Source organism: Microtus pennsylvanicus, chromosome 5 (genome assembly GCF_037038515.1).
Source record: "Microtus pennsylvanicus isolate mMicPen1 chromosome 5, mMicPen1.hap1, whole genome shotgun sequence".
Taxonomy (NCBI): Eukaryota; Metazoa; Chordata; class Mammalia; order Rodentia; family Cricetidae; genus Microtus; species Microtus pennsylvanicus.
The window spans coordinates 82524331-82578888 of record NC_134583.1 but is presented as its reverse complement, the minus strand read 5'-3'; the positions used below and the strand labels follow the sequence as shown (position 1 = coordinate 82578888).

At 48.1% G+C, this 54558-nt stretch overlaps 2 protein-coding genes and 1 long non-coding RNA gene across 5 annotated transcripts; 1 reads left to right on the top strand and 2 right to left on the bottom strand.

The window, feature by feature from the left end:
• The first annotated feature begins 13716 nt into the window (after nucleotides 1-13716).
• Gatd1 (glutamine amidotransferase class 1 domain containing 1) lies at nucleotides 13717-19775 on the top strand. 3 transcript variants are annotated; one of them, XM_075972749.1, is made up of 8 exons: nucleotides 13717-13808; nucleotides 15608-15684; nucleotides 16404-16509; nucleotides 16591-16698; nucleotides 18076-18170; nucleotides 18610-18703; nucleotides 18904-19015; nucleotides 19148-19775. In XM_075972749.1, exons 1-8 carry the CDS (start codon nucleotides 13745-13747, stop codon nucleotides 19152-19154), a joined length of 663 nt encoding a protein of 220 aa, XP_075828864.1. In that variant the 5' UTR covers nucleotides 13717-13744; the 3' UTR covers nucleotides 19155-19775. The 3 variants fall into 3 exon arrangements, with proteins under 3 accessions (XP_075828864.1, XP_075828865.1, XP_075828866.1); XM_075972750.1 differs by having other exon boundaries at nucleotides 19140-19775; XM_075972751.1 differs by lacking the exon at nucleotides 19148-19775 and having other exon boundaries at nucleotides 18904-19140.
• A 3212-nt stretch (nucleotides 19776-22987) lies between these two features.
• On the bottom strand, nucleotides 22988-33433 carry Taldo1 (transaldolase 1). Its single transcript, XM_075972748.1, has 8 exons — nucleotides 33283-33433; nucleotides 30149-30272; nucleotides 28070-28177; nucleotides 27217-27348; nucleotides 24478-24653; nucleotides 24151-24348; nucleotides 23867-24012; nucleotides 22988-23190 (listed from the first exon to the last, which is right to left on the bottom strand). Exons 1-8 carry the CDS (start codon nucleotides 33377-33379, stop codon nucleotides 23158-23160), a joined length of 1014 nt encoding a protein of 337 aa, XP_075828863.1. The 5' UTR covers nucleotides 33380-33433; the 3' UTR covers nucleotides 22988-23157.
• Nucleotides 33434-38765: 5332 nt separating this feature from the next.
• On the bottom strand, nucleotides 38766-42983 carry LOC142851029 (uncharacterized). The gene is made up of 4 exons (XR_012910731.1): nucleotides 42898-42983; nucleotides 40834-40932; nucleotides 39994-40097; nucleotides 38766-38815 (listed from the first exon to the last, which is right to left on the bottom strand). It is a non-coding gene; the product is annotated as an uncharacterized LOC142851029 (long non-coding RNA).
• Between the last annotated feature and the right edge of the window lie 11575 nt (nucleotides 42984-54558).

Genomic DNA, 54558 nt, shown 5'->3' with positions numbered 1-54558 from the left:
ACAACTCAGACAGGGTGAGGACATCACAAGCGGACCACTTGTCCTTGCTCAGACCACTCTTCCTGGTTTCTCTTTGACCACTGTCACTATAAAGTGCCTCTTTCAAGTCCAGGCCGACACCTGCCTGAGCCAGGGCTTCCTGAAGACAGGCTGCTGTGGACATGCTGAACACATGGGGCACCTCCAACCCCTCTGCACTGGAGGGGCTAAGGCTGCACTGCCTGCCTAGACATCCACTGCCTCATCCAGTACTCACATCTGTCCATCCTTTGCCTTGCACCTGAAAGCACAAGAGCACTTCCAGGCATTGTATTGCACCGGGAGGCTGCAGCAGTGACCGTGCATTTCCGCTGTGGCGAGCCACTGAGAGCTGGCTCTTCCACGTGGTGTTCTCATGCTCTCGCTCCTTTATGGTTCTCTATTAAAACACCTTGAGATTGTTTTTAAAATGCTAGTGCCAGGCTGGAGAGATGGCTCAGTGGGTAAGAGTATTGCCTGCTATTCCAAAGGTCCTGAGTTCAATTCCCAGCAACCACATGGTGGCTCACAACCATCTGTAATAAGGTCTGGTGCCTTCTTCTGGCCTTCGGCATACATACAGATAGACTATTGTATACATAATAAATAATAAATAAATATTTAAAAAAATGCTAGTGCCTGGGGCTGGAGAGATGGCTCCGTCGTAGAGAGCATTAACTGCTCTTCCAGGGTACCCGGGGTTGACTCCCAGCAGTTGTGTGATGGCCAACAATCATTTGTAACAGGTTCGGAGGGATCTGATGGCCTCTTCTGACCGCCACAGGCCATAGGCACACACATGATACATAGACGTGAATACAGGCAGAACACCCACACATGTAAAAATTAGTTAACATATTGGGGGCTGGTGAGATGGTCAGTAGGTGAGAGTACTGACTGCTCTTCCAGAGGACCTGGGTTTGATTCTCAGTACCTGGGTTTGATTCTCAGTACCTGTATGGTAGCTTACAACCTGTAACTGCAGCCCCAGGGAACTGAGCATACATACATAGGGCATATACACATGCAGGTAAAATGCCAATGTGCATAAAATAAAAAATTAAATCTCAGTAAAAGAAAATACTGGCACCTTAGACAAGGCAGAAATGAAAATCCCTAGTTTGGACCTGGAACGGTCTTTACAGGCACTGTTGTAGTACAGGCATGGCTGTCAGCTGGTGTGCTACTGGAAGGCGGTGGGACTTCTTGTCACCAAGGGGGAGTTTATCTGCTGTTATTTGCCTGTTGTTAATTTTTAGGCCAAATATGGCTGCATATACCTTTAATCCTAGCACTTGGGAAATAGAGGAAGGTTGATCTTTGTGAGTTCAACACCAGCCTGGTCTACAGAGTGAATTCCAGGGCTACACAGAGACCCTTCCTTAAAACAAACACACAAAAAAATCAATTGAATGTTTGCCTGCGTGTATATATGCACTGGCCGTATATATGGTGCCTGTGGAGGGCAAGAGCGTATCAGACGCCCTGCACTCCAGCTACAAACGGTTGTGAGTGACCATGTGTATATGCTGACAAGTCCTCTGCAAGAGAAGCAAGTGCTTTTAACCACTGAACCATCTCCCTAGCCTGTGTGCCTGGTTTGTATATACAGGATCTCAATACGTAACCCAGGATGACCTCAAATCTATACCTCCTGGCTCAGCACTAAAATTACCGGCTTGCAACACCATGCCTGGCTAAAACCAGTCTTACAAATGGGAGGCGGGGACCAGAGGTCAACTTGGGTATCAAATCTTAGGTACTGTTTATCTACCTTGTTTGTCTTTCAATTAAATTTTCTTAAAATTTCTATTTATTTATTTATTCATTCATTCATTTTGGTTTTTCAAGACAGGGTTTCTCTGTGTAGCAGCATTGACTGACCTGGAACTTGCTCTGTGGACCAGACTGGCCTTGAGCTCACAGAGATCGCCTATCTCTGTCTCCTGGGCGCTGGGATTAAAGGCGTGTGCCACCACTGCCTGGCTTATTTGTTTGTTTGTTTGTTTGATGTGGTTTCTGGGGAATCCAATTCAGGAACTTTCCGACCCAACTGAGATCCTCCCCCTCCCTTCCTTTCTTATTCATTTTGCCTTCTAAGCCTTCAATTCTGCCGTTTATTGCAAATAGTTTCTCAGTTGGTGCGTAAAGGTTTACCAACCGTCCATCACGTCACACTGTCCCTTTACCTTCTGGAATCTTCTGGAGACTCTGCCATGTTATCTAGTCCAACAATCTCAGCATATACTCACTTAATCCATTTGGGCAGGTGCCTAGACTCCCTGTGGGTGATCAGCCAGGGCTCTCAAGGTGTTTCTGTTTCAGCGGAGCCAAGATGGCCCCAGCCTCAGAGAGCAGACAGGCCCCTGCTACCCACTTGTGACCCCATCTCCTTTGCTCGGCTTGTAGAGCCTGTGTAAGCTTGCAGTTGCCACCTGTGACTACAGTTCTGGGGGTTCTTTCTTCACTTCCAGAGGGGCGTTAGAACTAGGGAGCAAGATAAGCATGGAGGCACAAGGATGTAAATCCAGCCTTCGGGAGGCAGGGTCGGAGGGTGGAGAGCTTCAGATAACCTGGGCTACAACATGAGAGCATTTTATAACAATAACAAAAACAAAAACAGCCAAAGCTGGGCCTGCTGGCACAAGCTCGAGGAAGGCCAAGTCAGAAGGGTAATAAGTGCAAGGGAGGCAGGAACTATAGAAGGAAAACTTAGTGAAATCCCTGTGAAAATGAGGGTTGGGCTGGGCTGTGGTGCACACCTTTAATCCCAACACTTGGAAGTTAGAGGCAGGTGGATTTCTGTGAGTTTGAGGCCAGCCTGGTCTACAGAACGAGTTCAGGACAGCTAGGGCTACACAGAGAACCCTGACTCAAAAAAACAAAAACACACACAAAAAAAGGTGAGGGTTGAGATGTAGACCAGCACTGGAGCACTTGGCTGCCATGAGCCAGGCTTGAGATTCAGTTTCTAGCACTGGAAACCACACACCTGACCAGGAGGCAGAGGTCCCAGAGGCCAGGCTCTAATCCTCTGCAGGACCTTAAACTCGAGTACAGTAAGGACCCTTCCAGAAGCGGAAGAAAAGGCCCACAACTCTCAGCAGTCCCAGGGTTTATTTAAATTACTTTTTTCCACAACTTTCATAGTCAAAAAAATGTAGGTATAGAAAATATTCAGTACATTTTTAAAAAACATGCTTATGTATGCTAAATCACATACAGAACCACAGAACAGAAATGTTCTGATAAGGCCTGGCGGTGGTGGCACACGCCTTTAATCCCAGCACTCAGGAGGCAGAGGCAGGCGGATCTCTGTGAGTTTGAGGCCAGCCTGGTCTACAAGAGCTAGTTCCAGGACAGGAACCAAAAAGCTATGGAGAAACCCTGTCTCGAAAATCAAAAAAAAAAAAAAAAAAAAAAAAGAAATGTTCTGATAAGTCCTGTCACTTCCCCAGAGGTGTCCATGGGCTTGTAAGACTTTAAGACAATCCTGAAGCCATTTTTGACAATTCTGAATCCTCTCAGTCTCTGTGCCATAGTGCTTCCCCTCCTCCCTTGGGAACCAAGGACCTAACAGCTACACTCACACGTACTCAGTTCCTGAACAATTACCCATATATGTATGCTTTGGTTCAGTCCCCTGGAAAACGGGGTCAAAATGACCTCTTACCTCATCTGATCTGGCAACAGCTCTCCAGTCAATTATTGGTAATAGCCCTTTCAAATAAGCCAATCAGAATAGTCAAAGAACAACCCCACTTGCTTCTGTGGCCCCTTTAAAAGTAGACTGTAGGGCTGGAGAGATGGCTCAGTGGTTAAGAGCATTGTCTGCTCTTCCAAAGGTCCTGAGTTCAATTCCCAGCAACCACATGGTGGCTCACAACCATCTGTAATGAGGTCTGGTGCCATCTTCTGGCCTGCAGACATACACACAGAATATTGTATCCATAATGAATAAATAAATATTTAAAAGTAGACTGTACCAGCTATTCGAGGTCCCTCGGTTTCCCGAATGCTGGGGGACCCTGTCATGACAGAATTAATAAAATCCTCATGCTTTTACATCGGCTGTGGTATGTGAGATGGTCTCTGGGGGCGACTCCTTCTCGGTGTTTGGACGCTAGAGTCCAACAGGCTGGACACTGCTGGAGGGAGCCCTGCTTTGGAGGTGACCCTAGGATGTCACTCCTGTTTGGAGGCAAAAGTTCCAGCTCAAACATCCCCAATGGGCCAGCTCAGTTGCTTGGACGTTGAAGTAGTAACTGATGACGAAAACAGAGGACATTCAATCAGTCATGGTGGGAAAAAGAGGTGATAAAGTGGCCCAGGGACCCTCAAGTCCTTTGGGGATACTGACACAAGCTTTATGTTTACGTAGAGAGAAAAAAACTGGGGAAGGAGCAAAATGTGTGCATAACTAAGCAGTTCTGGTCTAGAGATAGTCCCTCTGCCACTGGCTCATCTCTGGTCATGCTAAGGGGTTCAAATAAGTCAGTGCATGGGGGGCAGAGCTGTTCTCAGGAGTGCTCACTTCCGCTACTGGAGCAGCCTGGTCCTCCTGGAGCTGGGGTTTCTATCCTGTGAGGTTTGATCTTCTGAGATTCTAGGTTTAGGCCCATGACTTGAAGACAAGAAGGTAGACACATACTCTTGGTGATCGACAGGATGACCCAACGTGAAAGTGGGATGAAGAGAGATGCCAGGCTTTCGTCTTCATTCGCTTACTGTGTTAGTGATTTTCCTCACTGCTGTGGCAAAAGACCTGAAAAGGCAACTTCAGGATTTATTCTGGCACACAGTTCAAGGGTGCAGTCCATCATGGCGGGAGAGGCAGGAAGTGTGAGGCCGCAGGTCATGCTGCATCCTGTCAAGAAGCAGAGCAATGAATGCTGCTGCTCAGCTCCCTTTGCCCCTCTCAGAGTTGGGGGCAGCCTAGGAAATATGTTCCCCCATTTAGCATGGATCTTCTCGCATAAGTTAACCCAATTTTTTTAAAAAAAAATCTATCTATCTATCATCTATCTATCTATCTATCTATCTATCTATCTATCTATCTATCTATCTATCTATCTTAGGTATGAGTGACCTGTCTTGGTGCACACCAGAAGAGAGCACCAGATCTTATTACAGATGGTTGTGAGCCACCATGTGGTTGCTGGGAACTAAACTCAGGACCTCCGTAGGAGCAGTTAGTGCTCTTAACCTCTGAGCCATTTTCCTAGCCTCTAGAAACTCTCTTACATATGTCCAGAGGCTTGTTTTCATGGTGATTTTAAAACCTATCAAGAGGCAGAGGCAGGCAGATCTCTGTGAGTTCGAGACCAGCCTGGTCTACAGAGCTAGTTCCAGGACAGGCTCCAAAGCCACAGAGAAACCTTGTCTCGAAAAAAAAAAACTATCAATTAAGACAATAAAAATTAATCATCATGGTTACCTTGTGGGCCCAAGTAGGGGATGCTTTTGAATTAAAAAGGTTTTTTTTTTGTTTTGTTTTTGTTTTTCCCGAGAACAGGGTTTCTCTGTGTACTTTTGGAGCCTACCTTAGAACTCGCTCTGTAGACCAGGCTGGCCTCCAACTCACAGAGATCCACCTGCCTCTGCCTCCTGAGTGCTGGGAATAAAGGTGTGTGCCACAACCGCCCAGCAGTTAAAAAGTTTTTTTTTTATTTTTAAATTACTTCTATTTTGTGTATGTATGAACATATGGAGGCCAAGGACAACTTGTGGAAGGGAGTCCATTCTCCCTTCATGTTAGTCCTGGAACAGAGCTCTGGGTGTCAGGCGTGGGGGCCTTGGCCCACTGAGCCATCTCACAGGCTCAGCGAAAGCAGCATCTGAGAACCTGTTTCTACACTGTCAGGTTCGTGCCGCCCGAGAGAGCTCTGGTCATCGATATTTGTGTCTTCTGAGCACTGTGGCAGCACAAAGCAGTTCTCCTGTCCCTGTCCTGAGCCACTGACAGGCATGGGGCTCCCGCAGGACACTGGAGACTGGAGGTCTCTCTAGCACCCAAGTGCAGCTCATGTAGGGAACCACACCTCAGACGGCCTCCTCAGTTGAACAGGATCGCCTCTCAGCCTTCCCGTAGACGTAGGCAGGAGAAAGGGAGACAGGAGGAAAGGAAGGCCGACTTTGCTTAGACCTGCAAACTCAAGATTCCAGAAAAAAAAAAAGCCACACCTACATTAAAGATTCTACAAGGCAGGGCTGAAGACAGGGCTCAGTGGTTAAGAGCATTGGCTGCTCTTCCAGAGGACCAGGGTTCAATTCCCAGCACCCACACGGTGACTCACAACTGTCTGTAACTCCAGTTCCAGGGGATTCGCTACCCTCACACAGACAAAACACCAATGCACATAAAATAAAAATCACTAAAAAAAGGTTCTTCAAGGTTTACTGGATGAGTAGGACCTCATGGTTATCTGTGTGCAGAGGTCATCTGTGTGTGTTCCGGATCCGGATTATTTGGGGCCCTCTTTAGTTCCCTTTGTAGTTATTCATTGCCCATCTCTGCACATGACCTAACTTCCTTCTATCAGGAAGAACCTTTGGACTGTACTAACGCTAACTTCTACCAACTCAAAAGCTAAGAACCTTATCTGACAGCATCTGAAATCTACAGCAGAGATTACTCAGTGACCTAACTACCTGATGCTCCCAAACCAATATATCTGGCAAATGCCCTGATTGATGACTTTTCGTTTGGTAACTATACTTCATATGACCACTTCTACACTGGAACCCATTCAGGGCAACCTGACTGGTGTTCCTGGACCAAGATCACTCATATTTGGTTCAGAATAAACATTTCTTACTCACTTTGAAGTGAAAGTCCTGTTTTGCGTCAGCAGCCTTACTAAACTAATTGTTCCGGACTTGTTTGGTTCAAAGTCTGGCCTGTGACAGTCCTAACAAGCTAGGCTTGGCCATGCATCCCCAATATGCCAGCTAAAGAAGTAAAAGGCGGGCTGGGCAGTGGTGGCGCATGCCTTTAATTCCAGCACCCGGGAGGCAGAGGCAGGCGGATTTCTGTGAGTTCGAGGCCAGCCTAGTCTACAAGAACTAGTTCCAGGACAGGCTCTTAAAAAAGCTACAAAGAAGAGAAATGGGAGGCGGTGGCGGGGAAGAGACAGAAATCTTTAATAAATAAATAAATTAAAAAAAAAGCTACAAAGAAACCTGTCTCGAAAAACAGAAGAAGAAGAAGAAAGAAGAAGAAACAAAGAAAAAAAGAAAGAAAGAAAGAAGTAAAAGGCAAGTAAGGCGTTGGGGGGGAGAGCTCAGTGGACAAGCACTTTCCTTGAAAACATGAGGCCCGCGGGCTGGAGAGATGGCTCAGTGGTTAAGAGCATTGCCTGCTCTTCCAAAGGTCCCAAGTTCAATTCCCAGCAACCACATGGTGGCTCACAACCATCTTTAATGAGGTCTGGTGCCCTCTTCTGGCCTGCAGGCAGAGAGAATATTGTATACATAATAAATATTTAAAAAAAAAAAAAAACATGAGGCCCTGAGTGCAACCCCCAGAACCCACATTTACAAAAACAAAAAACAAGGGCTGGAGAGATGGTTCACTGGCTGCTCAAGAGGACCTGGGTTTAATTCCCTTCACCCACATCCAGCTCACACCTGTCTGTAATTCCAGTTTCAGGGGACCGATCTGTCTGACATTCTCACACAGATATATGCAGGGTAAAACACCAATGCACATAAAATAAAAATAAAGCTGGTCCCAGCACTCGGGAGGCAGAGGCAGGCGGATCTCTGTGAGTTCGAGACCAGCCTGGTCTACAGAGCTAGTTCCAGGACAGGCTCCAAAACCACAGAGAAACCCTGTCTCGAAAAACCAAAATAAATAAATAAATAAATAAAGCTGGGTGGTGGTGGTGCACACCTTTAATAGATCTCTGTGAGTTTGAGGCCAGCCTGGGCTACAGAGAAAGTTCCAAGACAGACAGGACTGTTATATAAAGAAACCTTTCTCAGAAAACCAAATCAAACAAACAAACAAACAAAAAACCAAACAGTCCCAATGTTTAGTTCTTGCAAACACCACACACACACACACACACACACACAAATCTCTGTAAATTTGAGTTCTGGTTCCACACAGTGAGACCCTGTCTCAAAACCAAACAAAAAGAAACAGTGAAAACAGAGATTTATTCAATGTGGATTTAAACAATGGTGTTCAGAGTCTATCTTTGGGGTCCCATCAAGAGGTTTAGGTTTACAAGGTAAGAGATACACACAACTAAGCAGTCCTGGTCAAGACGTGGCCCCACCCGTCTTTGGCTCCAGGCTGTCCTGCAAGGTGGTTTGACAATCAGGAGGTTTAAAAGTCCAAGGTTAACAGGGTAGTGGTGGTACACACCTTTAATCTCAGCACTCTGGAGGGAGAACTCTGAGTTTGAGGCCAGCCTAGTCTAACATAATGAGTACCAGGAAAGCCAAAGTTACACAGAGAAATCCTGTCTCGAAAACAAAAACAAACAACAGCAGCAAAAAGAGTTCAAGGTTTTACGGTGAGTTCTAGGCCAGTCTCAGAAAAACAGATAAATAACAAATAAGCCTCTGCTTGTTGGTGCTTTCTGCGTCCTAGAAATAAGTGGGCCAGCCGCGCACTCAGCCTTCGGGAATAGCAGGAGAAAAAAGCAGACCAGCTAGGCTTCTGCTGCAGTAAGCAGCCATTCGCCTTCAGCTCCTGCCATCTAATTGCTCTCTTTATCCTCAGTAAAGACCTTGCCCTTTAATGTCATGACACTTAGAAGCACCATGACAATGGCTGGAAAAGACTATAAGAGGATCAGAGAGAAAGAGCACCCACTTCTTAGAAAATTCTCAAACTTAATACTCAGGCTGGGAAAGAAGGAAGGAAGGAAGGAAGGAAGGAAGGAAGGAAGGAAGGAAGGAAGGAAGGAAGGAAGGGAGAAGAAAGGAAGGAAGGTACCAGGCAGTGGTGGTGCAGGTCTTTAATCCCAGCAGAGGATTAAAGGCAGAAGCAAGCAGATTTCTGTGAGTTCAAGGCCAGCCTGATCTACAAGAGCTAGTTCCAGAACAGGCTCCAAAGCTACACAGAGAAAATCTGTCTTGAAAAACCAAAAGAAATAAAAAAAAAAGGAAAGAAAAACAGAACAGCAGAGTAAGAAGATAGACATCGCTACCTGTGCTTAGACACCCCCCCTCCACCAATCAATCCCCCTGTACTCTACCTGAGCCATATCGATAACCTCCAGCTGCCAAGGCTGAGAAGTCATCTGAGCTCTATTCAGGCTCCCCTTATTCTCTGGCTAAGAACAGAACCTTCTTTGCTGCTTCACAGTGACTGGTTTTATTCGTTTGCCTTACAATCCCAAGAAGGAAAAGGGACACAGTGCAGTCAAATCCTCATAGGGCAGACAAGGTGGCTCTCGTCTCTCTGGATAAACTATTCAACAAGAGAGGGCTACATACCTATGCTAAGTCTTCTTCCCTGCTCCCCCAACCCCATGGAACTAAGGGTGTCTAAGTAAACTCCCAGACCTGTCCTGCTATTGTTGGACTCTAGCGTCTAAACACCGAGGAGGAGTCGCCCCCAGAGACCACCTCACACACCACAGCCGATGCAAAAGCATGAGGATTTTATTAATTCTGTCATGACAGGGTCCCTCAGCATTAGGGAAGCTGAGAGACCCCGAATAGCCGGTACAGTCTACTTTTAAAGGGGCCACAGAAGCAAGTGGGGTTGTTCTTTGACTATTCTGATTGGCTTATTCAAAAAGGCTATTACCAATAATTGGCTGGAGAGTGGTTGCCAGATCAGATAAGAGGTCATTTTGACCCCGTTTCCCAGGGGACTGAATCAAAACATACGTATATGGGTAATTGTTCAGGAACTGAGTACGTGCACGTGTAGCTGTTAGGTCCTTGGTTCCCAGGGGAGGAGGGGAAGCACTATGGCACAGAGGCTGAGAGGATTCAGAATTGTCAGAAATGGCTTCAGGATTGTCTTAAAGTCTTACACTACCCCTTCCTTGTTACTCACAGGGACACTTTGTGCCTGCTTCTGGGCCACATCACCCTCCTTTTTGCCACAATGCCATCACCTGGCCACAGATTAGACACTTTTTGGCCAGCCAGCTGCTTTAGTATTCTCACCAATATTGCAGAGGACCCACCTCAGGTGACGGAACCTTCACAACTTCATACCTGGCAGCAAGGCTGTCACTGGCTGCATGCTGCTTGCTTTGTATAGCCTTGCATGACTTACCTTGGAGGCTCCAGGCTTCACCCGGTTCACTGAGCCCTAATGGGGAAAGGGTTTCATCTGGGTCTTTTTGTTTTGTTTTTTTGAGACAAGGTTTCTCTCTGGCTGTCCTGGAACTCACTCTATATACCAGACTGGCCTCAAACTCAGAGATCCTCCTGTCTCTACCTCCCAAGTGCTGGGATTAAAGGCATGCATCACCACCAACCAGCTTCGTCTGGGTCTTGAAGGCTACTTGAGGGCAACCTCTCACCTCTAGGCAGCTCCCCACCCCTACCCTGAAGAGTGTTTGTAGGGTAAAGATGTCCCCCAATCCCAAGAGAACTTTATGCCTCTGAAGTACACTTGATGGTCACCTTAACTATCAGAAGGGCACTCAGGGCAACCAACACCTTCTCGCTCATAGCAGATGCTGCAGCTGGGGCCTAGGCTTTGAGATGGTTGGGAGTCTGACAGAAAGGAGCTCCTAGATGTACAGAGAGGCCAGGAAAAGGCCCAAGCCTGCTCTGAAACAGGAGTCACAGAGGCAGCAGGAGTGACAGGAGGCAGGACTCACCGCACAAGTCAACCCAGCGGGGCACACGTCTCCTAGGACTTCTCCCCTGTCCTTACATTCCAGTAGAAGTTTCTCGATATAAAAAAGAAATGAGTGGCTTTCCCCACCCTCCAAGATAAGGTCTCACTATGTAGCTATGTAGCTCACCAGGCTGGCCTTGAACTCAGAGATCCACTGTTTCTGCCTCCTGAATGCTGGTTAAAGGAGTCACTTTCTCAATGCCCAACTTGCCATCAATATCAAGAGTTCCTACGGCCCAGGATCTCTACACACGAGCAGACCCTATATGTGTAGACCTCAACCCTCCCCGACCTTTGCCACATGGACACTTGCTGATAGATCTGATGTCCTAGCATACCATGTCGAGGGCTCAGGTGTGTAAGCCTCACAAACAGGACCTTTGACGTGTCTATGAAGGAGACAGAGAGAATGCTCTACAGGACAGGACAGGGACTGGGCCTCCCTCATGACACTGTCATTGGTCTTGCTCAAGGACATCCTGGAGCCTCCAGTGCTCTGTCTCAAGTGGCAAAACCTGCCCACTGTAGAGCTGATCTCGTCCAGGTGTCCAGGCCCAGATGTCAGTCCTGAAGGATGCTACTGGGTGTGGGGGCAGGGCCTAGTCGCTGTGGCAGAAAGGCCCTGGTACCAGTATACCTGCTAAGCACATAGGATCTAGGATGTTGCTCAGCAACAGGCACTTTGGCAGGGTAGCTCCACCTTAGGGCCTGGTCTAGAAATGTCAGCTCCAGAGCACGGCTCCTGGCCAAGAACTGCTTGTCTGTTACATCTGCCTATCTAGGCTTGAATGCAGATTCCATGTGGACCCCAGGAGTCTCACAGGCTCTTCTGGAAACCAGACATTCTGCTCACTCACAAGCATGCCTCTCTGGATACAGGTCATTGCTTCCTCCTAGCCATGTTGAATCATCTGTCAGGCACGGTACACAGCACCACCCTTGGATACAGTGCACACACAACAGCCTTGCGGCTCGTGTCAGACATGGAGCCTCGGCTTCCTCCTCTACATCTTCAAGGAGGCAAGCTAGGGGATGAGAGTAGACATATATCATTATTCCCCTCCCCCTGTGAAGTGTCAACTCCACAACCTGAAAAGAGGCAACCTCAATTGAGGAGGTGCTTGTATCAGATTGGTCTGTGGTCATGTCTGTGGGGCACATTGATTGCTCATCGATGGGGGGGAGGCTTAGCCCAATGTGTGAGGTGCCTTTTCAGGCCAAGTGGGCCTGGGTTGCAGAAGAAGGTAGCTTAAAAAGCCAGTAAGCAGTGTTCCTTCATAGTCTCTACTTCAGTTCCTGTCCTGACTTCCCAGGACTGTAACCTGGATAAGTAATATCAAATATTCTTTTCTATCAAATACTAAAATTTGTGTTTAGAATGAGGAATTCAATTTTCTTTCTTTCTTTTCTTGACAGGGATTCTCTATGTAATAGCCCAGGCTGTTCTGATCCTCCTCAGTCAGGGATCCCTTTCCCCTTCCCCCATTTCTTGTACATTGGTTCTTTTTAGACCAGGCAGTTAAATAATATTGTGAGGTCAGACACAGCCAATGGGGGAAGACACAGCTACCACCTGAGTTAGAATAAGAACCAAATGCACTTTCTGTCTTGGTGTGTTCACTCCTCGAGCACACTCTCCTGGTCAAGAGTAAAATTTACTCTGTCCAGACACTTCATTTGGAGTGGTGGTGTCTTTACCACCCGAAACTTACTTCTAACACCTGCGAGTTGAATTAAGTCTTTTCCTCCTCGAGACTCAAGCCTATCGCTGGTTCTGCCATTTCTGGTGTCTCAAGATTGCTTTGGGGACAGCACAAAGGTGGAGCCGTGTGAGCATGTGGATCGCTGGCCATGTTCAGTCTGGCCTCTTCACCTTGGGGTTCATGTCAACAGATGGGTTTTTAGGGATTGGGCAATCTACAGATCCAGGAGGCTCTCCTCGTGACTAAGTCCAGCTTGTGGGCTAACTCTGGCCTGCGAATCCCCAAACATCACCACATAGACAGTACAGGACCCTGGGCTCCGGGCTCCTTTTCCTAGGCCCCACCAGGAACCCCATACTCATGCGGTACAACATAAGGAACAATCCCTTTAGAAACAGCGTGGAGGGGCTGGAGAGAGGGCTCAGTGGTTAAGAGCACTGGCTGCTCTTTCAGAGGATTCCGGCTCAATTTCCAGCACTCATAAGGCAGCTCACAACTGTAATTCCAGTTCCAGGGGTCCTGACACCCATGGCAAAAACACCAATTCATATATATATATATATATAAAACCAGATATAGGTTGGCCCCCTTAGACAATCTGGCTTTTCCTAAGAAACTCAACATCAAGCTCCAGAGGCATTCACAGCTCAGGAAGTGTCATTCCATCATTCTCCTCGGGCTCATCCAAAACTCCAGGGACCGAGGCGTCTTTGGAACCTCCAAAACACGCAAAGGAAGACCCGCCTACATGCGACCCACCTCCGGGCCCCTATCCAGTCGGCCAGTTGGGCTGACGGGTCTTCTCCCCCAGACAAGTATAGCAGGGCTTAGTTGCAGTCAAAGGCCCAAGGCGCGGTAGCCATGTGGCCAGCTCAGACCGTGAGTAACGTCTGCCCAGCCCGCTGCGCTCAACTGATGTGTGCCTGAAGGTCACAAGCCTGTCCCGGACTCTGGTAAACACTCAGGGACCCACAGCGTTTCCTTCCTAGTCAGCCACTCGCATAAGCACATCCCTGCTCCCCAATCTTCACGCAAGCGCAGGCTGCATCTGCAGGCAAGTTCCGCCCCCCAACTTGGCACTTCCTGCAGGCGAGCCCCGCCCTCCGCACCTCGCGCAGGCTCAGTCCACTCCCGCGGCTGGCGAGCCCCGCCCCGCCCCGCCCCACCCCGCCCCTCCGCACACTTCACCGGGTTTGCAGCCATGGCGTCCGAGCGGCTGCCCAGCAGGCCTGCCTGTCTCCTGGTGGCCAGCGGCGCTTCTGAAGGTAAGGCGCGCAGGGCTGCTGTGTGGCGCAATGGCCTGCCGTTCTGACTCCAGGTCAACGTTTGTGCCTGCAGAGTTGGGATCCTGGGACCCCGCACATATTTCCCCGGTGCAGGCCTGTGTTGTCTGCCAGCAGGGAGGGTGGCCAACGACTGCGGAGATGATCCTGCCCCCAGGTCAGCCGCAGGGGCTCGGTACTCTGCCCCACCGTTCCTGCCTTTCCGTCCCCCTGATCCTGGGCCTATCTTCACGCGCCTCCAGGAAGCGATCCTGAAAGGAGGTTGCTCGAAAGAGGTGCACATAAGGGACCCGCACACAGAAGGGGGTCTGCTGGCTATGGGTTTCCAGCTGCCCGGTGTGTGTCTAGGAAGCTGGGCAGATGGTGACTTCACGGGTCTTTAGGGAACTGGGGATGATGGGGCCCAGAGCTGCGGCCCAGGGTTTTCCTATAGAGCTATATGGAGCATCTCAAGCGAGCATGAGTTTGAAGGTACCGCGGAATCCTGGTTGATGAACCCCTGGGTTCCACTAAACTTCCTAGGTGGAAATGGGTGGGCCCTGAGGGTGCTCTCCGCCCTGGAAGAGAGGGTTGGGAGAATCCACAGCTGCTCCTAGGTAGGCCTTATTTGAGAGTTTGGGAGTGAAGGATCGAGGAGCTGGTGGGGATAATCTGGGTAGATCCCTGAAAATGTATTAAATCGTAAAAGTAAAGAAATTGGGCCTAATGGTGTGTGTCTTTAATCCCAACACTCAGGAGGCAGAAGCAGATGGGTCTCTGGGAGTTTGAAGCCAAATCTGGAACTTATATAGCCAGTTCCAGGTCAGCAGGGCTAAATAGTGAGATCCTAACTCAAAAACTAAATCATAACAAAACCCACAAACCAAAAGCCTAACGTAGGAGTTGGAGGCAGGAGGATAAAGAGGTTGGTTAATGGCTATGTGAGATGCTGTCTCAAAAAGAAGGAAGATGGAAAGATGAAGCTAAAGGGTTGTGCCCTTAAATTAAACCAGCACAGACCGCTGCACTGGAGGTGATGTGAGTCTCTACTCCCTAGTGAGGGGAGGTTGGCTGTGCCTACAAATCGTCTGGAGTCTTGTTTTTTCTTTTTAAATTTGTTTGTATTTTAAGTATGGGTGTTCTGCCTCCCGGGTACCAGGATTAAAGGCCTGTGCACCTGGCGTCGGGACTCAAATGAACTAAGCAAGCCTTTTTCCTTGTTGAAGGACTCTTGATGGGCGGAAGAGCGCTGAGCGCATGGTGGGGTCAGAATCTCATGCTCTTAGGTGTCCTGAGTGTGGGGAGTGCCCCAAACACCACGCTCTCCTGCTTCTTTGACATGTTCACTGTTGCTTTCCCCGTGCTATAGGGACCTTGGCTATTGGTGGGTCTGAGAGATGACCCAAAGGTTTGCCTTCGGAAGTACCTGTAAGGGGGAAAGGATGGGATGCAGCCAAGGGTGTAGGGGTGTTGGTAGACAGTTAAGGTGGGCTGGGGGCCTGAAGGCAGAGGTATTAGGTCAAGCAGAGAGCCTATTCTGGGAGGCTGCAGAACCACTGGAACCTGCAGGTCCTTCTGGGGCCAGAAGCCAAAACTGGCTGAGCAATAGGCCTGCTGTGGACCTCTGAGTTACATCTTCCTCAACCTGAAATGCTGCTGTCCTGTCCGCAGGGCGTGGACCCCGGGTGGGCGGAATGGACTGCTCCTACGGCTGGTTCTGGGACCAGGAGAGTCCCCAGGAGCACTGGAGCAGTCCAGCTGGCCCCGTCATGCCCTTGCAGCTTTGAAACCCTCTCTTGCAGGTGTGTCAGCCCAATCCTTCTTCCACTGCTTCACATTGGCCAGTGCTGCCTTCAACCTACAGGTGGCCACCCCTGGGGTGAGTACAGTCACTTTCTCCAGGGAACCCCTCAGATTCTCCCTTTTCTTGGGCCGAGGCTAGGAGAGTGTAGAGTCCTCTGTAGTCGATAGGGCCAGGAAGGAGCTACCTCCACGTAAGGGGATCTACAACCAAACTTGGTGGCATCCTTAAGTCATGGTTCCCGTTCACTGGACTATGACGTTCCTGTGTCGAGGGAACTTTTTTTCACTGTGACCGGCACTTTTGCAGGTCTATAAGGGAAAGATAAGACTTGGTCCTAGTGTGCGGTTCCTGCATAGATCCTCCTACTAGGAGAGATCCTTGATTCTTGCACTGTGGCCCTGGGAACATCCAGTCATAAATGGATCACAGCAAATGTGTGTTGGGTATTTGCATGTTTCGAAGTCACAAGGTGGGTGGGACATTTGCTGCTGCTTTATAGTCAGGAGTCTGGGGAGCAGGGTGTGGTGATCCTGTGGTAAGACCTCAGCATTGTGCTGTACAGGGCCCCTGCACGCTACTAGTTTGGTTTTCTGGGACTACCTTGTATTTGATTTCTTTCTTTCTCTTGTCACTGGACGCTCCCTGCCCGAGCCAGCCAGTAAAAGTGGCTGTTCAGGCAGGTGTTTGTGCCCCAGGGGCTGTCTTGACATCTGTTAGCCTTTCTAAGTACTCTGTGGCTCGAATGTGGGGGAAGATCCTGGTGCTGACCCTTCACATAGGCTCTGCTTCTCTAGGGAAAGGCCATGGACTTTGTGGATGTGACCGAGAGCAATGCACGCTGGGTACAAGACTTCGGTCTCAAAGCTTACGCCAGCCCCGCTAAGCTTGAGTCCATAGATGGTAGGTGACAAGTGGCTAGTGGGTCCCTGGAGGGCCTCTATGTCTGGCCGTGCCCTAATTTGACCTGTGGTTTCCTTCCAGGTGCCCGGTACCATGCTCTCCTGATTCCCAGCTGTCCTGGCGCCCTGACTGACCTTGCCAGCAGTGGGTCCCTGGCTCGGATACTGCAGCACTTCCGCTCAGAGAGCAGTGGGTGACAAGAAACTGGAGAACAGGCTGGCAAGCAGACACCTGGGTGGGGAGTAGGAGGGAGTGATCAAAACAGTGGGTGACAGGGAACTAGAGACTAGGTGTGGAAGCAGATATGGAGTGGATAATGAGTACAGGGTTTAGGATTCAGGACTGGGCATGCCTGGTGATTTCATCAGCCCATCAGAAGGGAGCAGAGAACCGCAATGACTCTGACCTGCACACAGGTGAGTTTGCTCTGTGTCCACGTGCACAAAGAGTGATCTCACTTAACATAATGTGTGTACTGCTAGTCTCTGCAGTGTGAGCCTCTGGCAGCCAAAAGAGGGCTGCTGACCGTGACCTCTTAGCCCTTTCTGTGGTAGGTTAATCAGGATGCTGTCTGGAGGCAACATCTGTTGTGATAAGCACATCTGTAGGCTGGGGCAGGATGCTCATCAGAGACCAGATGCAGGACCGTCAATGTCCTCTGTGTTGAGAGCTGGGCTTCTGGGCTTAGACAAGAAGCAGTTTTTCCCAGCTACCTCAGCCATGGGAACACATTAGCCATTAAGTTGTCTTTGGGGAGCTGGGCAGTGATGGTGCACGCCTTTAATCCCAGCACTCGGGAGGCAGAGGCAGGCGGATCTCTGAGTTCGAGGCCAACCTGGTCTACAAGAACTAGTTCCAGGGGGCTGGAGAGATGGCTCAGTGGTTAAGAGCATTGCCTGCTTTTCCAAAGGTCCTGAGTTCAATTCCCGGCAACCACATGGTGGCTCACAACCATCTGGTGCCCTCTTCTGGCCTGCAGACATACACACAGACAGAATATTGTATACATAATAAATAAATAAATATTAAAAAACAAAAAAAAGAACTAGTTCCAGAATAGCCACCAAAGCTACAGAGAAACCTTGTCTCGAAAAACAAAACAATCCCAGCACTCGGGAGGCAGAGATAGGCGGATCTCTGTGAGTTCGAGACCAGCCTGGTCTACAGAGCTAGTTCCAGGACAGGCTCCAAAGCCACAGAGAAACCCTGTCTCGAAAAAAAAAAAAAAAAAAAAGAAACGAAAAACAAAAAACAAAACAAAAAAAAAACTAAAAAAGAAAAAAGTTGTCTTTGGGGAGGAGCCAGGGTAGCCCCATTGCAGAATTGCAGAGCAGGGTAGCCCCTAGGAGTACCACCCCCAGCTGCACAGTGGCGTCTCTGCAGTTTGAAGCAGCGGCTGGTACATGAACTGGGAGTTCTGGGTGTTTTCACATGTCTTAAAACTGCAGCAGCGTGGGCTCTAAGTAAACTCTAGTCTTGAAGCATCTGCTTTGGGGGAGGGGACACTTGGGTGGGGACCCGACCCAGGATGGCATCCAGGGCCTGAGAGTACCTTGTCACTTTTAGAACCCATCTGTGCCATTGGCCATGGTGTCGCTGCCCTGTGCTGTGCTACCAATGAAGACAGGTCCTGGGTGTTCGAAGGCTACAGCCTGACAGGGGTGAGTATTTCGTGGTCAAGCCAGTGTCCCGTTCCCTCCTGTCTCCCTGCCCCTCCCTGAACCAGAAAGAGATTCCGACAGGCACTGTGACCTGCCAGTCCCCATACTGCTAGAGCACTTCTCTCCTTGTCCACGTGGTGTGAGCACAGCCTGAGACCCTCTAGGAAGAGCATCATGGAACCCATGAAGGGACTCCTTCCAAAGGGTACCAGTCCATCTCATTTTGGTCACACTTACGTCTTGATGCTGGGGGAGCCAGGCACTCTAAGCCATAACGGCTTAGTCTCCAGAAAGATGACTGAGTTTTTGCCTTTGCCTGTCTCCCCCATGTGGTAGCTGAGGTTGCTGCTTTGATTTGCCCTGCCTGGCCCCTGGGGAAAATAGGGCACTGGGCAGGGTAGAGCTACTAGCTGGTCTGACTCCAGCCCTGTCCTTGCAGCCTTCTGTGTACGAGCTCATCAGGGCACCTGACTTTGCCCGCCTGCCGCTGGTTGTGGAGGACTTTGTGAAGGACTCTGGCGCTGGCTTCAGTGGTGAGCCCAAGTTGGTGCCCCTCCACTTAGATTTGTGGGGCTACCTGCTGTGTCTTGGGTTGGTGTTTTAGGTCCTGCAAACCCCTGTGCTTCACCCAGACAGGCTTTCCTGCTGACCCCTGGTGTTCGCAGCTTCTCAGTGGGTGGGAGTGGGACTGGGCCTGGGCCTTGCGGCCTAAGGTTTGTGTCCTCTGCCGTAGCCAGTGAGCCCGACGCCGTGCATGTGGTGCTGGACCGCCACCTGGTCACTGGTCAGAATACAAACTCCACTGTTCCTGCTGTCCAGAACCTGCTCTTCCTCTGTGGCAGCCGGTGAGGCTCCTGGGAAGGGGTTTGGGTGGATTCCTGCTTTGTGACTGGCTCCCTCTGCTGGACAGTTTTGTCTGCGACGCCCTGCCTGCTGGTGTTGAGTCTGGACCATGTGTTCATCCTATAGGAAGTAAGGAAGTAATTTGGATGCTGTCCTTGATCCTGGTGGCCTCTTCTGTTGGTCCTTACCTGACAGGGCCCTCAAGCCTCCGTTTGGACCCTGTGGAATGCTGGAGGCCTCCAAGAGTTAAGACTTGGAGAGTATCAGTTCTTACGTAGACTGAACACTCCTCCTCTATCCCCAGCACACAGTGGGGAGCATCTTGGCTGGCCAGGCAGTCTCTGAGAACTGCAAATGAACACTCCAAGAAGAATTGTCCCTGGGAGAGGCAGCTGTGGGATCTCAGGATGGGATGCTGCTCTTCTATGGCCCTTTGGCTATTCTCGTCCCTTTAGCTGTTGGTGAGAACCATGGGGAAAGGACCAAAAGACTGGGACTTGCTCTGAATTCATCTTGCCAGAGGTGAACAATGGATGTTTTCTTAGCCCTAAGCAGGCAGCATTCTTGCTGAAGAAGACTGCCCATGTTTAAATCTTGCAATCTTGCCTATGATTTTTTTTTTCCTTCTGAGATAGCGTTTCTCTGTAGCTTTGGAGCCTGTCCTAGAACCCACTCTTGAGGCAGCACAGGCTGGCCTCAGATTCAGAGATCTGCTTGCCTCTGACTCCTGAGTGCTGAGATTAAAGGCGTGTGGTACCACTATCCAGCTGGCCTGTGGTTTTTAATGCAATACAGGCCCCAGCTCAGCCTGCCATGGTCTTAGGTCCTTGGAGTGGACACAGTGATGTCACCGTGCTTCATATGGCGTAGAAAAAATATTAGTGTCACACCTGGAGACCCTTAAACTGCTGTTAGCCCAGTTTGTCAAATTGCCCCTGGCTTACAGAAGCCTCAGACCAGGTATTCCATCTATTCCTAGAAGGAAATGGCCATAGATGGGTTTGGGCTATATGAAGCAGGAATATCCATGAGTCCTGTCTTCCAGACCCTGCTTTTGCTGAGGACCTGATATGGCCATCTCCCTCCTGGACATGCTTGTTTGCGGTCAATCCTGGGGCCCCTGGCCAGGACGGTAACTTCCAGTCAGTAGCCTTCTAGCCTTAGACGAGAGCCTTCCAAGTAACTTGGACCTCTTAATTTCCCTCTTCACTTAACTTTTGCCCAGAGTAGCACCAGTGCCAGAGTCCTGGAGGAATACCTTTTGGCGGTTAATAACACCTGTCCTGGATCCTCCCTGGCCTTGCACTGCCCTCTTCTGCCATCAACACTGTGTAATGATGGATATTCCTGGACAAAGCCTTAAAACCTGAGGCTTGTGCCTTAGGCTTGGCTGGTTCAGTCACAGGCTGGGTGATCTGTAAACAACATATTTCAAGCACATTTTGAAGCTTCAAGTCCAAGCATAGTGAACTAGGTGTGTCTGGTAAGGCTCAGACCTCTTTGCTTCTTACCGGGTCGGAAGAGGTAGGTGTTTTCTGGAACCTTTTCAGAAGTTACTAATTGCTTCATGAAGCCAAAGTCCCATTTAACACCATCACCTCAGAGATGATGTTTTAGCATGAATTAGGGGACAGCTTCAGACACTGGGAGGTGATACCATGCTGATGGGGTTTGAGAGTTTCTTCTAATTGGCTGGCTCTCTATGACTGTCATGTTTGTCCTCTCTCTCTCTCTCTCTCTCTCTCTCTCTCTCTCTCTCTCTCTCTCTCTCTCTCTCTCTCTCTAGACAGGGTTTCTCTGTGTTGCCTTGGCTATCCTCAAACTTAGCCTGCCTCTGCTGGGATTAAAGGCGTATGCTGCCACCACCCGTATTCTATACTGAGACATTACATAGCTGTAGCAGGTGAGGTGGGCTCTGGTTGTGCCAGACTTCTGTTCCAAGGGTACCCAGTCCTAGGTGGAGGAGGGGACAGCAAGCTGGAGAAGATGGAGAAGAGAAAATGAACAAATCCCTGGAAAAGTGGCAGCTGAGCTCAGGGTATGTTCATAAGCACATTTATAACTACTCAAGAGAAATGAAACCTTACACAGATGTTGCTAGCAGAATTATTTGAAAAGGGGCCGCCGGGCGGGTAACCCAGCACTTGGGAAGCAGAGGCAAGCAGATTTTGGAGTTCAAGGCCAGCCTGATCTACTGTGTTCCAGAACAGGCTCCAAATCTATACAGAGAAACTGTCTTGAAAAAAAAAAAAAAAGAATGAAAAGGGGCTGACCAAGTGGCTCAGCCAGTGAAAGTACCACAGTGGGAGGAACACACCAACTCTTGAAATTATGCTACTCTGATGTGCATGTCCACTCACATACACACATCATACAGATTCATTCATTCGAGACAGGGTTTCTCTGTCCAGACTATCCTGAAGCTCTGTAGACCAGGCTGGCCTTGAACTCAGATCACCTGCTTCTGCCTCTTGAGGACTGGGATTAAAGGTGTTTGCCACCATACCCAGCTAGTGGTTTCTTTATAATGGAATATCACCAGTTCAGTCAAGTAATTGGCCATGAATTCTGATACAAAGCTGTATGTGGTGGTGCACCCTTTTTATTTTCTTTTTAAAAGAGTTTCTCCGTGTAGCTTTGGAGCCTGTCCTGGAACTCAAGTCTGTAGACCAGGCTGGCCTCGAACTCAGAGATCTACCTGCCTCTGCCTCCTGAGAGCTGAGATTAAAGTGCCACCACCGCCCAGCTGTTTTTTGTTTTTTGTATGTGCATACAGTATTCTGCCTGCATGTATGCCTGCACTCCACACCAGATATCATTACAGATGGTTGCCCAGCAGAGGCATAGTACGTTACAAGACAGCCAGGCCATATACAGAGACCCTGTCTCAAAAGAACACAAAAAAGGGCTTATGGAATATGCATGATTGGCCGGTATCCCTGGAGCCCCAGGTGGGAAAGACTCAAAACCCTGATCTCCTTTTAGGACACACTATTGCAAGCCCAAAGGGTGAGGAGGTTGGTGTGGTATGGGCACAAGTCTCTGTCTACTACGTGCTGAAGCAGGTCAGCCTTGAGGTCAGCTTTGCTCCCTCAGGCCCTGTCTTCTGGCTGGAAGTGGTAGAATACTGTGGGTCTTGATCAGGGAAAGTGTGAACCTAGCTGTGCTGGGTTGCAGAAGTTGCTCCCCACTTCACCATCTAGGATGAGTTAAGCCCAGGCAGGTACTTAGCCCTAGAGCTGCTCGTGGTGGGAATTTGGGGGAATGGACCTGGGAAGTTGCTCCATGGGGGTCCTTCTCATCGGAGCTTCCACCTGCCTCTGCCTCCTGAATGCTGGGATTCAAAGCATGGGCCGCCACCACTCAGCTTTTATTTTGGATGAAGACAGGGTTTCTAAGTAGTCCCAGAACTCACTAAGTAGATCAGGCTGTCCTCAGATGTAGACAATCTAGTTGCTGCCCTCCAGGTACCAGGATTATAGGCATATGCTTCCGTGCCCTTTCAAAGCTGGTGTTGTATACTATGCGGTCCCCATAAGTTGGTACCAGTGCCCTTTAGAACCTGGCTACACCAGGCAGAGCACCTAGATGAGAGAAATAAACCGCTGGACTTACTCTTGGGCAGTGGGCAAGCCTGGCTCTGAACACCATGTTCAGTTGCTACCTCCCAGGAATAGAGCCCACCATTTGTCTTCTGACCCTGCTAGCACACCCTGAAATCTAGGCAGGGCACAGGGACACCGGGTACAGAGGGTGTTACTGTATAATCTTGCCACCAAAAGTCAGAGACCTCTGCCATCTTGCATCCCAGCTGTGGTCCAGTGGAGCTTAAAAGATGAGGGTGAGGGCCACAGTTGCCTGGATCATGCTGATAGCCTGGGGTTCATCTCCAAGCTCCGCCTCAGTCACAGCCAATACTGGGGCCACTGGTACTCAAGTGGAGGGCGACAAAGATGGTAAAATGAAGCACAACATAGGAAAAGCCGTTGCTTTAATGAATTAGATAAAATTTCACATAAAATCAGAAACCTATGATCCATCCCTTCTCCAATCACTGAAAAATGCAAGATTCATCACAAGCCGTGTGCAGTCAGGACCCAGTTCAGCGGCGGTGCAGGTCTGGGGTCCAGCCTCAGGGGCTGCACTACTTTCCATTCTCAGCGCTGAACATTCGTTCCTGGAAGGGACCAGAGGTGGAGTCATGTCAGCCCTTCACTGTCTGGACTGTCCCCATACGACCCACCAAAGTCCCAATATGGCTTCAGCAACCAGCTGGGACCCATGGTCTCCCAGAAAAATACACACACACACACACCTATCTGTATTGTGTGTGTGTATATATATCTATATAGATACACAGTTTTTGGTTTGGTTTTGTGTTTCTCTGTGTATCCTTGGATGTTTTGGAACTTACTCTGTAGACCAGGCTGGCTTTGAACTCACAGAGATCCATCTGCCTAGGTCTCCCAAGTGTTAGGATTAAAGGCATGTGCCATTTCTGCCTTGCTTCTTTTTTTTTTGGTTTGTTTGGTTTGTTTTTTCGAGACAGCGTTTCTCTGTGGCTTTGGAGCCTGTCCTGGAACTGGCTCTGTAGACCAGGCTGGTCTCGAACTCACAGAGATCCGCCTGCCTCTGCCTCCCGAGTGCTGGGATTAAAGGCGTGTGCCACTGTCTCTAAGTGCTTGAACTAAAGACATGTACTAGCATTCCTGGCCTAGGCCATTGAGTCTCACTCTCCAGAATGAGACTACAGGTGTGTGCTAACTATGCCGGGCTCCTGCAGTAGGTTTCACCTCTGTTCCAACTTTGCCCCTGGGTGAAGGAGAAAAGGCCCAACCCACACAGGAACTCACCGTGAGCATCCGCTCTAACTTGATGGCATCAGCAGCAAACTTTCGGATCCCGTCGGAGAGCTTCTCCACAGCCATTTGGTCCTCATTGTGAAGCCAACGGAAGGCCTTCTCGTCCAGATGTATCTTCTCCAAGTCACTGGTCTGGGCTGGAGGATACCACAGCTCTCCATGCCTGCCTTACCCTTCGACTCATAACTGTCCCTCAGCCTAGGCTGAGTTATCTCCCATCAGGGTCAGGCCTTAGCTCCGCCCACACAGAGGTCCTTATGGCCCCTTGGCCTTACCCGCTTTGACGGAAAGCACAGGTGCCAGCTTGGTGTTATCCTTGAGCAGCTCCCCCAGGAGCTTGGGCGAGATGGTGAGGAAATCACAGCCTGCCAGTGCTTTGATCTCACCAGTGTTACGGAAGGAGGCGCCCATGACAATGGTCTTGTAGCCGAACTTCTTGTAGTAGTTATAGATTTTGGTGACACTCTTTACCCCTGGAGGAGACATAGGCATGTTCCCTAGAGCTGCCCTGAGCTCCTGTCTGACCCCACCCTGACCATGTCTCCAGCCTTGCTCATCAACACAGCAGATCCCCTGCCCCATGATCTTAAAATATAGCTCACCAGGGTCCTCCTGGGGTTCATAGGATTTCTTGTCTGTGTTCGCCACATGCCAGTCAAGGATGCGCCCCACAAAGGGAGAGATGAGCGTCACACCCGCTTCAGCGCAGGCCACAGCCTGGGCGAAGGAGAAGAGCAGGGTCATGTTGCAGTGGATGCCATGCTGCTCCTCCAGCTCCCTGTGGACAAGATGGCAGGGGCAATGCTGAGTGCCACCTCAGGCTGAGCTCTGGACCTGCTGCTCCCCAAGAGTCTTCAGCTTCTTAAGACAGGGGAGGAGCAGGGCAGTACATTAAGAACAAGCTTAAGGGCTGGAGAGATGGCTCAGAGGTTAAGAACACTGCCTGATGTTCCAGAGGTCCTGAGTTCAATTCCCAGCAACCACATGGTGGCTCACAACCATCTGTAATGAGATCTGGTGCCCTCTTCTGGCCTGCAAGTATACATGCAAGTAGAACACTGTATATGTAATAAATAAACATATTTAAAAAAAAACAAAAACAAGCTTAAGCGGGGTGGTGGTGGTGCACACCTTTAATCCCAGCACTCGGGAGGCAGAGGCAGGCGGATCTCTGGGAGTTCCAGGACAGCCAAAGATACACAGAGAAACCCTGCCTCAACAAAAATAAAAAGTTTAAAATGAAGCCATGTAAAGATGGAAAATACAGAGAGTCTGGATACTGTATGTTACTGTGTTGTCTTTGAATTGTTCCATGGCTGAGGAAGGAGCAACAGCTACTAAAAGGCATTTTATCATAAATGCTGCTGGATTAATCCAACATATGTATTTTGAAAATGTCTTGACTTCAAAATTTAAGTCAAAAGATATGTTACTTTGGAGAAGAGGTTTTGCTTTTGTTTCCACAGGAAATGAGAGGCTGCATTCCAGGTTAAGAAAACTCAGATTTAGCTGGGCGGTGGTGGCACACGCCTTTAATCCCAGCACTTGGGAGGCAGAGGCAGGCAGATCTCTGTGAGTTCGAGACCAGCCTGGTCTACAAGAGCTAGTTCCAGGACAGGCTCCAAAACCACAGAGAAACCCTGTCTCGAAAAATCAAAAAAACAAAACAAACAAACAAAAAAAACACTCAGATTTGATCAAGGAAGACCCCCCCTTAAAAAAAAAATCTCTGGAAGGAGTGGATAGCCCACATGATCCAATGTTTCAGAGGATCTCTGTTGGAGTTTCCTCTGAGTTCTACATCCAGAACAGCCATAAGACTGTTGGTTAAGATGATCAAGCCTCATACAATATTCTAGTCAGGACTTGACCATAATCCTAAATTTTCTTTAGGTTCCCATAAGATTATCAGCACCCGGGGCTGGAGAGATGGCTCAGCGGTTAAGAGCATTGCCTGCTCTTCCAAAGGTCCTGAGTTCAATTCCCAGCAACCACATGGTGGCTGACAACCATCTGTAATGAGGTCTGGTGCCCTCTTCTGGTCTTCAGGCATACACGCAGAAAGAATATTGTATACATAATAAATATTTAAAAAAAAGATTGCCGGGCGGTGGTGGCGCACGCCTTTAATCCCAGCACTTGGGAGGCAGAGGCAGGTGGATCTCTGTGAGTTCGAGACCAGCCTGGTCTACAAGAGCTAGTTCCAGGACAGGCTCCAAAACCACAGAGAAACCCTGTCTCGAAAAACCAAAAAAAAAAAAAAAAAAAAAGATTATCAGCACACTTAATTATCAGGAAGTAGCCTAGAAAACTATGCTCACATTCCTAAATAAATGGATTAAGAATATTTGATTTGTCTTTGTTTAGAGTAACTGGTTATAAATTGTTATGGATAATGGTCAGGAAAAAGGCTAAACAAAGGAGATTAGATTCAGAGTTCTTGTTTTGAAAAAAAAAAATAGACAATGGTCTTGTATCCTGTAAAGATTTGTCACTTGTATTGGTTTAATAAAACTCTGATTGGCCAATAGCTAGGCAGTAAGTATAGGCAAGGTGACCAGACTAGGAGAATTCTGTGAAGAGGAAAGGCTCAGTCTGCAGTCGTCACCTAGATGTAAGAGGACACAAGATGAGAACGCCTCACTGATAAAAGGTACCAAGCCACATGGCTAACACAGTAAAGAATTATGGGTTAATTTAGATGTAAGAGTTAATAAGAAGCCTGAGCTACCAGTTTATAATTAATATAAGCCTCTGTGTTTCTTTGCGACTGAACAGCTGTGGGACTGGTTGAGAAAGAATCCTCTGTCAACAAAAAACCCATGCCCATACCAAAATGTATATAAGCCTGTGTTCATACCATTATTCTCAACAGACCCGAAGTGATAACAGACCCCAGTGCACAACACGAGACAAAGCAAAGACACAATACACCCACCAATAGAAGAAAGTCCAGTCAGGAAACAAGGCATAGACATTAGAACACGTTGAATGAGTCAGACATAATAGTTCATGCATGATCTGACTCTACTTATATGAGATGTCCAGAGCAAGCAAATCCAGAAGAAAAACCAGTGGTTCTAGGTGGGGAAAGAGCAAACCTGGGCAAAGAGGAAATGAATCTGCTGCCCAGGTTCCCTAGAATGGTCAGGACTGACGACTTCTAGAGGAGGCATCACGGAAGACTGTGACTGCTTTTACCATTTTGCAATTAGTTTCTTCAAAACTTATGTAAGTTTTGGCTTCACTGTTCCAAAACAACTCTGACCCCTAGAAACTGGTGTCTGCTGCTTAGGAAGAGAATCAGAATCAGAAGCTGCCTCCATGAAGGGAATACTTACTTTCCGGCCTGAATTCCCTCCCAGGTTGAGGATAACTTGATGAGAATTCTGTCCTTGCTGATCCCAGCTTCTTTGTAAAGCTCAATGAGGCGTCTGGCTCGGGCTACCATTGCATCCTTATCAAAGGAAAGCCTGTAAAAGCAAGGGTATTGCAGGTACTCAGATCACAGCACATCCACCATGGGAGCATATCAGAAGCGGGGCATTCTGTAGCCGTGTGGCTCACTGGACAAACCCGTTCCACCCCCTACTCTGGACTCAGTGCTCTCAGAAGATGGAGACAGGAGAATTTGGAGTTCAAGGTCAGCCTGTGCTATAAGTGACACTGCCTTCAGGCTGGAGAGACTGCTCAGTGGTTAAGAGCACTTGCTGCTCTTGCAGAGGACACAGGTTTGGTTTCTAGCACCAATATGGCAGCTCACAACCTTATGTAACTTCAGTTCCAGAGGATCTGATGCCCTCTTCTGGCCTCCACAGACACATATGTGGTATACATACATACAGGCAAACACTCATACACATAAAATAAAATAAAAAAATCTTTGAAAAAGAAACTTTGGTCTTAAAAATAAATAAATAAAAAGTCAAACCAAACAGAAAAAAGGGGGATCAGAGTTCTGCTGAGTTGGCAGAGCCCTTGCCTATCATGCACAAAGCCCAATATCACATAAATTTTCACAAAACACAAGACTCAAGATCAGCCATTAGTCAGAGAGCGCCAGTTCTGTACAGTCTTCCAGGGTAACGTATGACACACCACTGAATGAGTGTAGAGAATACCAGGAGCAAACTACCTCTTCAGCCACTGACGTCACCAGGATACCCGCTGCCTCCCTACCCTAGCCCCACCTACCTTGCATCCACTTCTGTGGATACACGGCCTGGAATCTTCTTTAGTATTTCTGCTCCAAACAGCACAAAAAGTTTATCAATAGCATTTTTAATCTGTTCCTCTTGTGGCCTGAAATTCACAGGGAAGTTGTGTTAGAAACTTTTGAAGGCTTTGGGGAACCTATGAGACTAGTTCTGACTCTTTTGCCAATTTCTTTCCCTTCATCCTCCCCCCACGGGCATGAGAGCAAATGCTACTTGTTTCTGTTTTGTTCCGTTTGAGACAAGGTCTCTATATAAAGCCAGGCTGTCCTGAAACTCACTATATAGACCAGTCTGGACTCAAACTCATAGAGCTACTAACTTCAACGCACTTGCAGGGTGGAACAGGAAGGTTCCAAGTTTGAGGCCAGCTTGGGGAAGGAAGGGAGGGAGGAAGGAAGGCAGGCAGGCAGGCACTATTTTATATTACAATGAAAAACCCATAAAACATGCCATCTTTACCATTTTAAGTTTATAGTTCAACAGTGTTAAATTATACTGTTGGGAATCACACCACCACCATCTTCAGAACTTTTTCTTTTTTTAGTTTTCCAAGACAGAGTTTCTTTTTGTAGCTCTGGCTGTTATAGAACTGAGTTTGGCTGGCCTCAAACTCAGAGACCCACCTGCCTCTGCCTCCCAAGTGCTCGGATTAAAGATGTACACCATCACCCCCAGCATAAAAATAATTTTTATGCAACCCCAAAAAATGATACCCCCAAGCTAGGCAGTGAAGACACAGGCCTTTAATCCTAGCACTTGGGAGGAAGAGATGGGTGGATCTCTGTGAGTTCGAGGTCAGCCTGGTCTACAGAGTTTCAGGACAGGCTCCAAAGCTATAGAGATACTCTGTCTCAAAAAAAAAAAAAAAAAAAAAAAAGGAAGGAAGGAAAGAAGGAAGGAAGGATGGATATCTCCAAAAAAGGAGTTAGATGCCTATCATTCTGATTTGACCACACACTATAAAATTATCACACCATATCTCTCATAAACATTACAATTACTGGGGCTGGAGAGATGGCTCAACGGTTAATAGCATTGCCTGCTCTTCCCAAGGTCCTGAGTTCAATTTCCAGCAACTACATGGTGGCTCACAACCATCTGTAATGAGGTCTGGTGCCCTCTTCTGGCCTGCAGGCATACACACAGAATATTGTATACATAATAAATAAATAAATTAAAAAAATATTACAATTACTATATAGAAAAGGACTATACATTTATGATCTGTGTGATAATGTGGAAGAGGTAAAACTATAAGAACAAGAAGATCGGAGGACAGCACAGTGGCACACAATGTTGTCTGAGCACATGGGCTGGGACACTGAAGAGCAGCCTGGCTACACAGGAATACCTTGTCTCATACAAACAAGAAAGAAGCTGAGGACATAGACAAGGAGGTAGAAGGAGGAGGATCAGAGACTGCAGTGATGGTTGCACTAATGCACAATTTATTAAAATTCATTAGTTTGTTGCTAAAAGGTAATGACAGTCGGGCAATGGTGGCACATGCCTTTAATCCCAGCACTTGGGAGGAAGAGGCAGGCGATCTCTTTGAGTTCCGAGGCCAGAGAGTTCCAGAATAGCTAGGGCTGTTATACAGAGAAATCCTGTCTCAGAAAAAAAAAAAAAGTAATGACATCTGGGTGAGGTGGTACATTCCTTTAATATCAGCACTCAAGAGGCAGAGGCAGGTAAATCTGTGAGGCTAGCCTGGTCTACATAGTGTGTTCCAGACAGCCATGGTTATATAGAAACCTTGTCTCATAAAAAAACAAAAAAAAACAAAAAAAAATAGAAAGAAAGTAATGACAACCAGCAGGCACAGCACAGCTGTAGAGCGACAGAGCCTATCAGAGACAGGAGCCTGGAAGGCCGGCAGTGATCCACATCTCACCTGGGGTGTTCACACTGGCAAGCCCTGGAGCCACATAGCCAGGGAGAGTGATTTTTTATTCCATGCAAATCACCTCAGTGAACAAAAAATGGTGTTGGACTGGGAAGGAAACATGGTCACTTTGAGGAGTGGGAGCCACGGCTCTCCATCACCCATACTCACCCACCCAGCTTCTTGCCGTAGGCGATGGCCTCCTCCACCAGCTCTTGGTAGGTAGGCATCTGTGCTGCAGCCAGGATCAGGGATGGGTTGGTGGTGGCATCCTGGGGCTTGTACTCATCGATGGCTAGGTAAATACATTCCAGAAGCAGGCGGCACAGTTAATCTTGTCAGCTGAACTGGACCAAGCATCTAGATCTACACTACCTCTGGGCTTGTCTGTGCTTCCAGGAGGATTAACAAGGGAGATAGTCCCGTGAAGACCCATGGGATAAGAGGAGACAGCCTGCTAGCATAGGCCCTGTCTCCCTGCTTCTTGTTTGCCCTGAGGGGAGCTGCTCTGTTTTACCTGTGACCTCTCCAACACAACAGACTGAAACCTTAGAAACTGTGGGTCCAAACAAATCATCCCTCCCTCTAGCTTTCTCTCCGGTATTTTGTCATAGTGACCAGATGCAGCTTTCACCCGAGATGGGGAAGAGTGCCCAAGTGGATCGCAGGGACTGCTCACAGCAGCTCCAGAGAGGCTGGCTTCCGTGTGAAGACAGTAACCCACACCACACACACATGAGCTGGGCACAGTGGCAAAGCCTATAATACTAGCTCTAAGAGTCTAAGGCCAAGCTGGGTTACAGAGCAAGACCCTGTCTCAAAAGCCCAGAGCACGAGCTAGGTGTGGTGGCATATGTCTTTAATTCCCCCGCACCCTGAAAGCAGACGCAGGAGGATCTCCGTGAGTTTAGGGCCAGCTTGGTCTACTTAGTGAGTTCCAGATCAGCTAGGGGCTCATGGTGAGACTCTGTCTCAAAGCAAAACAAACCATCAAACCATATTGGTGTGTAATTCTTTTTTGTAAATTGCAACTTTTTTATAGTAAAGTTTAAAACGAAACCAATAAGCAAGAATTTGAGGCCAGCCTGGTCTATATAGTAAGTTCCAGGCTAGCCAGGCCTACACCGATACCCTATCTGGAAACAAAACAAAACAAGCAACAACATCAAACACCAAACAAAACTAGGCAACTCGGAACAATCAGTTCCCCCATAAAGGCTGATTTTTAATGACTTGGAAGGAAAATATGAGGAGACTGGAGGAACACATGCCACAAGTTTGTCCTACTGTCCCACAGCCAGCAGGAGGTGCACTAATCCTAACCCACTGACAGACACGCGGATACAGACACTAGCTTAAGCTCTTCTCTCCTGTTTGTTTTTTGGGGGAGTGTATATTATGTGAAACTGTATTAGCTCTCTTAACATATTAGTTTCCCCCACCCAGGAATTTAGAAAAGCCAGTGAGCCCCTGTCAGCTCAGCTATCCAAGTGAACGTGAACAGTGGATGCAAAGCCAGGAGGACATGAACTTGCTTAACCTTAAACTCCTGCCCTCCCCAGTGCTGGGGTTACATTACAGGTCTACACCACCACGCCCATCAGTCTTCTGGGGATAAGAAGAGGCTAACTCTCACAGTGCTAATCTAAGTCTCCGCGTTATGAAAGTGCTGCAGGCCTGATCTGCGGACGGCACAATGCATGGCTCACTGGTGCCTGCTTCCTGATTTGGACATCGCTGGGGAAACTGGGCAAAGGGTGCATGGGCTACTTTTGCAACACCTCGGGAGTCTGTAATTATTTCAAAATAACAAGTAGGGGAAAATGTGCTCCGGCGTGGTGCTGGCTCAGGCGTGAACCCACTGAAGGGTGCACAGGATAAAACCGCAGGCCCAGAGGCTGCTGGAGGCACAGCTCAGTGATGGCGGACCTGCTTTAGTGGGTGTGATGCCTTGGGCTTGATCCCTATTCCACCCCTACAGACGGGCTTTAAGGGCCAAAGAACCTTAGGTTCAGTGGAAAATGAAGGGGGCAAATGTTCTGGGCATGAGAGTCCAGATTCTACTTTCAGGGGCCTGGGACACCCAAGAAGTTAAGAACCTTCACCACACAGTACAGACCTCAAATCTAATGCAGTGTCTATGATTATTTAACTTGTATTTAACTACACTATCTATGAATGTACTTTTGTTATTTTTGTTTGAGACAGGGTCTCACTATGGAGCCTGGCTCGCCTGGAACTATGAAGACCAAACTGGCCTCAAACATAGATTTGCTCGCCTCTGCTTCCCGCATGCAGGCATGTGCCACTATACCTGGCTCCTGCGCTCTTCATACACATCAGGCTGTGAGATCTTCACTACACTCAGTGAAAACTCCCAGCGGGATTTCTGGAAGCTCTCTGACAAACACTTCAGTCAGACAGGTTTGCTACAAGACCCATGACAGGTCTGTTCTTCCTTTATATTTAAGCAGCCCAAATATGCCTAATCACTCTGACTCGCTGAGAGATAAACAATGCACTTACTCAGGAGGAATTAAAGCCTGTTTCTCAAGTCACCGTGAGAAAGCAGAAAAGAGCAGAAGGCGCTTTTGTACCGGGCTCCCATTGAGCATTTCCCGAAAGTCTCATTCCCACAGCAGATGTGAAACAAGCTCAGCTATTCCACTCTACACCGCTGAGGGCAGACTAGCAGGGCAAGCCTTTCTACCTAAGTCTTCCAAGTTCTCTCCAAGTCCCGGAAAATCTGAGCACTGGAGCTGGGCGTGGTGGCCCTGCCTGATCCAGCACTAAGAGGCTAAAACAGAAGGATCACCAGGAAGGCCAGCCTGGACTACACTGTGAAACCCTGTCTCAGAAGAAAAGGAGGTTTGGCAACAGAATAACCATTTGATTTAGTGTGTGCATCTGGTCGGAATCCAGCCATACTGGGTTGCCAGACTGTAACCAGCTGCCACCTTGGAAGGCCAATGCAACAGGCTGCAAAAGCAGGTGGGGTCCACGGAGGTCGTGCTGCCCTGCAGACTGCACAGGTTCCAGGTTCCAAAGCTGAGCCTGGGTGAGCGTAGGCTGGACACCCAGGGTCGGCGGGACTGTTCCTTAGACCGCCTCGAGCCACCGAGCCCCGCAAGGGTCTCCCAGGGTCACCAAGAGCCCGGAGGCCCGGTTAGGACCTTGAGTTGAGCAGACCCGTCAATCCCGGCTCCAGCGACCGCGAGGCCCTGCCCCAGGCACCCACACCGGTCCTGATCCCAAAATTGGGGGCGCCGCAGCTCATTCAGAGCGCATGCGCCGCGTCCTCTCACCATTGAAGTCACCCGTGTCGGCCACCACGGTGGTGAACTGCTTGAGCTGGTCCAGGGTGGACTCCATCCTCTGGCGCTTTACCGGGGACCCCGACATGGCGAGCACGGCTGAGGCAGTAGCAGGAGCGCGGCGACCCACAATGCCCCGCGTGTCCTGGCCAATCGGGGCAAAGCTAAGTGAGGTCCCACCCCTGGAGACGAGCCCCGCCCTTGTACTTGGAGGCGAGTGCTGTAGGCCACGCCCCGTGTCGCTGTCCTTGCTTTCTTCCTCACTAGTTCTTGGTTATTTTCCACCGGTTCAGGGCGGGTGGAGTCCTGGTGCGCCCCAGGTGCGGTCGCCCTCTAGAGCTCGGAAGCACAGAATAAACCGACAGCGTGCTTCTAAGCCTCAGACCCCACCAAACTGTGGATGGATGAGACTCTGAAGTCCTTCACTCTCCAGAGTCATGCTAATCCCTGAGCCCGCTCTTGCTTCCAGCTAACCGTCCCCTATAGGTGCGCCCTCCCCAGCGATGGAACCTCGAGGTGCATCCCTCTCTCCAGCTGTGGGACCTCGAAGCGCTCTACTACTCCCAGTTTGGGGACTGGGAAGTGCGCCCCTCCATGTGCCCATCCTATCGTGGTAAGGCCGCCGCGGCGCAGCCCCTGCCTACAAGCAGACAAGCTGATTCGCAGTCTGAGAATCCTACAGGCTTGCGGCCGCCTGGCCTACTTCTGGCAAAGGCACCAGTTCCTACTTCCCAGATAGAGTGTTTCTGGTGTGACCTTAGGCTGCCGGGTGATTCCTTCCTTGCCCTTGATTCTACATCTCTTCTGGAAATCTGCCCCGAATGAATAAGTAACAGGTTGAGAAGGCGGACATGGGAGCGGTCTCTTCAGTCAATAGTAAGAACTGTCAGGACAATCTTCTTAGGGTGTTCTCGCTCATTATTGATTTGCAGCTCTTTGATATGCTGGCTCAAGTTATTACACACACAGACATGTACGTCAAGTATTTTCTCTCGAGATTTTGTTTACCGTCTGGCCTAGTTTGCTGTCTATTGCTATGATAAACACCACAGCAAAAGCAACTTGGCAAGGCTGATTGCATCTTAACACTTCCACTAACAGTTTGTCACTCCGAGTCAAGGTAAGAACTCAAGAAAGGACCTGGAGAAAGACTGCTTTCTGGCTTGCTTCCCTTGCTACTTCCTTGTTTTGGTTGTGAGCTTGAGCCACCTCTCCAACCGTCAGTCTCTTTTCTTGTTCGATGCAGAACCAATCAAGGTTGGTACCCACAGGGTCTGGCCCTCCTATATCAGTCATTAACTAAGAAAATTGGGCTGGTGGTGGCTCATACCTTTAATCCACAGTCTGGTGGATCTCTGTGAGTTTAAGGCCAGCACATCCTGCACAAGGAGTTCCAGATTTGCCACAGGGAAAGTGCCTCACAGACGTTCCTCCAGGCTAATCTGCTGGAGGAAGCATTTTCTCACCTGAGGTTCCCTCTTCCTGGATAACTCCAGCTTGTGTCAAGTTGACAAAAATAGTAACCAGCACACATACAGTTTTCTCAGTATCCTTTAAAAAATGGGGGTGGGGTTAAGACCAGGTGAGGGGACTGGCCTTGAACTCCTGATCTTCCTGCCCCTGCCTCCCAAGTACTAAGATTTTGGGCATCGGCCACCATAGTTGGCTTCAGTTGACTCCATTTAAGTTCACTGAAGATGGACTTAATACACTAGGGGTCACAGAAGCTGCCTTTAGGGTGGAGGGTCTCAACCTATGAATCACAATGACTCCTTTTGGGGGTCAAACGACCCTTTCACAGAGGTCGCATATCCTGCATATCAGATCTTTACATTACAGTATTTACAGTCCAGAACAGTAGCCGGGCAGTGGTGGCGCACACCTTTAATCCCAGCATTTGAAAGGCAGACACAGGTGGATCTCTGTGAGTCTGAGGCTAGCCTGGCCTACAAAGTGAGTTCCAGGACAGCCAGGGCTGTTACACAAAGAAACCCTGTCTCGAAAAACAAAACAAAACAAACCCCGATTCATAACAGTAGAAAAATTAAAGCCATGAAGTAGCAACAAAAATAATTTTATGATCCGGGGTCAATACAATGTGAAGAACTGTATTGAAGGGTCACAGCATTTGAAAGGTCACTGCTCTATGGCCTGACTGACCAGGTGTATGGAGACATAGCCAGGGCTCCAGCTTGTGACCAAGAGGAGCTCGAGGCTTGTCTTTACCTTGCAGGGTGGGTGCCAATTGCCTGGAGCAATTGGGCTTGGAGCTTCCCTGTGAACCCTGGTGGTGGCTCTCTGCTGTGCTGTAGTCGGAGTCTTAGGGCCTGGGCTGCAGCAGCCCCAACTGGCTCTGCTCTATCATCATTCCAGCCCGCTAATTAAGGAGGTAAATGTTGCAGAAAAGAGGAAGGCTTTCTTCATCAGCATTAGGAAATGAGTCACTAGCCACCCAATGCTTGAGTCCCTCTGAAAAGGGGGAACTAAAGAACTGGGGATGATAATGTTCAGAATCCAGGCTTCACATCAAAGACTCTGGCTTGCAGCATCCTCCCTACCATCCCCCACCCCACCACCGTTCCCAGGACTTCCAGGTAGCAGCATGTGAGTTGACTATAGCCTGCTGAGCAGATGAGTTTAGGAGGTTCTGTGTTGGCTCTTCTTCCTGAGGTAGAGGTTCACTCTGGTGCAGCTGTCTACTCTCATATAACTACATTCTTTTCTATCTATTTATCTATCTTTTTTTTTTTGAGACAGGATTTCTCAGTAACTTTGGAGCCTGTCCTGGAACTCACTCTGTAAACCAAGCTGGCCTCAAACTCACAGGGATCCTCCTGCCTCTGCCTCCCGAGTGCTGGGATTAAAGGCGTGCGCCACCACCGCCCGGCTCATCTAACTACATTCTACTACACATAAATTTAACAAAAATAAACAAATGAAATATGTCAATTCCTAACAGCTGCTTAGCAGTAACCATCATTGTTTTTTACACTCCTGGCTAGAAGCTGGCAGACTTAGCACTTAGTCCTCCTAGCATGAAATGGTCATTACACTTAGAAGGCACAAAGTGATTTTCCCCATAGGATGCTCACAAGACTGGGACTGTTACCAGCCACTCTAAGGGGAAAGCCATGGGTAATAGATCTTCTCCCCCACCCCCACCCAGGTTTCTCCACCTACGCCATAAGCTAGATCAAGCCCAATTGAAAAAGTATAACAACAGGTTTATTTGAACAAAGCGTCTTCTCGATGGGTTCTTCAGTCCCAGAGATGGAGGGCAGAGAAGCCACCCGCCAGAACTAAAGCAGGTAGATTGTATAGGTTGTAGGTGAGGGCTGATGATGTGTCGTTGTGATGTGACTGGATTTGTGCCCAAGTGTGGTCAAAAGCTGACCACTTTGGTAGAAACTTTGGCGACTGTCAACTTCAGGGGAGGAAACTGCTGTAGCCGCCCAAAATGCAGAATGGGACTTTTTCGTGCCTTTTCTTTGTTCGGAGACTCTGAGTAGGTGGGGTTTGGAGAGAGAGAGAGAAAGAGACAGGAATGGGGCTTTTCGGATCAAATAGTAGTGAGCTGGAGGTTCCAACCAAACATTGAGACCCTCACTTGATCTCATAGCTGGTCACTGTCCCCACTGTCTCAGCCAGCTGCATTGTCTCAGAAAGGATGAGAGCAGCAGTTCTCAACCTGTGGGTCACGACCTGTGGGAGTCACCTAAAACCATCAGAAAACACAGATATTTACATTACAATTCAAAACAGTAGTAAAGCCAGGAGGTGGTGGTACACGCCTTTAATCCCAGCACTCTGGAGGCAGAGGCAGGCGGATCTCTATGATTTCGAGACTACAAGAGCTAGTTCCAGGACAGGCTCCAAAACCACAGAGAAACCCTGTCTCGGAAAAAAAAAATCAAAACAGTAGTAAAATTACAGTTATGAAGTAGCAATGAAAATAATTTTTTGGCCAGCCTGGTCCACAAGAGCTAGTTCCAGAACAGGCTCCAAAGCTATAAAGAAACCCTGTCTCGGAAAAGGAAGATAATTTTTTGGTTGCGGGGTACCACAACATGAGGAACTGTACTAAAGGATCACAGCATCGGGAAGACTGAGAACCACTGTGCTGGAGGGGTAGGTTGACTAAAGGGACACTCCACCTGTGGGGCTTTCAGGCCGTCGTCATCTGTGCAGGGCTGGTGAATCAACTGTTTGAGTCACCCATGCTCGTGGAAAAGCAATAACTTACTGGTTTGCCAAGCTGAACTTGAATGGGATTGCCCCTTTGGTCTGTTATCGGTGCCCTATTTGGGGTAAGTAGATGTTTGCTCACATCTGTTGAGAGAATTATCACCTTGAGTTGATGAAAAGTGCACTGACTTTTCATCTTATCTCGTCCTGTGGTTCTCTCCCCTGTATGACACCCGCAGACACCCCCTCACTCGTCAGCATCTACCCACACCCCTCTAAGGTCCCAGGGACAAACTAGTTTGATTCTGCTTCCTTCCTTCCCTTTCTTCCTTCCTTCCTTCCTTCCTTCCTTCCTTCCTTCCTTCCTCCCTCCCTCCCTCCTTTCCTTCCTTCCTTCCTTCCTTCTTCTTTTTTTTCCAGACAGAGTTTCTCTGTGTAGTCTTGGCTGTCCTGGAACTTGCTCTGTAGACCATGCTGACCTGCAACTCACAGGGATCTGCCTGCCTCTGCCTCCCAAGTAATGGGATTAAAGGTGTGCACCCCGAGCGCCTGGCATTATTGGGTTTTCTTACAGAGCCTGGCTAAGAGGTTACTGATAAGAGCATGAGCTGAACCCAGAGCAGCCACACTGGAAAGTCTGCACCCCACCCCCTCGTGGGTGATGGCTTTCCCATGGCTTGCACAGATTGAGTTCCCTCTCTTGTCCTTTTCAACCTATGAAGCCTAACCCCTTTTGAGATCCCAGGCCTCCTGGAGCTGGAGAATTCATACATCTGGTCGAGAAGAGTGGTTGGCTGTTCAGGTGAGTGTCTCAGGCTCCTCTCTACCCCCTCCTTCTATAAAGGAACGTCAGCAGTCAGCAAGCACGACTAGAGCTGGTAAAGATGGTGGCAGTTTGGCTCAGAGGATAGTGCTGTCAAAGAGAAATCACACAGCTCTTACCGTCCACCTAGGCAAAGCAGCATCGACAATGAGTTTGGGAGGAACGGAAGCAGTTCTTGCTATGGGGATGCTATATCATCCCATCCTCCAGGGAAGCTCATTAGGCAAACAACTCAGAATAGCTTCAGGAGTCCCCCAAAACCTACCAGTTCCCCTACAGAGGGGAAGTTTATCAGCAGCGAAGACTGTCAATCTTACAACCCCAGCTGCCTGGAAGAAGCAGAGACCCAGAAGACACAAAGACGAGCAGGGCCTCCTGGAAGAGGCTCAGACCAACCAAGCCACCTGCAAAGGATGTTTTCCAGCCTGTTGAGCTCCTTGCGGGCTGTGCGGCGTCTCCTGGGTCCCCAGATTTTGTGTCTTTAGAGATACAGCTGTTTTTGAGTAATTTCTGCTCCTGTGAGTAACCACAATAAAACCGAATTGGACTTGGGTGGTATCTGTACCTTGATCTGTTATCATTCTCAAATATGGGGTGAGTAGACATTTGCTTAAATCTCCCCAGGAATAGTCTCACAAGAGGGAGAAGAAGGGGTGAGAGTGAACTGTGGGAAATGGGGAGCAATCTTGAGGGGCCATTTTACTCTATGTTGCATGGGGCAGCCTTTCTCTGCGCTGCGGTGGAGGTTGCTTTGGGATGATACAATATTGAACTAGAAAGAAAGGATAAGTGAGGCATGGTGGCTCACACCTGTAATCGCAATGCTTAGAAGGCTAAGGCAGGAGTGTTACCACAGGTTTAAGGCCAGTCTGTGATATATATGGATTTCCGGACAGCTTAAACTGTAATGTGAGGACAGTGGTCTTTCTTTTCTTCTCTCTCTCTCTCTCTCTCTCTCTCTCTCTCTCTCTCTCTCTCTCTCTCTCTCTTTTGAGTTTTTCAAGACAGGGTTTCTCTGTATAGCCCTGTCTGTCCTGGAACATGTTCTGAAGACCAGGCTGGCCTCAAACTCACAGAGATCCGCCTGCCTCTGCCTCCTGAGTGCTGGGATTAAAGGTGTGCACCACCACCACCACTGGGCATGCCTTCTTAATCAATGTGAAGATGCTCCCAAACTCCTGATGGAATAGAAGCTATATTACAGTCTCTAAAATAGTATGTAAGTATGCTGGCTAGTTTTAAGTCAGCTTGATACATGCTAGAATCATCTGAGAGAAGGGAGCCTCAATTGAAAAAAATACCTCCTTAAAATTGGGCTGTAAACCAGGCAGTGGTGCTGCACGATCTCAGCACTCTGGAGGCAGAGGCAGGTGGATCTCTGTGAGTTCAAGGCCAGCCTGGTCTACAAGAGCTAGTTCTAGGGCTGGCTCGGCTGGCTCTGTAGCTACTGAGTAACCCTGTCTCGAAAAACCAAAAAAAAAAAAAAAAATTGGGTTGTAGGTTTGTAGGACATTTTCTTAGTAATTGATGTAGGAAGACCCAGTCCATTGTGGGTGTGGCTACAGTGGTTCTGGGTTCTATAAAAGAGCAGCCTGAGAAAGTCAGAGGGAACAAACCAGTAAATAGTAGCCCTCAAGAGCCTCTGCATCAGCTCCTACCTCCAGGTTTCTGCCATGCTTGACTGAGTTCCTTACCTCACTGATTTTGATGATGAACTGTGGACTACTTGTGAGCGAAACAAACCCCTTCTTCCCCAAGCTGCTTTTGGTCATGGCGTTTCATCACAATAATTGTGACCCTAAGACAATAAGGGGCAGGATGATGAGCAAGTTGTGGCATTGCTTGTGTGTTCTTTGATGTAGAACAGATAAGATACGAAACAGAGCCAGGCAGTGGTGGTGTACACCCTTAATCCCAGAACTCAGAAGGTGGAGGTGGAGGCAGGAGGATCTCTGTGACTTCGGGGTCAGCCTGGTCTACAGAGCAAGTTCCAGGACGGCCAGGGCTGTGCAGTGAAACTGTGTCCCGGAAAAGAAAACAAACAAAAGATATGAAACTGAGACTCATCGGTCTGTGCAGAAATAGTTTGATTAGGTAAGGCAGGAATTATGGGGAAAGATCCATGGATGCCTCTGGGCTGCTCCAAAAGTGGGGAGGAGGGGAGATAAAATGTGCCGAAGGCATTGGCTCTGCTTCCTATGACTGGGGGTGGCGCAATGGAAAGGCAGGACAAGTTAACTCTGCTAAAGTGCTCCTCCTGGGAGAATTAGCGGGGAAGGGAGAGAGCAAGCTAGAAGTCACAGAAGACACCCCTCAGACCCAAGGAAAATCAATGACTTAGCATTTAGATTGGGGGGGGGGGGGGTCCTTAATTATGCTCAATACAGAAAAACCTATACTTGGAATATTCTGCATCTGAAATGCCTGAATCGGGGAGGACTTTTTAAAAAAGTAGAGGGGCTGGAGAGATGGATTAGCAGTGAAGAACACTTATTGCTCTTGCAGAGGACCAGGGTTTGGTTACCAGCACCCACCTGGGGGTTCACAACTGTAACTCCAGGTCCAGGGTATCCAATGTCCTCTTCTGACCTCTGCAGGCTCCAGGCACACATATGGTACAATATAAAAACATACTGCCAAAACATTCATACACATAAAATAAAAATAAAATTTTAAATGTAATTAAATTTAAAATAAATTATCAAAAAAAATTAAAAAGCAATGAAACAGGCCAGGCAGTGATGGTGCACGCCTTTAATTCCAGCATTTGGGAGGCAGAGGTAGGTGGATCTCTGTGAGTTCAAGGCCAGCCTGGTCTACAGAGTGAGTTCCAGGACAGCCAGGGCTGTTACACAGAGAAACCCTGTCTTGAAAGCGCCTCTCATCACAGCTTGACTTGCAAGGCTGTGGGTATTGGGTGTGGGGTTGGGATCAGTCTGAATGCCATGAAAGCAGGGACTGAGTGACATTCTGTTCTTCCTTCCTTGAGACAAAGGCTGCAGAATCTAAGACCTGTTGAGAATGATCAGCTTCTGAAGGACTGGCTTATAGAAGTCATTGGGGATGGTCATCACTGCCTCGATCGTCACTGACTGAGGTCCCCCGGTGTAGGAGATGGGAGGACGATAGAGGGAGGATGTTACTGAGGAAATCAGGCATGGGAGAGGTTCACCAGGCCAGATGGGACCCTATTCACTGGAGAGTTAAGGAAGAAGTTGACTCAGCAGGGACCTTGGGACTAGTCTGGGAACTTAGGGGCTCTACAGAGCCCTATTGTGGGACATGATCTTTACAGGTAGGAAAGGCTCTGTTGGATTTGAATGACTTAGAATAGCGTATAAATCAGCTTTGTGTGGTGCTAAAGAACTCAGGACATGAAAGAAAGGGGAAAAGTAAGGATTTCTGTGTAGGTCCAATGAAAGCAAGTGTGTGGAGGTTTGTGTGGAGATAGAGTCTTAGGGGAAAAGTTGACGGAAGTGCTAGTGACCTTTCACCAAAGATGTGTCAGTGATTCCTGCTGTGCCTGATGCTGTGGATGAACACTCTGTGGGGTGGGTCTGTCCCAGCAGCTTTCCTAAGAGGGTGGCCAAAGTGACCTGCAGGCTAGGACCATGCAGGACATCCAGAGGCCATCTGTCAAGGTGCAGATGTTCTGGTTCTATATTATTGTGCAGATTATTTAGATTTGGGTAAATGCTGAGGCTGTTCCTGGCAGACTCCAGAAGTATCTGTGTAGACAGAAGTTTCAGCCCCACCTGGTCCCACAACCGTTCAGTCACAAAAAAGCACAAAGAGGCTTATATTAATTATAAACTGTTTGACCTATTAGCTCAGGCTTATTATTAACTGGCTCTTACAACTTAAATTAACCCATAATTTTTGTCTATGTTTAGCCACGAGACTTGGTACCTTTTCTCAGAAAGGCATTCTCAACTGGCTTCCTCTGCATCTGGCTGGTGACTGATTTTCTGCCTTTCCTCTTCCCAGAATTCTCTTAGTATGGTTGCCCTGCCTATACTCGTCAGTCAGCATTTTATTAAACTAATACAAGTGACAAATCTTTACAGTGTACAAAAGCATTATCCCACAGCATATCCGGGCAAGAGGAAAGGTAGACAGATAAGGAGATAGAAGCAGTGCAGGTAAAAAGAACTGAGTTTGTCCTCAAGGTGGACCATTATCTCCCCAGAGTATTCTTGGTCCCTCTGTCCCCCAGGCTTGGAGATTGTTAGCTCAGCCTGGGGTCCTTTTAGTAGCCCTGTGTGACTCACAGTGTGCTGGACCAGAGCTTGTCAAACTCAGGGGATCTGAGTGGTTGCAGCAGGCCAGAGCACTACCCAAGACAGAGCAGCAATAATCCACACTGCCGGCCGGGTCCCTCAAAGACGGAAAGATGCACAGTGCTCCAGCATGAGGATGCAGCATGCATCAGGGAACAATTGTGTTCTCTAGAGAGCTAAATAAGTAATGACCCCCCCCATTTTACAGCAATTGATAGGGGAAAAAGGATCTTTTGTGGCTTATTGAACCTTGGTCTCCCATCAGTTTGGGGCAAGCATAGCTAACAAGTGGATGTGTCCAGCTCAGTTTCCACTCACCCCTCTCCTGCTTTTTGAGATAGGGTCTCAGGTATTCCAGGCGAGCCTCAAATTTGTGAAGCTGAGGATGATCTTGACCTCCTCACAGTCCTTCTTCCACCTCCCAGATGCTTGCACAAATTTGTGCTACCACCTTTGACTCTTGGTTCCCTTTTGCAGAAGGCTGAGGTGTTGTGTCAGAAAGGGAAGAAGGATCTTGCTGGGTGAGCCAGCCTGTCACTCAGAAACTTGCCCGGTCAGGGTTGGACTAGATAGGAGAGAAAAACGCTTCTGGACTTTGTACCTGACCCCTTTGCTTACTCAAGGAACCACCAGAGTCCTTGCTTTCTGTGCAGCCTCCCATGAAGGAACCTTGACACTCCCTAGAACTCTACAAGTTGCTGGGGCAGGTGACACGCCTGGGTTTACAAAGGTGCCATTTCTGACCCCTTGCCTAAAACAATGAAAGGGAGCTTCCTACGTTCTTAGCACATTGCCTGGCATAGATCCTGTCTCTTGGCAGTCCACACTGCCTGCTACACAGTGCCAGGCACTGAAAAGATGCTTGTAGAGAAGAAAGAGTCTATTCACAGGCAGCCTGTGTGGAGCTGGGAGAGCTTGGTCCGTAGAGTCCTGCACATTGTCTTTTTGTTTGTTTGTTTGTTTCATTTTGTTTTGTTTTTTTCGAGACAGGGTTTCTCTGTGTATCCCTGGCTCTCCTGGAACTCACCCTGTAGGACAAGCTGACCTCAAATGCAGAGATCTGACTGGCTCTGCCTCCCAAGAGCTGGATTTAAAGGCGTGCACCGCTGCCAGCACCACCCAGCTTCATGTTTTCTTTTGACCTCCATATTTATACCACAGCACAAGCAAACACACACACACACACACACACACACACACACTAGCCCTTGAAACAGATTAGTTGACAAGATGACTCACCATGAAGCCTGATGACCTGAGATTAATTCCTGGATCCACATGGTCGAAGGAAAGAATTAACTCTCAATTTGTCCTCTGACCTCCACACGTAAGCCGTGGAGCAGGTACCCTCTCACCACGTACACATACAAAAAAAGGAAGCCAGGTGTTGGGGGCTGAAGAGATGGCTTAGAGGTTAAGAACACTGACTGTTCTTCCAGAGGACCTGGATTCAATTCCCAGCACCCACATGGCAGCTCACAACTGTCTGTCTGAAACTCCAGTTCCAGGGGGTGCAACACCCATGGCAAAACACCAATGCACATAAAATTAAAAACAAATGATGGGGAAGCTCAACCAATCACAGCTGGTTAGGATGTGGCCTCCTGGAGCCCAGGTAGAAAAACCGGGAGATGCAGGTGCAGTGCGCTCTCTCCACAGTGCCCGCCGGACCTATCGGATTTCGGAACTCCCATTCTTTCTTTTTTTTTAATTCACATAACATTTTTTTTAAGATTTATTTATTTATTATGTACACAGTGTGCAGCCTCCATGTATGCCCGCATGCCAGAAGAGGGCACCAGATCTCATTACAGATGGTTGTGAGCCACCATGTGGTTGCTGGGAATTGAACTCAGGACCTCTGGAAGAACAGTCAGTGCTCTTAACCTCTGAGCCACCTCTCCAGCCCCTGGAACTCCCATTCGTACAGTGTAAGTTTCCCCTCTTTAACCATTGAAGTATTCCTGTTACTCTTGAGCTAGCCTGGTTACTTATCGTAATGACCTAATTCGCCAACAAACAAAAACAAACAAACAAAAAACAGGCATGTTGATGCATTTCTTTAATCCCAGCACTCAGGAGACAGAGGCAGGTGGATCTCTTGAGTTTGAGGCCAGCCTGGTCTACCCCTGAGTTCCGGGATAGCCAGGGCTACCCAGAAAATCCCTGTCTCGAAAAGCCAAAATAATTACAATAATTAAATAAGCCTAATACAAAGTAAATGAAAAAAGTTTTAAAATGGGGCTGTAGAGATGGCTCAGAGGTTAACAGCACTGGCTGCTCTTCCAGAGGTCCTGAGTTCAATTCCCAGCAACCACATGGTGGCTCACAGCCATCTGTAATGAGATCTGGTGCCCTCTTCTGGCCTGCAGGTGAGCATGTAGGCAGAAATTCCGACCAAAACACTCCTATATGGCTCAGTGTAAATTCTCTTTTATTCCCTCTGAAGTAAGAGCTGGGTTTTATGTTACTAGTAAGTACAGGATGAAGAGGAAATGATGGCACCTCTACCTTTATCTTGTGTTTGTCTCCTTTACCGTGAGTCACCTGCTTACCTCTGCTGTCAGCCCATAATCACTCAGGAGTCTCCATCTAACCCAGCTCATCCTCTTCAAGACAGAAGGCCCCACACCAGCTACAAGAGCTAGTTCCAGGACAGGTTCTAAAACTACAGCGGAATCCTGTCTCGGAAAAACAAAACAACAACAATTAAAAACCCAAGACAGAAGGCCCAGAGATAAGTCATTGCTAAACCCACAGTGTGGGGAGTGAGGGTACCCTGTGTGAATAAATGCCTCAGACCTCAGATGCAAGACCTTCTTCTGGTCTGAGTAAGATGTTGACGGTGTACAAACTAACCACAGCTTCCTCTTCCCTGATGCCTGGGGCCTGAGACTGTTCCCTTTCAGAAGACCCCTGTAGAGCTATTAGCTAACCTGCTTCCTCCTTCAGCTCTATGTAATAAGAGTGCTGAGTTTTCAGGCAGCTGGTGTATCTCCACCAAAGCATACAGTCTACCTGATCCCAGCTGTGTGTGTGTGTGTGTGTGTGTGTGGTTTCTTCATTCCTCATTGCCCATTGCATTCACCCTGGATTCCAGGAAGAGGGAAACCTGCCTAGACAGTAGAGAGCCAGGCTGCACTCTGGAGCTGAAGTGAGGGAGAACCACTTTATTTCCTTACGTAGGACTTGTTCAGGCTACCTTGGCCAAGCCAGAGCTGAGAGTGAGAGACAGGACCACACGCAGACCCGGATTGCTAAATTATGAATACCTCTCGCCCACTTTTTTTCCTTCTACTTAAATCTATAGCTCTTCAGTGCCTGGAAGATGGACTTGGGGTCACTCTCTCCTTTTTGTGTTCCTCTTCCTACCTGAACATGTGCCCCTCTTTTTCACCATTGTTCCCTCTCTGATCTGCATATTGGGATTCTTGCAGAACCTAGCCTATTGGGGTTAGCAGAACAGGAGGCTTAAACCTAAAACCTCCAGTTACTAGTGTGTTCTGAAGATGGTTGGTATCGAATCTTAATAGGACTTCCTGGTGAGAAATCACTCCACACTTAATAATTCATTATTAATAAAGGGAGATTAATAAAGGGAAGAGCCGCCGGGCAGTGGTGGCGCATGCCTTTAATCCCAGCACTCGGGAGGCAGAGGCAGGCGGATCTCTGTGAATTCTAGGCCAGCCTGGTCTACAAGAGCTAGTTCCAGGACAGGAACCAAAAACTACAGAGAAACCCTGTCTCGAAAAATCAAAATAAATAAATAAAAAATAAAGGGAAGAGCTTTTTTATTTTTAAAGATTTATCTATTATGCATGCAGTGTTCTGTTTGCATGTCTACCTGCACACCAGAAGAGGGCACCAGGGCACCAGATCTCATTACAGATGGTTGTGAGTCACCATGTGGTTGCTGTTAATTGAACTCAGGACCTCTGGAAGAGCAGCCAGTGCTCTTAACCCCTGAGTCATCTCTCCAGCCCCAGGCAAGAGCTCTTTAATAATAGCACATACCTGGTTCCGGCTGATGTACAAAAGAACCAGCCTAAAACAGAAAGGTTGTTGTTGTTGTTGTTTTGGTTTGGGTTTTGTTTTTGTTTTTTTGAGACAAAGTCTCACTATGTAGCTTTGGCTGTCCTGAACTCACTGTATAGCTGAGCCTGGCCTCACACTCACAGGAATCCACCTGCCTCTGCCTATCTACTGCTGGGATTCAAGGTGGACACCTCCACACGCAGCCTCCGGAACAAAAGCTTTAACAACTTTCTCTAGGCCTTAGGAATATGCATTCCACATACACCACCGTCCTTAAATCTCTTAGGTCCCGGCTCCAGGCATGCTTTAAATGATTTAAACAGAGACAGGAGCCTGCAAGTCGGGACACTGGGAGATGGGAGATTTTCATACCAAAGATATTGCCAGGGTTATTTCTTAAGTACACCTGGGTTGTGCTTTTTCGGGAGTTATTACCCAGGTCCATCTTGTCCACCTGGATAATTATGTTCTTCCTGATAACAGCTCGGGGACTTAATAATGGTGGTTGTGACCCTGCACTGCTTCCTTGAGCTGTCCCTCGGAGGCCTTATTCTTAGATAAGGGAATTATTGGTTTTAAGTCAGTGCTGTCTCCTTTCATTATGGGGACGGGGCCTAACTGGAGGTCAGTCTTGGAACATTAGCAGAAACTTTCTCAGCAACCCTAAACTTCATTTACGTCACAAATGCTCTTCCCCATACTTTCTAACAAGCCTGGTCGGTGCACTACCAGCTTCCAGTTGTATCGGAGACAGCGCCTCTAGCTAAGTTCTGCTTTGTGTAACTTAGTATTTCCTACGTGAGATAGCAGTAAATCCCCTCTCTAGAATCGGTATTACTGCTTCGAGTTTCTCTTGAGTCAGGTTAAAGGCCTTCCAGGGTGGAGTCTGACACTCTGCTACCAAAGATCACCAAGTCTCCTGTGCAGGGGATGCTTTCATTCTATATAAACAAGAGTGACCTCTAGCTTCCTGAAACAACGTGGGCAGCCAGTATCAAGGTACCAGTTACCCGTGGGTCCCATGTGCCAGCAGTGTGGTCTGTAGCAACACAGCAGAAATGAATTGCTGAGTCGGTGACCTCTAACACGGGATGAAAGCCAGCAGAGACGAGCGTGTATTCAAAGTTTCCTGGCCAACCTGGAACTGGAGTTTTAGGACAGAAGCAGTGGTGACTTCAACAGGCTAGGACTGACCGCATACCCCGGAGCCAGTTAGAGAGATAATGGCTGGGTGAAGGTGGCCCGTGGCTTTAGTCCCAGAACTCAGGAGACAGAGGCAGGCAAATGAGTTCGAGGCCAGCCTGGTCTACAGAGGGAGTTCCAGGACAGCCAGGGCTACACAGAGAAACCCTGTCTCAAAAAACAAAACAAACAAAGAAGAATCAAAAGAAGGAGACAAGAAATATGGTGAGAATCAGAAAGAGATTTCATCTCTGTGGCCACATCAGGAAGAGCAGCAGAGGCATCTCTTGTTGCAGAACTGATAGTGTCAGAGCCTGGGCCTCGGCAACTCTAACAAGCTAGGCTCAGCAACCAATCCTCAACAGGTCAATTAAAGAGACAAAGAAATAGAAAAAAAAAGCAGAAAAAAAAGAGATTGATTCCATGTGGTCACGTGGGCAAGAGGAACAAAGAGGTCCAGTGACCTCCCAAATCCATCTTCAGGGTCCTGACCTGAGGGGTAGGTTTAAATAGGGGCCCAGAGGTACGTGTAACTAAGCAGTCCTGTTCAAGGTGTGGTCCTTCCCATCACTGTTTGTTTCCAGGCTCTTTTGTAAGGTAGTTTGACAAGTGATTGTGAAATTTCTTTTAGGGAGATGTAAGAAATATTAAATAAAAAATGTCTTTTTAAACAGGATTTATTTTTATGTGAATGGGTGTTTTGCCTGCATATATGTCTGTGTACCACATACATGCCTGGTGCCCAGGGAAGCCAGAAAAGGGTGTCAGATTCCTTGAGACTGAAATTACAGACAGTTGTAAGTCACCATGTAGGTGACTAGGAATTACACCTGAATCCTCTGGAAGAGCTGGAGAGATGGCTCAGCAGCCACACAAGCACGTGTAATGAGATCTGGTGCCCTCTTGAGGAAGAGACCTAGTCAGTTGTCTTCATCAATTTAGACCATGAAACCCAACATGGACAAGTTCAACAGAACTGCCATATATGGGCTGCCTGTGCATGCTTCGGCATTGCCAGGGCATAGATAAATTTCAATTTTCATTTTTCTCTGGAAGAGCAGTCAGTGTTGTTAAACACTGAGCAATCTTTCCATCCCCTTAAATGTGAGTCTTTTCTTTCAAATGGTTTACAGAGTTCTAGGACAGCCAGGGCTATACAAAGAAACTCTGTCTTAGAAACGAAGGAAGGAAGGAAGGAAGGAAGGAAGGAAGGAAGGAAGGAAGGAAGGAAGGAAGGAAGGAAGGAAGCCGTCACCTTTAATCAAGAGAGTGCATCTTGCCGGGCGATGGTGGCGCACGCCTTTAATCCCAGCACTCGGGAGGCAGAAGCAGGCAGATCTCTGTGAGTTCGAGACTAGCCTGGTCTACAGAGCTAGTTCCAGGACAGGCTCCAAAGCCACAAAGAAACCCTGTCTCGAAAAACCAAAAAAAAAAAAAAAAGAGAGTGCATCTGGGCTGTGGTGGTGCACACCTTTAATTCTAGCACTCAGGAGGCAGAGGCAGGCAGATCTCTGTGAGTTTGTAGGCCAACCTGGTCTACAGAGCAAGTTGAGGGGGGGGAGAGGGTGTGCTTGGAAGAGTTGACACAGAGATTTTATATATTTATTTGTTTGTTTGTTTGTTTCGGTTTTTCTTCTGGAACTTGCTCTGTAGACCAGGCTGGTCCTGAACTCACAGCGTTCTGCCTGCCTTTTCCTCCCAAGTGCTGAGATCAAAGGCGTGCACCACCACCTGGTGGAAATGCCAGTTTCTTGGAGCCCACTGTTTGAGTAGAGCAATAGACAATGGGGGTGGACACAGGTATCTTTTTACAGGTCTCCATTCTTTCCAGGATGGTCACGCCCTGTCCCTAGTCTGTCTTCAGAGCACTGATAGGAGCTTTAGGTTTTTAACCTCTGTCACTGTCATTCACGGAGGGGACCGATCAAGTTCCTATAGGAAAGTCTGTCACAGGTTGGACCTTGCCATCCTGAGTAATTGCCCCCCTGTGCTTATTGCTCTGAAGGCTGGCTGCTGCCTGAGAGGAAGTTTCCATCCTGATCGTAGAGATTGTTTTTATTGATTTTATTCAGCTATACATTTTTCTCTGCTCCCCTCCCTTCCTCTCCCCTCCCTTCTACCCTCTCCCATGGTCCTCATGCTCCCAATTTACTCAGGAGATCTTGTCTTTTTTTTTTTTTTTGATTTTCGAGATGGGGTTTCTCCATAGCTTTTTGGTTCCTGTCCGAGTGCTGGGATTAAAGGCGTGCACCACCACCGCCCGACTGATCTTGTCTTGTTTTTTTCCCCATGTAAATTAGATCCATGTATGTCTCTCTTAGAGGCCTCATTGTTGTCTAGGTTCTCTGGGATTGTGAATTGTAGGCTGGTTTTCTTTGCTTTATGTCTAAAAGCCACTTATGAGTGAGTACATGTGATGTTTGTCTTTCTGGGTCTGAGTTACCTCACTCAGTATGATGTTTTCTAGATCCAATCATTTGCCTGCAAACCTCACAATGTCATTATTTTTTTTCTGCTGTGTAGTACTCCATTGTGTAAATGTACCACATTTTTCTTATCCATTCTTCGATCGAGGGGCATTTAGGTTATTTCCAGGTTCTGGCTATGACAAACAATGCTGCTATGAACATAGTTGAGCACATGTCCTTGTGGCACGATTGAGCATCCTTTGGACATATACCCAAAAGTGGTATTGCTGGATCTTGAGGAAGGTTGTTTCCTAATTTTCTGAGAAATAGCCATACTGACATCCAAAGTGGCTGTACCAGTTTGCACTCCCACCAGCAAAGCAGAAGTGTTCCCTTTATCCACATTCTTTCCAGCAGGAGTTGTCATCAGTGTGTTTGCTCTTGGCCATTCTTTCAGGTGTAAGATGGAATCTCAGACTTGTTTTGATATGCAAAAAACCCAGGATAGCCCAAACAATCCTGTACAGTAAAGGAACTTCTGGAAGTATCACAATCCCTGATTTCAAACTCTACTACAGAGCTACAGTACTGAAAACAGCCTGGTATTAGCATAAAAACAGACAGGAGGACCAATGGAACCGAATCTAAGTCCCAGATATTAATCCACACATCTACAAACACTTGATTTTTGACAAAGAAGCAAAAAATATAAAATGAAAAAAAGAGAGTATATTCAACAAGTGGTGCTGGCATAACTGGATATCAACATGTAGAAGAATGAAAATAGACCCATATCTATCACCATACACAAAACTCAAGTCCAAATGAATCAAAGACCTCAACATAAAGCCAACACTCAACCTCATAGAAGAGAAAGTGGGAAGTACACTTGAATGCATTGGCACAGGAGATCACTTCCTAAATATAACCCTGGTAGCACAGACACTGAGAGAAACAACTAATAAATGGGACCTCCTGAAACTGAAAAGCTTCTGTAAAGCGAAGGACATGGTCAACAAGACAAAACAACAGCCTACAGAATGGGAGGGAAAAGATCTTCACCAACCCCACGTTGGACAGAGGTCTGATCTCCAAAAATACAAGGAACTCAAGAAATTGATCATCAAAAGAACAAATAATCCAGTAAAAAAAAGGGGGGGGATTTATTTTAGACCTAAACAGAGAACTCTCAGCAGAGGAATCTAAAATGGCTGAAAGACGCTTAAGGAAATGTTCAACATCCTTAGAATGCAAATCATAGAGATTTTTTTATCAGTCAGTTGGTTCCTGAAATCCAGAGTGACTCAGGAGGAAGCACTGAGGACTTCTACTTTGGAGTGGGTGGGGCATGTCAGGGACAGTCCCCTGTGATTAATAAGCCTGTGCAGAGGCCAGCAGGAGTCTGAGTCAAAGTTAAGAAGTCAGATACAAAGAGAAGGTGGAAGTTCTACCCAGGAGCTTGGGTCCATAAACCCCATCTTCTTGGTTTCCTAGGTTTTGTTTAGGAAGGCCAAGGAGAGCAGGGAGGCGCGTACGTGGAGGTCAGAGGTCAGTTTGGAGTGTGTTTTGTATGTGATGGGGTGCAGCAAAAATCTGCTGGCGACCTGACTGTTCCCTTAGGGGAAGGTTTTTACTGTGGGAAAGAGAGAGAGAATGCCCAGAGGCATCTGGGAGAGTCCTGAGCAGAGAGAAAGGGAAGAGGACTGGTGGCAGTCATGGCCGTCTGTGAGAGAGGAGAGGGGCAGTGGGAGCGGCTAGAGAATGCAGGGTGGACAAACCGTGCCAATTCCAGGTGTCAGATACAAAGGAAATTCCAAACTCCAAAAGGAGGGGCTGCAGAGATGGCTCACAGGTTAAGAGCTTGTCTTCCAGACGTCCTGAGTTCAATTCCCAGCAACCACATGGTGGCTCACAACCATCCATAATGAGATCTGGTGTCCTCTTCTGGTCTGCAGACAGATGTACAGGCAGAACGCTGTATACATAATAAGTAAATAAACCTTAAAAAACAAAACACACACACACAAACAAACTCCAAAAGACAGGCCAAATATAGAAATGAGCTCAGTTTGGACCATAGGAGGACTTCTGGGGCTTAGACAAAAGCCAGCATTCCTCAGCAATTTGTGAAACTGGTTCTCATCTACCAACAGCAGTCATTTCCCTTACCTTTGGCAGAAGGGACATATGGCTACCTGCCGTCCTATTGGCAAATAAGAGCTCATGCTGGCTCCATCAGTATCACAAATCCCTGTTACACATTTCAGTGTCCACGCAGCATCCTAGCCATTCTCCCCTCCCTCCCCTAAACTCCCTCCAGCTCCTAGGCTCTGCCCCCAGCCACCTAGTCACCCTCTAACCCTGCTGTTTTAGCTATGCTAATCCCCCCACCCCGTTTCCCCCTCCCTCCGCTCAGCTTCTCCTGCTGTGTTTTCTCTAATTCTGTCCCCTGCTTTTCTCCCCTCGCTCACAGATAGCCCTGGCCATATCCAACCTGCTGACCATGTTCTGTCTACTTCTTTCTCTCTCTGTTCTGGACTCTTCCAGATGCCTCTGGTTGTTCTCTCCCTCACACCTACAATAAAAATATCCCGCTAACTATACCGTGGAGTGGTTGTGTCATCAGTTTGTGCAGTAAGGACCAGTATTTGGGAGGAGGACTCCTTTTGGAGATGAAAACCCATTTCACAAGTTCCTGAAAAACGCTGGCTCTTATCTGACCACCAGAAATCCTTCTACAGTCCAGTACGAGTTCATTTCTAGACCCAGCCTGGTCTACAGAGGGAGTTCCAGGACAGCCAGGGCTATATAAAGAGAAACCCTGTCTCCAAACAATGAGTACAAGAAGGTAGCTTTCCTTTCCTTTGTTATTTTTCTTAACAGGTTTCTCTGTGTAACCTTGGCTGTCCTGGAACTTGTTCTGTAGAACAGGCTGGCCCTGTCTCTGCCCAGTGTGTGCTGGGATAAAAGGGGTGTGCCACTACCTGCCTTTTTTTTCTTTTCTTTTCTTTCTTTTTCTTTTCTTTTTTGGTTTTTCAAGACAGGGTTTCTCTGTGTAACAGCCTTAGCTGTCCTAAACTAACTCTTTTTTCTTTAAAGATTTATTTATTATGCGTACAATGTTCTGTTAACATATATACACCAGAAGAGGCACCAGATCTCATTATAGATGGTTGTGAGCCACCATGTGGTTGCTGGGAATTGAACTCAGGACCTCTGGAAGAGCAGCTAGTGCTCTTAACCTGTGAGCCATCTCTCCAGCTCCTAAACTAACTCTTGTAGATCAGGCTAGCTTCGAACTCATAGAGATCTGCCTTCTAAGTGTTGGAATTATTTATTTATTTATTTATTTATTTTTGGTTTTTTGAGACAGATTTTGGAGCCTGTCCTGAACTAGCTCTTGTAGACCAGGCTGGTCTCGAACTCACAGAGATCCGCCTGCCTCTGCCTCCCAAGTGCTGGGATTAAAGGCGTGCGCCACCACCACCCGGCCTAAGTGTTGGGATTAAAGGCGTGTACCATCACTGCTGACTGCTGGCTGCTTCTCCTTCTTCCTCCTCCTCCTCCTCCTTTGGTGAGAAACCACTCTCAAGACACAAGACGAGTCCTCATTCAGGGAATAGTCAGAGGTGGGAAAAAGGGAAGAACTCATGAATTGTGCCAGTTTTGGATGGAGGGACACCCTCCACCCCCATCTGGAGAAGTAAGGTTGTCAGTGTGGACCAGGTTCCTGATGTGCCTTAAACGGCCTGAGGGCAGGAGAAAGACCCGGAAGAGGCTTTCTGGGCCAGGAACCAACATTGTAATTTGAAAAAAAAGTGGAGCGTTGAGAGAAAGACACCTGCGACAGAACTCAGGTGGAGGGGTTTTTAATTGGGGGAAAGTGAATGGGAAAGGGGGAGGGAGGAGGGGAGAGCAGCCTCCAGGGACAGGAATGGCAGAAAAGAGAGACAGACAGAGAGACGGAGACAGAAAGAGAAGTACATTTCTTCTCATTGGTATTTATTACAGGACTCTGAGCCTTGGGTATATTGGGAGCAGCAAAAGCACCTTGTCCTAAGTACTGCCATTTTGACTTCAGACTCCATTTTATCTGTAGGGCGAAACAAAGTTGGAGTTTCCAGGCCCCGGTGTAAGCCATGTAGCTTGGATGAAAGGTTTCCTGGCAGCTGAGAGCCAAGGAATACCACAAAGTCACTGCATGGGTAACAGCTTATAGTCCTGCTCCAGGGAAAGGTTTCCCCAGCTCAAGGGTAGCCACTGTGCCGGCGCAGGAGACGTCTCCCCAGTGAAGTTGTTACAATCCTGCTCTGCTCTGAAGAGAAGTATTACAGCTCTGTTCTGGAAGGAGGAT

Excerpts from the sequence above, each read along its gene's own strand:
- Gatd1 (XM_075972749.1), top strand. The coding sequence starts at position 13,745 with ATGGCGTCCGAGCGGCTGCCCAGCAGGCCTGCCTGTCTCCTGGTGGCC. Across the intron at positions 15,685-16,403 it reads TACAGGTGGCCACCCCTGGG|GGAAAGGCCATGGACTTTGT; the intron begins GTGAGTACAGTC and ends CTGCTTCTCTAG. Across the intron at positions 16,510-16,590 it reads TAAGCTTGAGTCCATAGATG|GTGCCCGGTACCATGCTCTC; the intron begins GTAGGTGACAAG and ends GTTTCCTTCCAG.
- Taldo1 (XM_075972748.1), bottom strand. The coding sequence starts at position 33,379 with ATGTCGGGGTCCCCGGTAAAGCGCCAGAGGATGGAGTCCACCCTGGAC. Across the intron at positions 27,349-28,069 it reads TCCACAGAAGTGGATGCAAG|GCTTTCCTTTGATAAGGATG; the intron begins GTAGGTGGGGCT and ends TTGCTTTTACAG. Across the intron at positions 24,654-27,216 it reads GAGGGAATTCAGGCCGGAAA|GGAGCTGGAGGAGCAGCATG; the intron begins GTAAGTATTCCC and ends TCTTGTCCACAG.